We start from the raw sequence: 62,445 nt of genomic DNA on the forward strand, positions 1-62,445 counted from the left end.
TCATATCGTTGTAGCTTCTGATCTGTAGGTCCATAACTTCCCTTTCCTAGCTTGTAAAGGGTAATGAGATTTATTTGTATTGGTTGTAATTTGAAATGTTCAAATTTACTTTAGAAATTAATATAATGTATGGTGATATATTATAATATAAAGTTTATATTTTAATTAAACTTTATTGTATAAATTTAATTTTAGATATGATTCAAAATTAATTTATGAGAGAATAAAATATTTGAATGAGTTCAAATATTAATTTAATGTGAATTAGATTCATATTAAAACTATAAGTTAAAGTTTAATGTTTATATGATTCACGTTAAAACTATATATTATGAGAGAAATTTATATTTGAATATGATTTAAATTTATATTAAATTAAATATAAGATATTTAATTTAGTAATTAATTAATTGGAGAATTAATCAATATTTTAGTTTAATGTTGTTTACTTAAATTAATCAAATTAAAATTATTGATTATGTGAGAGATATTCATTTAAATCATAAATTAAATATGATTTATTAATTATTAATTTAATTATTTGTAGTAATATATTTTAAGTTAATTAATTAATTCAATTTATTTTATTTTATTTTAATTAAATTAAATTAATAACTCCTTTGAGTAAGAGAGTTATTTAGAGAACGTGGGTGGTTTTCTCACGTATCCTAAAATTTCTCTAACTCTCTATTCTTTGGGATGAAGAAGAGGGAGGTAAGGTACGAAAAACGAATGTGACAAAAGTGTTCTAAAAAATTCTGGGTACTAGTATTCTCAAAAGAAAAATTCTCTCTAAAAAGATTTCATTCTAATTTTAGTTTCCACCAACAAAAATCTCGCTCAAAGAATAGTGAGTTTTTCAAGTGGTAGTGTATCCAAATTTGGTGATTTGTAAATCTAGAGTCGTCAATGTGAGTATGTATTCTGTCTTTTATTTGTAATTCTCTGTAATTTAATTTTTAGGAGCATGCTTAACCCTATAATAGAAATTAGTTTCTATATAAATTTGCTAATGTATTTGGTATTTTTAACTTCCCAATTAAATTGGGTTTGTGGTCTCTATTAGTTTTCTATTGTGCACGACTCTCATCTCTTCAAGGGCCTCATGTTTAATACCTGGAGTCAGCACTTAAGAGAACAATCTATCTATTATTCTTAAAAGCAGGTAGAAGCGAATTTCATCTTGCACCCTATGTCCCCAGCTATCTACTTGGTCTTACTCCAAAATGGAAGGTCTATTAGGCCAAGGCTGATGAACTACCTTTATTTATGCACATCTAAGGCCACTGCTGTTAAATACAAGAGTTCATAGTTAACTTACAAGTAAGGTCAAGTTACTTAGGTTGTCATCAAAGTTGAAATAGTTAGTTTTAAATAGTAAACAGTGTGTTATAATGTAAAAGGATGTTTTATGGTTCAATCTTATGCAAACTCTTTTACATAAGATGTCCCCACTCGGATGTCTCTACATGAGCAATTTGGAATCACATCGCTTATTCTAATTACAAAACGAGTCACATCCACATTATCCCTAGAATAAGGTACCCAACCATATTTTATACTATAGACCATTTAGACTATTTATTTGAACTTGATCTACATTATATTACTACATAAAGTTTAAGTACTCGAATTATAATCGAGGAACTCTAGTTTATTGGATTTTGAGTAAATATCTTATTATTCAATAATAATTTATTGAACAATACCTCAACAACAACTTTATTGAATAATAGACTAGTCTAACATTCACAAATCATAAGTTTTAGGATATAAAATCCAATACAATGTCTATTAATGATAGATAATGACAATTTTCAATATTTATAAATATTTTAATTCATTTTACTATATTTAAAAACAAACTAATATTAATATATATAACACCCAACAAAATTAGAATCTGAAAATATAACTTGTATATGATGAGTTGTTATTAGTTGTAAAAGTGCAAATAACAAATTGCTTAAATATTATAATTGCACTTCCTCCCATTATTTAAATATGTTTTCAAACTAGTGACTATTGGTCAAAGATAAAGAGGGGTCGAGGGTTTAATCCATATTTTGAATTCAAGATTTTATTTCAATTTAATTTGGATAAGTTTTAATCCTAAAAATAGGTGATTTTGGAAATTAGAATTTTAGGAGGTGTGTACCAAAACTCACTCCTTTCTATTATTATCACGCTTCACCATAAAGTTACTCTTTGTAACCATGTAGAGGCGTGATCGTCTAGACACTCAATGCTAGGGGTGTAAACGGGTTGGGTTGTGTTGGGTTGAGGGACATTCTCAACCCAACCCATATTATATTCCCAACCCAACCCTTAAAATATGGGTTGGATTGTCGGGTTGTATTATTATTTTTTCATTCTTAATGTTTGTACGGTTTAAAATTGTTGTACGACGTTAATAAACACTCATATCCAAAAATTCAAACATCTATAAATTCAAAGTTTCAAACATTCATAAAAGTTCAACATTCCAAACATTATCCATAAATATTAAATAAATAATAAAATATATGTAATATAAATATAAATAAATATATATATATATATATATATATATATATATATATTATTAATTCGGGTTGGGTTGGGTTGACCCGAAATTTTCAACCACAACCCGAAAAAACAAAAAAATTTCAACCCAACCCGACCCACATTTTAAACTAACCCAACCCATATAATATGGGTTGGGTAGTTTGAGTTATCGGATTGTTCGGGTTATTCTTACACCTATACTCAATGCGTTATCTCCCGACGAGATAGCATGCTAAACGCCTATTAAGTAGAATAAACAACAATCGTTTTAATCACATGCTAAAGATTTATTGAACGCTTGTTGAAAAGCTTGATTTGAAAGGTCAAACTTCATTTATATTTAACAAGGATTACATCTTAGAGAGTTTTCACAAAATACACATATACAAGTTAAAAAAATTAAAATAAAAAAACAACATTTTGATCTTCTCACCTACTCTACATGTTATGTGAGTTGACTGATGAATACTAACAAGAGATGCAGCACGATTATGCCATGACATGAGATTAAGACAACAAGTCAAACACTGGATGTCATTTACTACCTGAGAGGAGAGGGGGGACAAAATATTTGGAGATTAGACGAAAGAGTCTAGTGAGTGGAGATTTTCACTAAAACATTTAATAAATAAAATTTTTCCCATAACGCCTTGTAGAGTGCTTTTCATAATAACATTTGATATAAATAGGTATGCGTTTTAATAAAAATATGAGTTCAAATCAGAATAGCATTTCGTAGCATTAGGCGTTTTAAACATTTAAATCTCATTGGGAAATATTTACAAATCTCATAGAAAACATTTCCTTGCAAAATGATTTCATCATAAATCATATCGCATAGGAAAATATTTATGCATAACGCCTTTTATATATATCGTGATAACGCAAATCATTTCGCATAACAAATTCCATATTTTGTACCCTCCTCAGCTCAAGTGTCAACACACTTTTATCACTGAGTTGCGGCTGTGCAGAGTAATCTCAATGCATACAACAATTCCAGTAATTCCATTATGCATAACACATCGTCCAATGCCAGAACACACAACAAGCAAATGACATCTTCTACAAACCACAAAGCAAGTATAAGGCATCTCATACCAGAACACATAACAAGTATGAGACATCATATTCCAAAACATACAGCAAGAATAGGACATCTCACACGAAAACACAAAACAAGTATGAGGTATTTGATTGTAGAGGGTACTAAAATCATTTTGCAACAACCATTCAAATTCATTTTCAAATCCGATTCATTTGTAATCCAAATCCATTTTAAGAATTTGAAAAACATAATAGAATCATTTAACTCAAGATTCAAGAAAGAAATATATAAGGATTTATATGGAAATTCATTTTATTTTGCAAACATTTTGAAGAGAACAACTCACAATTGGATAACCTCCTCCTTGAGCTCTTAGCCAACTCTTTGCCAAAGCTCACAACTCTTTGCAAACTCTTCAACTTTTTTTAAAAGTAAATTCAACTTTTCTTAAGTAAACACAAGGTAGAAAAATAAACCGTTAAACTTGCCGAACTTCCCTATTTATCGGTGTGTAATTAATTTTCGATTAAAAAGGGTCATTATTAACCTTAATTAAAAGAAAAACCAAGCTACAATGATTTTAATACTTAACTAACCGAAGGTATCGAGGACAAGAAAAAAGTTGAAGGATAAAAAAGTGAATAAAACTTATATAAAAGCTAAGGGTGTTTAGGGATAAAACATGTAAATTAAATATTTATTCTAAATTATCAACAAGATCCAACATGTGTTAGAATGGAGAACATTTAAATATTTAAACAATGGTTTAAATAGAAGAGGAAGGAAATGAATGGTCAAGAATGAAAAAGGGTACACACTCAAATTTAATTTGGTAACATCCACATAATATATATATATATAATTTATAAGTTAAACAAATATTGTGTACTTATATTAATAAAAGGGTACAAGTTTTCCTATATATCATATGCTATGTTGTATACAACTTACTTTTACTACCTTAATTCAAATTTCAATCACTATCAATCATTATCTCCTAGTGTACTATTTTTATTTTATTTGTGCAACTGTGTTGTAATTTAGTTACAAATTATAAGAACAACTTAAATCAAGAGTGTGTTGTGATTTTTACTATTTAGTTTAACAAAATTAGCATAAAATTAAAATAAATTTGACAAAATTAGTTCAGATTGATCACGAAATAGGCTTTACTACCAAAATTTCAAGCTCTAAATAGTTGAGGTTGATATTGTAGGATGTGAATATAATTAAGAATATAGTTAGGTAGCATTATGCTTTATATACGTGCATGCACTTTATAACATCTCTAGCTAATATATTACTTCACAACTAATATTCTAATTATTGATTTCTTTATCACTCTTTTCATTATTTTCTACAATATACATACATACATATATATATATATATATTTGTCAAACTACTATTTTTTTAAAATAATAATAATAATAATAATAATAATAATAATAATAATAATAATAATAATAATAAACTTTCTAATTTTTTGTACTGCCATTTTAATTCTTTTCAATATTTTGAAATTTAAATTTAATTATTGAAAATCAATTCTTATAAAATCGATAAAAATAATATAAAATTTAGTCATTAAAAATCAATTCTTATAAAGATATGATTTATGTTCCTTTAATGGAAATATCAAACATAAACATAACATTAGAAACTATAAATCTTAAACATTTATAGATGTATGTATAACTAAAATATAAATAGTTTCAAACTAAAGATACCAAAATAATATTTTTACCACTTTTAATAAAGAAAAAATGGTTAATATGGATAACATAGTACTATAGGAAAGCTTTTGAACTACTTTGAAAAAAACATTATGTACTCTACAAATTCACTTCTTCACAGAACGCTTGAATTTTCTATAAATTAAATTTTTTTTTTTCTAATCTCAAGTTCACAAACCAAACACTTTTAAAATCCATTTCATCTATTTGAATTAAAGAGTACATCACAATTTCTTTTTAAAATGATATATTGTGCTTATCCAACTTTCTAAAACATGTCAACCAAACATGGTTAACTTTAGTTTATACATTGTTTAATGATTTATATCATTAGATTATTTGCTAAATTTGTCATTATTATTATTATATTTACTAACGACGACACAGATAGTAGTTTATCGTATGATTTTTATATAAAAATGAGAAAGAATGGTAAAATATAGAAATTTTGGAGTAAAAGATGATATAATTGTTAAGAAAAGAAAGAAGAAACAAAGGAAAAAAAGGTGTTTTAAAGTTGGGTGTGGGTGAAATGGAAATGATTGAATAATATTGTATGATGGAGTGAATATTTCTTATAAAGAAAGGATTGAAAATTAGCTTAAAAATCACAGAATTGAGAGAGTTTTAATTATGCACCAAACACCAAACACCAAACACCAACATCACCATCATCATTCATCCATCACTTATGCATCATTCATTATTTTTAGATGATGAGATTTTGGTATATATTTACAGAATGAAAAAATTGGGAAGTTAAAATGATGGTTGTATTTGTCTCTTCATAATTAAAAATTAAAATATGAGAGATTGGAAAAGCGTTGAAATAGTGTGTATGAGAATTGGTTGAGAGGTGTGTTTCCTTTTTCTTTCTCCAAATTACTTCATCACCACCAACTCCAATCCTTTCTTATTCTCTACACCAACAACACGCAGATACAACAATGCCTGTTTTCTAATCTCTCCATTTCACCCTCTTCAATGACAAGCTCTTGGTCCTCTTTTCCCATTCCCATTCCCACCTCCAACAACCCTCGCCTCTCCCCCTTCACTACTCCTCCTCTTCCCGACCCACACGACCATCTCCTCCTCCACCATGATCTTTCTTCTCAAGGAATGTTACCCATCTTCTTAAACCACCAAGACTTTGTCGAGGTCACTTTGGAAGTTGAGGATCACTCCGTTTTGGTTCGCAGCATTTCTCCTCTTCCTGCTTCCTCCGACCCACTAGATGACTCCTCTCTTTCCATCACTGCTAGAATTCGTAACAAATTCCCCTGGCTTCGCTCTGCCTCTTCTCGTGCCTCCACTGCCTCCTCTCTCGATAGGGACGACACCGCGGCGGCGCCCATCTCTGCTCGTGACGCTCGCCGCCTCAATGCTCAGCTGCAACGTACCCGATCCCGAGCTCAAGCTGCCCTTCGGGGCCTTAGATTCATTAGCAAGACCACCAATGCTTCTGATGCCAACGAGCTCTGGCAACGAGTCCAGTCGAGGTTTCATTCTCTGGCTCAAGCTGGACTGCTTGCTAGAGATGATTTTGCTGAATGCATTGGTGGGAGCTTTTGAAACAATGTTACTGACAGTTTTGAACTGTTTTTCGTATTTAAAGTAACATTCGAATTTGTTGCAGGAATGGTGGATTCAAAGGAGTTTGCGCTGAGAATATTCGACGCGTTAGCAAGAAGAAAAGGATTGAGGATTTCGAAAATCAACATGGAGGAACTCCATGAATTTTGGCTGAAGATTTCGGACCAAAGCTTCGACGCTCGCCTCCAAATTTTCTTTGACATGTAAGCTAAGAATGGTTGTCATTCGTCCATTCTCTCTCTTTCATTCTCTTTCGGAGTTTGTAACGAGTCATTACATTCAAAACAAACAGGGCCGACAGTAATGAAGATGGCCGAATCACAAGAGAAGAAGTACAGGAGCTGATCTTGCTAAGTGCTTCTGCAAACAATCTTTCGAAACTCAAAGAGCGAGCTGAGGAATATGCTTCCTTGATCATGGAAGAACTTGATCCCGAAAACCTCGGATACATTGAGGTAAGGTTTATAATAATTTAACATGATATCAGAACACAAGGTTGAGGTGATAGAGTTCCTTACAAGCTGTGAAATGGATTGATTGATTCAGTTATGGCAACTTGAGACTTTGCTTTTACAAAGAGACACATATATGAATTACAGCAGACCCTTAAGCACAGCAACAAGTGTAGGATGGAGCCAAAATCTAAGCTCATTCAACCCAAAATACATCATCAAATCAGCAACCACAACATTCAATTCAGTGATCTTCCAAAACTGGCAAAGAATTTGGATTCTTTTCCTATGGGGCTCAACAATGGCAGCTCTTTTCACATGGAAATTCCTTCAATACAAAAATAAAGCAGCATTTGGCATAATGGGCTATTGTCTTCCCACGGCAAAAGGCGCCGCAGAGACTCTAAAGCTCAACATGGCCTTAATCCTCCTCCCCGTCTGCCGCAACACTCTCACATGGCTGCGATCAACTGCAGCGAGATCAGTAGTCCCGTTCGACGACAACATCAATTTTCATAAGCTAATTGCATGTTTCATAGCGATCGGAATAGCCGTCCACGGCGGGGTTCATTTGGCATGCGACTTCCCGAGATTGGCGAATTCATCGGCGGAGGAGTTTGAAGTGATATCGAGTGACTTCCACAACAAGAAGCCAAGCTTTAAGGAGCTATTGATGAGTGTTGAAGGGGTAACAGGGATTGCGATGGTGATTTTGATGGGGATTTCATTTACACTTGCTACTCGTCGTTTTAGAAGGAATGTTGTGAGATTGCCTTGGTTATTCAACAGATTGGCTGGATTTAATGCCTTTTGGTACTCTCATCATCTTTTGGGATTTGTCTACCTTTTGCTTCTTGTTCATGGAACTTTCTTGTTTCTTGCTCATAATTGGACTCAGAAAACGGTAAGCCCAATCAGAAAATTCTTTATCCTGTTTTATAACCATTTGGTTTTTGCAAATTAAGTTTATACGCAACTTTTCAGGATCAAATTTTGAAAAGCCAAATGGTTATGAAGCACACTTGTTCTTGTTTTTGTGTTTTTGATTTGAAAAAAGGATGATTTTTTTTGGTGATAGACTTGGGTGTATATCTCTTTTCCTTTGCTGCTGTATCTTGGTGAGAGGAGCCTCAGAGCCTGCAGATCAGAGTATTACTCTGTTGAGATATTGAAGGTACGTAATGTAACTTTTAGTTAAAATTTACCATGCCTTACCTTCACTTTTCTACTAACTTTCTCACTTCAAACTTTACTATTGACCGTATTATCCCTAACAAATGGACTGTTACTTTTGATCTCACCTAAAGAAAACCTTTTATCATTGGAGATACTCAGGGTCATCCTTAGGATTTTGATTGCATTGCATTTCCAGCAATATTACTTATGAATTTAGTGGATAAAATAGTGGTCGTTGTGAAATAGGTTTCAGTATTACCAGGAAATGTATTCAGCTTGGTGATGTTAAAGCCTCGTGGATTCAAATACATAAGTGGACAGTACATATTCCTTCAATGTCCATCCATTTCCCAATTTGAATGGTAAGTTTTTTAAACTCCAGATCTTTTTGCTTAAAAAAAAAGAAGGAAAAAAAAAAAGAAAAAAGAAAAAGAAAAAAAGAACAAGAAAAAGAAAAAAGAAAAAAGAAAGAAAAAGCATAACATTGAAAACAAACCTGCTCAGGCACCCATTTTCTATCACTTCAGCACCAGGAGATGAGTATCTGAGTGTTCATATTAGAACAGTTGGGGATTGGACAAGAGAACTCAAACGTGTCTTCACTGATCATGTCAACTCTAGACCTCTCCTTGGTAGAGCCAAATTGGGCCATTTGGTTAACATGGAAAGAAAAAGGTAATATAATATGTCATCTCCTCTCTTTTCGTGTCTACTTAGTTTATATATCCACTTTTGGTTCAGCCAGCCGAGATTGTTGGTGGATGGGCCGTACGGTGCTCCTGCACAAGACTACCAAAACTACGACGTGCTTCTTCTTGTGGGACTTGGAATTGGAGCCACACCTTTTGTTAGTATCCTCAAGGATCTTCTCAACAACTCTAGAACCAATGAAGATCAACAAACGCCTGCGGTAAATCAATATATGTATAATGTATTCATTATTAGAATTAAATTGTTTCATTAATTAATATATAAGAGTTGGATGTAACCCTGTTTTTGTTAGGAATCAACAACGGAAACAAGTAGATCAGAAGATAGCTTTGGATCTGTAAACACGAGTACACCAAGTGGAAAGAGGAAGTTGCAGAGCAGGACGCAAGCGCAAGCGTACTTCTATTGGGTAACGAGGGAGGCTAGTTCGTTGGAGTGGTTCAAAGGGGTGATGGATGAAGTAGCTGAGATGGACAAGAAGGTAACTAAACTTAATTACACGACATTGAAATAAATGCTTTCTTTTCAATTTTAATTAGATCAATAAATTAATGAAAGTGTGCACTGATGAAATGAATTAGGGCCAAATTGAACTCCACAACTACTTGACAAGTGTGTATGAAGAAAGTGATGCAAGGAGCACATTGATCACAATGGTTCAAGCTTTAAACCATGCCAAGCATGGCGTCGACATTCTCTCCGGCACACGAGTGAGTAACTTAACGTAACTACACGCTTATGATGATGTTGTGGATGGTTCATTTCCCTGATATATATATATATATATATATATATATATATATAATCTAATTTGGGAATTTACAATAATGCAGGCAAGGACTCACTTCGCAAGGCCGGAGTGGAAGGAGGTGTTTGGACGAATTGCGTCGAAGCATGCATACAAGACAGTGGGAGTGTTCTATTGTGGAATGCCAATGCTGGCCAAACAACTCAGCACACTGTCACAGCAGTTTACTCTCAAGACTACAACTAGATTTGAGTTCCATAAGGAATATTTTTGATTTCATTACTTTTTTCTTAAATATAAACTATACCATAAAGGGAGGGGACACCCAAATTGGAGTGCTTATATTACATTAGTTGTAGCTTAGCTAGATATACATTCACTTGCATACCATATATTATACCCCATTTTACCATATTTTATACCCCATTTATGTATATTTTTCTTTCTTCTTCTTAACAATATAACAATATCAAATAAGTGAAAGAAAATAACATCTATTTTTTTTTATTATTATCTTCTTTGATATTTAGATGGTTTAGTTCTCAATGTACTTCACAAATGTTTTGGTCAGTATGATTTCTAATACTAGTATTTTATAAATACAACTAATGATTACTTGTGTAATGATGATTATTATTATTCACGTTTAATTAGTAAAATTTTCATTTATATAATAAAAAGAGTTAATTTTCATCAGGTTTTTCATTCTAAAAATTAATTAGAGTTAAAAACATAATTAATCACCATCTCCAATGAGTTGCAGAGGATTTTAAAACTCATACTTGTATAATAAAGGACATATTTGTGAAATATGCACTATTAGCATCAAATATATAACTCATACCTTGGACTTTTTAAACTCTAATTAAATTTGTTCACCTCTCAACAACAAAATATTTGGCATATATATTACAATGCAAAATCATTTACAAATATAGACAAATTTAGATTTAATTCCTAAATTGATAGACAACGATATCTCAAATAGGAGTCTACACACAGTAAAGTTTGACAAATCTAGTAGTAATATATTATTTAAAAATGTTACTGTACACTTATTTATTAAAAATAAAGGTGCTATCTACTACGATTTTTCATGATTTAAAGATGTAATTTTATAAATTGGAACATTGATTCAAGTATACTTAAGATTTGTAGCTAAGATTTCTCAATCCAAGCTTCGTTAGTCTGAAGTTATTAATTGGACAAGAACTTCCAAGTATTATTTATATATTTAAGGAAAAATATGATTGGTCCACAACAATACAGCTTTGAAAAGATTGCAAAAAGAGAGAAGGTTGGAAGCATCAAATCTGGATTTTGATTTTGGGATTCTCAAAAGTGCCAATCCTCAAAAGAACAGCTGTTGAAAATGGATATATTACATAGGTTTATTCAAACACAACTAAGGGTGTTAAATTTTGATGACAAAAAGAAAATGACATCTTAAATCGTATCCAAACATTCTAATAATGGGTCCAAATAACGTACAATAATATCCTATTAAGATTAAGACTAATGAAACACAGCTATAGAACAATTTGAACTTTAAATTCAAAGTCAAAATCTTATGATTGAATGGCAATTTGATGAAATAATTGAAATAAAAAAAGTTCTTCCACAATTATGTTTTATGTTTTATCCATATGTAGAGTTGGCATTAGTTGACCTAGTACAATAATGGGATGATTGTTAATAACATTCATATTTGACTCCAAAAAGTTGATATTTATTCTTAAAATGAGTTAAAAAGAAAAAACAGATTATACATTTTGTTTTTAATGCAATGAAACCCAATTATCAATTAGAAATACTCTCAAAATTAACATTAAATATCAACTAGAATTCAAAAATCCACCTGTCACTTTTGAAATTTTAACAACTTAAATGAAAACTAAATTCAATGTTCAAAACTAAAAGAGTTAGTTTTGAAATGAAAACTTAGAATCAAATAGAAACAAAGTTTAAATCTTCATTAAAGTTAAATGTGTTTGCTTGCATACCCCCTTTGATAACAATTAACATCACTAAAAGAGAAATTTTCATAAATATAACTAACAAAACACCAAAGTATATACGGTTTGTATAACAAAATCAAAAAGCTCATGAAGCCAACTATTTTTTTTTTATATATATATTACAATTTTTCTTTTATTTTTTTTTCAAACTGTTATTTTGTTCAAGATCATATATCAGATATAAAATATTTTTTTTCATATATTTTTTTCAAACTGTTATTTGGTTGTTTAAGATCGTGTGTACTAAATATAAAAGATTGTGAAAAGAAAAATCGTTGGGATATTAAGTAGCCAAATCTAAAAAATCTTGTACCAAAAATAGTAAAATCTGAACGATCGTCTACAAAAGAATCTTTAAAAAAAAATCGTTTAGATTTGACTACCCAAATTTAAACGATCAAATCTAAATGATCATATACCAAATAATAGCCATATTTAAATGATCTTGTACAAAGAATCTTGAATTAAAAAATCGTTTAAATTTGGCTAAATTTAAATAATCAAATCTAAACGATCGTATACCAAATATAAACAATTATGTACTAAATCTAAAAAATATAAATGATCGTGTACCAAAAAATTTTAAAAAATTGTTTAGATTTATATACCAAATATAAACAATCAAATCTAAACGATCGTGTATCAAATAATAGTCAAATCTAAATGAACGTGTATCAAAGAATCTTTAAGAGAATCATATACAGGGAAGTCACTAATGGTCCACAACAAGGCTACATATAATTGAAAGAAATGACCAGTAAGAGAATCATAAGTGCACACCAATAGTCCAGAATTGTTTCAATTCCTCAATCGACGGTTTTAGGTAAACATCAATTTTCTTACAAGAGATCTTGGACCAGGTATGAGTAATGACATAAAGAAGTTAGATTCTTTCATGCATTTCCAAGGTAGCAAATTATAAGGGATTATCACCATAGGTTACATACTGTAGGAGGTACTCATATTCTCAAAAAAATTAAATTCATCTGAAGCTAATCGCAAATGAACATTTTGTGAATCTTAAGCGAAATCAGGAAATTCACAATCAAAATGCTTCTAGCCCTCTGCATCAGTTGGATGCCTTAACACATTCTCTATTTCAACTCGTTTATCTTTATGTCATCTCATGTCAGAAAAGTCTTCTTACGATGCAAACAATCGCTTTAGTCTCAGTATTAACGAAAAGTGACGCAATCCTTACGCAATTTTTTTTCCTTTGTTATTATTAACTTTGTATCGAGACTCACCACAAATTGGGCAATGTTGCAAACCACCAAATTCCTTCCAATACAATACACAATCGTACTTACATGCATGAATATATCCTAGGCCTAAGTCATGCAGATCTCGTTTAGCTTCGTAGAATGAAGTAGGTATAGTAGTACCCGTTGGAAACGTTGCTTTGAAAAGTTTTAGTAACATGTCAAAGGATTTGTTACTCCAACCGTTAAGGACTTTGATATGCATCAACTTAACTAAAAAGTTCAAGGAGAAAAATTCTAAACAACCAGGGTATAGCTCATTATGTGTTTCAATCATTAAATCCTGAAATAAGTTTGTTATATCTTGTTCTACACCACTAAAGAGCATTTCATTCTCCAAACCTTCTTCCGTTGCTTCTTCATATTTAATTGAAACTTGTAAACCATTAAACAGATCCAACATTTCATTTTCTTGGAAAAGGTTGCTAGTTCCTTCATCAACTTTTTCTATACCTCCACACAAGTTCACTGGCTCTCCATGATACACCCAGTCTATATAGGAAGGGAAAATTCAGGTTTTTAATAAATTTTGCTCCACATCCTATAATGACTTTCAAATTGAGCTCATACATTTCTTGCATGGACACCTTGTTCTTCCGTAATCATCGACATGAAACTTTGCAACCTCTAAAAATTGGGACATTCCCTCTCTATACTCAACTAACAATTTATTTCTAAGTTTGATCCAATTCTTGTTCATCATTAAAGACTTACAAAATAAATAGTTTAGAAAAAATGGAGTTGAGAGGATTTAAACTACGGATCTCCTGATCTGTAGCACATATAAATATAAAGTTTTAGTTAACTTTTAAACATCTCATCTAAACCTTATAGAGTTGTTATCTAAATTTAATTAATTTTCCTAGAAAACAAATTTAGACCTCACATTTATAAGTTTTCAATGACTATTGTGTTTTAGTGTGGCACTCTAAGCACTTTAAAGAACACCAATTTCATGCCTAAATACTACACCAAAACTAATACGCATAATTAAGGACTAATTTTGTTCCTAAAATGAATTAATGGATTTTTAGGACAACTTCCACTACAAGAAACTCACCTTTTGCAAATGACAAAAATTGTCAACATATATCTTCAAAAACATTGTCAGCTTTTCTTTTGCCAACGATATCCAGTTGTCGGCACAAACCATTGGTGTAGGTCCATCGGAGGAGCCTACACCGACAACAAAAGAGACCGTTGGCAAATACTGAAATTACCGACAGAATGGAATCAACGGAACTATACTGACACTAGAAATTAACCATCGACGAAAGGGGTATTCACAGATGGTCAAAATATTTCGTGAACATTTACTACGCCGACAGTGTAAGAATGTCATCACATATATACTTTACATTTGTATTGTTTTTCCACAATTCTTTTGGTTTGTACCTAAACACAATTCAAACTACAGAAACACAAAATAATAAAATTTATTTAATATTTTTATTGAAGTTACAATTGTTTCTTACACAATTAATATAAGCCAAAACAATAAATTCGTCCAAAATAACAAAAATTACAATAAACAATAGGGAAACTTTCTTAAATATAACAAACTATTGAAATATTTACGGTCCGTGTAATAAAACCCATAAAGTTAGCCATTTTTTAAATATTCCAGATTTTTCCTTCCATCTTTTTCTCCTCCCTGCGATTTTTTAATCGTCTTCCTAATCGTCTTCTTTTGTACTCTTCTTTTTCAGAAGCAATTTCTTCCACTTTTTTTTTTGTTTTTAGATATGGATAACCAAATCTATTTCTTTCTATCGTCTTTCTTGTTTTTTTTTTCTTTTTTAGATGTGTGCATGTCTTTCTTCCTCTTTCTTCTTTTTCCTTTTTTTTTTTTTCATTCACTACATGCATTGTATCGTCTTTCTTCTTTTCTTTTTTTACCTTTAGATTAGGTAACCAGATGGTGTATAAGAATCTTGAAAAAGTTGATTAGACATTTAAATTAGTGTAACCAAAACTAAAAATTGTGTACAAAGAATATTCAAAAAATCGTTTATACCAAATTTTGAAAAAAAAAACCGTTTAGATTTGGGGTAGCCAAATCTAAATGATCGTATACCAAATTTTGAAAGAAAAAAATCGTATAGCAAATTTTAAAAAAAAATCGTTTAGATTTGGAGTAGCTAAATCCAAACAATCGTATACCAAATTTTGAAAAAAAAAAAAAAAGGTTTAAATTTGGGGTAGTCAAATATAAACGATCATGCAGCCAAATCTAAACGATCGTATAACCCAATTAATTAAACGATCGTATAACAAATTAGCCAAATCTAAACGATCGTGTACCAAATCGCGTTCCCAAATATATTACGTGCATTGTTGACAGGGCATTTTTGGTATTTTACACGTTGGGCCTCTGGGCTTTTTCCATTTTCGAAATTGTTCTATACAGTGTAAATATTTTGCCGCTTTTTTATATTTTTGAAAAGACCCCTAAACAATACATAAATAATACATAAACTTTTACTTACACAATAGAAACATATTTAATAAACTAATTAAGTATAATTTACACTTTACATATAATATATATATATATATATATATATATATATATATATAGACACACACACACATACAAAAACTTTACATACTTTAATTTCTTAAAAATAAACTTAGAATAAGTTACATGCTTTTCTCTATAACCAAAACAAAAAACTAAATGATCAAACTTTACATAACCAAAACAATAACAAAAACAACCATGTTACATTTTCTCATACCACATTCAAGAAAACAAATCTAAACTTCAAATCTAAACCTATTTTCATGAACCTTTCTCTACAACCAAAACATAACAACTTCATACTAAATAATCAAACTTCACATAATGAAAACAATAATAACTTACAAGAACAATGACAACCATCTTACATTTTCTTATCCCACATTAAAAAAAACAAATCTACACTTCAAATCGAAACCTATGTTCATGATCCTTTCTCTACAATCAAAACGTAACAACTTACATACTAAATAATCAAACTTTACATAACCAAAACAATAACAAAAACAACCATGTTACATTTTCTCATCCCACATTCAAGAAAATAAATCTAAATTTACAGTTCAGTACATTTTAGGCAAAATTGCATAATAAATGAGAACATCTCTCCAAAAAAAAACATCTCAATTACTACCATAACTGCAAGATAGCAACAAATTTATCAATTCATCAACAATTCATCAAACAAATTCTGAATTCATCAATTCAACAAACAAAATTAACAATTCATCAATTCATCAACAATTTATCAAATAAATTCTCCTAACCTAAATAGTCATTTGAGGGCAAAATAAAAACCCAAACTAAATATGTTGAGCATTAAAAATATATATATATCATCAACCCTAAACCAAAATAAATAGATAAGAAAAAACCCAAAATCATTTTAGGGCAAAATAGAAAACCTAACCTAAATATCTCAAACATAAAAGACATATATATATCATCAAGCATTTAAGTCCAAATCCTTAAGTTGAACCAAAATAAAGAGAAAAAAACTCATAGCTACCTAAGTCATCAATAATCGAAATAGTCTCAGCATCCATAGTGTTTTCAAAATAAGGTGTCCAACCTTATTTGTATACTATACTCGAATGTAACTTGATTTACGTTTATGTTTCTACATAAAGTTCAAGTTTACTAAAAATAGTCTCAGGACCTCAGTTTTATTGAATTTAAGATTATAGTATTCAATTTCTTAATAACGATTTTATTAAATAAAATATGATTACCAAATACAAAATACGAGTTTTAGGACATAAATTCCAACAAAATCTCTATCAATTGTATACTTGTATTAGTTTCTATCATTGATAGTACTAATGATAGACTTCTATAAGTTTCTATAAGTGATAGACTTATATCATCGTCTATCAACGGTAGATCGTTGTTCACACGAGATTTCTGACGAAATTTGGTTCGTGGAGTTGAACTTGTGTTGATGTTGTATTTACGTTGATTTGATGTGATGTGGTTCGACCTTTAGAATTTGATCATCTGATTCTCTCTCGACTGGATGCTTACGCTTGATTTGAGGAAGTGGAGCACGTGATGTTCTTGAAGTCTTCTGGCTTTTGGGAGAATTCTCTCTAGACCTTTTGGAGTCAAAAATTTCTCTCCTCACAAATGAAGGGAACTCCTCTATTTATAGAGTTCCCTTGTGGACTTTTATGAACTTGGGTCTGGTCTGGTCCATGGACCATACTCATGGGCTCAATCACATGGATTTGGGTCATATTTAATTTTGGGCTAAATTAAGCTTATTTTTTGGCTCAATTGAATTTTAGTTAATATTTCATTGAACCAAAATAATTAATTTGATCCAATTGTCATAATAAAGACATATGACGCATCATTAGAATTGTCCAAATACATGCCAATTTTTAGTTAATCCCAAATACAATTATTTTAGTAAATGACGTGGCAATTTGTAATTGGTTCCAAAAAATTTTATTCAAAAAATGCCCCCTTTTGAGATTTATGCACATGTATGGATGGGTGAATCTCGAAAAGATAAATTTAAAATTCAAATACAAGCTTTTTTCTTTTTTTGCTCAATTTGACATATCAAATTAATCAAACTATGAATCTAGTACATGAGTTTGATTTAAATTTGAAATAAATGTTGGAATATGGCCAATCCTTAATTTAAGAAAAGTTTAAGGTTTTATCCTCAACTTACTTTGATTTGAGGATAAAAATTTGATGATTCTTTTTTTTTTTTTATAAAATTTGGAACCATATTTTAATTTGAGACAAAAATGAGGTTTCTAGCATACCCTAATTTGTCCTTAGATGCACAAGAATTTGGAATGACCAATTTTAATTTTGGGATAAAATGACCAAATCTAATTTTGGGATAAATACGAGATCTCAATAAAGTTAGATTTATGATTCCAATTTAAATTTGAGATAAAAATGGGATAAAATCTAAGTTTTAATTTTAATTTGGGGGTAACATCTAAATTCTGAAATGTTTAAATATGCTTAATTATCTCAAAGATTGGAATTCGATATTTTATTCCAAAATAACATAAGATAATTAAATTTTAATTTTATTTAAAAAAATTTAAAAATGTTTAAATATCTCAAAAGTGAAATCCGAGATTTTATTCCAAAATAAAATAACATAAGATAATTGGATTTTAATTTTATTTTAAATAATTAAAATATTAAAATATGCTTAAATATCTCAAAATTGAAATCCGAGATTTTATTCCAGAATGAAATAACCTAAGATAATTCAATTTTAATTTTATTTGTTAGTCTTACAAATAGACCTATACTTTGATCATTCTTTCCTCATCAAGCAGAACAAAGGTATGAGAGAAAAAACTTCTCTTCTCCCTCTTTTTTTTTCCCTCTTTTTCTTCTTTTCTCTTTTCTTTCCTTAACTTTCAACTTAATTCTTTTTTTTTTTTTTTTTGCAGGTTTAATAGTTGTTAATTTGTTGCACTAACTTGAAACTCTATCAAATGTTAAGGCCTTTTTTTTCCTTGCAAGCCTTTAGAGGTCCCATGCAAGTATATATGAGGTTACAGTCTCCTCGACGTCCTACTTCTTTAACTGTCAGCTTCTGAGGTTTGTTCATGATAGATGATGCAACTCTATCTTGACGTCCTGTTCCTTCTTGGGGTTTGTTCATGATAGACGATGCAACTCTATCATGACGTCCTGCTGCTTCTTGGAGTTTGTTCATGATAGACGATGCAACTCTATCATGACGCCCTGCTTCTTCTTAGGGTTTGTTCATGATAGACAATGCAACTCTATCATGATGTCCTACTGCTTCTTAAGGTTTGTTCATGATAGACGATGCAACTCTATCATGACGTCTTACTGCTTCGTCGACGTATATGATTTGTTTATGATGGACGATGCAACTCTATCATGACATCCTGCTCCTTCTTGGGGTTTGTTCATGATAGACGATCCAACTCTATCATGACACCCTGCTACTTCTTGGGGTTTGTTCATAATAGACAATGCAACTCTATCATGACGCACTGCTGCTTCTTAGGGTTTATTCGTGATAGATGATGCAACTCTATCATGATGTCCTACTAATTCGTCAACGTCTGGGGTTTGTCCATGATAGACAATGCAACTCTATCATGATGCCCTTCTTCGTCCAGTTTCCTTTCATATATTCTTTGTTCCAAGACCATGTCATCAGCACTAACTTGCTTCTGATGATCTTATTTTGCAGAACGATAGTTTACTTCACAGAACGATTCTTGTCTGGAGTCCGACACCTCGTAGTACTTTCTGATAGAAATCAACCAAGAGAAGATGGACTTAGTCTTTTTGTGGAGAAGCCATGGACAGACTTTATTGGAGATCATTGCTCACACTTAGACAATAACTCAATTCTTCCCCGATTATCTGTGGAGATACTTTTATCTGAGGCAAAAACCTCATGGGTTCTACAGTCTTCTATCCATAACGAGGCTCCTAATTCTGACAGAGCTCTCACTCTTGGACAACGTTTAATTGAAGGCCAAACACGTTGGGGCATTGTGACCAAGGTCCCTGAAGAGTTTACTGACTGTTATAGGGAGTGGCTAGAATTTGTAGTTGGTCAAAATGCGTGACTTCTTTACAGTGCTCATTTATATGGTACCGTAACAGCTTTGTTGTACACTTATGTTCATAATAGTGATGTTGTTCGAGCATTTTGTAAAGCATGGTATCCTTCGACTAATACTCTTCATACTATAGCGTGCGAGTTATCCATTTCTTCGTGGGACCTATGGTCCTTTGGGGATCTTCTCATTAAGGGAGATTTCTACGAGGAAATGATTCCTACTTTTAAGGAATTAACCTCTTCGCGAGATCTTCCAACGACCTATCAATATCTTTTCCAGGCGTATTATTCAATAGTTTGTACGCAAAGGAATGATCGCGCAACATCCTCTAAGAATGACTCCCAAGTGACTATTAGCTCATGGATTTCATTTTGGTACTTTGGGTCTAGAAGCTATGATAATCCAACCACACGAAAACAAAAGAAGGCGTCGCGCTCTAAATCTACTTAGAACCCTGATGGTTCAAAGATCCAGGCTTGTGAATGGTTCTCTAGGGAAAATATGTTATTTGCAGAATATGGAATCAGAGACGATCTAAAGGATGAAATGTAATAGCTGCCTTCTTATCTTGCTGGTTGTGCCTTTTCGTATTTCCACAGAAAGGATCATATCTTCGCCCTGGAGTATTTAAGGTTGCAAACTTAATGGCCGTTGGCACTATTTATAGTCTTGCAGTTCCAGTTTTGGCGAACATATATCATGGGCTAGGTTTGATAACCAAAGCCTCCAATCCGATAGGACGCATGGACTTTCACTTTTCCATGCATTACGTCCATGGCTAGTTAGCCCATTATTTTGGCACGTATTATCCACTTCCCACAGAAGTTCGAGGTCCTAAGATGACTAACTTTTCTGGCGAAGTCGGGTCTATTTATTTTGGCAAATATGGGGTCCGAGAATTGATCCATAATGGTGCAAGAATTCAGTGACACGCTAACCTCTAGAATAGGAATAAACATGAACACATGGTTGATACTCACGATTCATCGTTTTTGTAGACTTCTTATTTCGTGAGCATGCATTCCTACTACTTTTCCTCTCGCTGTAGAAATACCTGGATCACAACCTCATACAGTCTGTATCGATTTGGACGAAAATTTCTCTTTTACCAGAATATCTCTAATGATATAAAGGCCATGTCACCTGCGACCACACTAGATAATATATTATATCATTGGAGAATATGTACGAGGCGTAATACTTTATCTGAGTTGTACTTGTCCACCCGCTCGTTAGAGCCTTGCATGCCTGTGACGCAACGATTTACAGACTGTTGGTGGGCCATAAGGCACGAACCTATTTTAAGGATAATAGACACCATCTGGTGAGTAGTGTTATTCCTCCCCCTTCACAGCCCAAACTACCCAAGAACCGAGGGAGCAACCTGGGTGGTAAATAAATTCGCTTGGTTAAGACGATGGATGCTACTCTCGAGGAGGAGGTAAAAGAGCATAAAGATGAGAGCGATATTAGTAAAAGTGATCGTCATTGGAAGAGACCTTTAAAGAAAGCGAAGGTATCAGTTGATGATCCCGACGGAAGAGGTTCAAGTGCTTTGGGAGTCCCTGATGTTCCACCACTAGTTTGCACAAAAATGACTTATTAATTGTTTTCTTCTGTAATCACCTTTGAATGATAATCTTGAAGGCCTTATAGAGCTAGGCAACGATGAATCTTTGAAGGGACCTCATGCAGTTGATTCGGCCATTGAGAAAGTTGGTACCTTGAAGACTCCCGTCCTTAAACTAGTTGAACAGTCCTTACATCCATCTTCTCTTCTCGAGAAGGTTCGTCGAGACAAGATGACCGTGGGAGGAAAAGACAATTGGGAGTCCTCCATCCAAAGGAGATGCCTGCTCTAAAGCACCCTTACAGAAGGTCAGCTCGACACGTGCTCCCCTTAAGTTTTTTTAATCGCCTTTAGACACTTCTAATAGATAGACTATGAGAAACCCTAAGCCTTCTCAGTGGGTTGGTGAAAATGTGGTTTCAAACTTCTTCAAGAAAACAACCTTATGTATGTAGAAGGATATTCAAGATAAGATCATGTGGACTCTTTGTGAATATATCCCAAGACTTAGGCCAGAAATAGCAACGATTCTCTCGGGGATTGAAAAGATTCATGCAGATGGCTTGACTCCTCTTAAAGAGTATCCAAATAGTTATCTTAAAAGGGTAGACAATTTCAACAATGTGCAATCTTCATATTCTGCACAGTTGTTGTCAATAGATTAAGCTCGTCAATTAGATGAGAAGACATCTGCCATCCAGGAAGCTTTAACTTTGATGGAACAACTATGAGGAGATGTCAAAGTTATTCAGGAAAGAGCCACACAGTTATCTTTAGAAAAGAGAGAACTGAAGAGGAGACTTCAAAACATAAATGCTGAATTTGAACAACTATCAAGCAAAGGTCATAGACCAGTAAGAACTAGAAGTTGCCAAGCTCTAGGATGAAGTTAACACCCTTGAAAGCACCCCTACTATTACTGAAGAAACGATTAAGCCCCTTGCTACGGTTCACAGGAGCATGGAAGCTGCATGAGAAGAATTTAAGAACTTCAAGTGGAAGCTTTGATTTATGCTCCATTTGCCCCCTTTTCTTTTGTTGCAATCCTTGTAAATGTAAAAAAAAATTGTTGAATGATAATGCAAAAAAAAAAAAATTATTCTAGTAAGGCTACATTTATATTTATTTTGCAATTCTTACATATTAGATGACAATGAAACATGAATTTTTTTTACGTGTGACTGAACTTAACGTGAACTTTAAACTACCTACATACTCTTTTTATAACATAGGGTTCAAGTCATAACGTAGTTCAATTTTTTTTTACATGACTAGATTAGGCATAAAACTTCTTAAGAAAATTTCTGTTGATTAGGCCAATTCGTAATCTGTCATGATCGACGATTTTGTATGCTTCATTCGTGAAAACTTCTTTGACAATGTAAGGTCCATCCCATTTAAGTGTGAACTTATTTCCCATATGCCTTGTTGTGATGATCGGTCAACTTACAGCAAGTACTAGATCACCAATCTTAAAGGAGCGAGGTTTAACGTGCTTATCAAAAGCTTTAGACATTCTCGTTGGTAACATTTCAATGCTCGCTGAGCTTCTAATCTCTTTTCATCAAGTGCTTCTAACTCTTGAAGACATAACTTGGCATTGTCTTCAGTAGTCAATTCCTCTTGCACTACCATTCTTAATGATAGGATTTCTCTTTCCAGAGGAAGGACAACCTCTACACCGTAAACAAGCGAATATCGTGTAACCCCTGTAGGAGTTCGATAAGTGGTTCGATAAGCCCACAATGCTTCACCGATTCTTTCTTGTCAATCCACTTCAACTTGGAGACAATTTTCTTTAGAAGATTGCATAATGTTTTATTGAATGCTTCTGCTAGGCCATTCACGCCTGCGTTGTACATCAATGACTTGTATTGCTTGAACTTGAATTTTTCACATAATTTTTGTCTATCATGCTATTGGAGAATTGTCTTCCATTATTTGTCACGATCCAGTGAGGAATACCGTATCGATAGATGATGTGGGTACGAATAAAATTCGCCACGTTCTCTTTCTTGGCCTCTCTCAAGGGGCCTCGACCCACTTTGAGAACTAATCTGTTGCTGCAAGGATATAAGAATGTCCTGCTAATGATTTTGGTGTAATAGGGCCAACAAGATCAAGTCCCCAAGCCTCGAACGGCCAAGAAGCTATAGTTGGATGTAGAGGCTCTAGAGGTTGATGTATGAAGTTTGCATGGTATTGACAAGATTCACACTTTTTTGCATAGTCCATTGAATCTTGAACCATCTTAGGCCAATAATAGCTCATTCTTCTTAACTGAAATTAAAGCTTTGGTCCCGATTGATGTGCTCTACTAACGCCTGCATGCGCTTCCTTTAGAGCTTTTATCCACTCTTCCTTTCCAAGACATTAAAAGAAGAGTCCTTCAAGAGAACGATGATATAAGGTTTCTTTGTAACAAATGAAGTGTGCAGGCCTCCTTCATACCTCAGCTTTATGACGAGAATCCTTTGAAAGCATTCCATGTTCAAAATACTCATGATAGGTTGACACCAATTTTCTTCGTCAATCAAATGGGATATTGTTACGTTCACTTCTTGGCATTCAGAAAATATTGGAGGCATAATTCATCGTTGACAAAGTGGTATATTCAGAGCTACGTCATCCAGCATCGTCAAGGCAGTGACCAAATTTGTCAATGCGTCTTCTCTCTTGTTTTCTATTCTAAGGACATGCTCCAATATCACACTATCAAACCTTTCCATCAATGGTCAAGCATAAGCGAAGTATGTCTTGAAGTCTTCATGTTTTACATCATACTGAAGTGAAAGCTGGTTGATTATCAACTTTGAATCACCATAAATTTCTATGAATGATACTCCAATTTCCAATGCCATTTGAAGACCAATTATCAAGACCTGATATTTAGCCACATTGTTTGAGCACAGTCCAGAAAGCGCAAAGTTATAAGGCAACATATGTTTCTCAAGAGAAACGAGGATGATGCCTGTCCCCAGCCACTTCTTCGCGTTGCGCCATCAAAATACATAGTCCAAGGTTCCATAACTTCCGTGAAGAAAACTTCATCGCCTGGCAAGTCTTCCATAACTTCCAATCTAAAGGAATTGGGTGGTCTGCTAGAAAGTTTGCCAGTGCTTGTCCTTTTATTGCCTTTTAGAGAATATAGACAATGTCATATTGCTGGAGTAGAACCGCCCATTTAACTAAGCGTTAAGAGATAATCAGCCTAGACAGAACATACTTTATAGAATCCACCTTTGCTACTAGATGAACTGTGAATGCCTGCATATAATGCCTCAACTTATCGATAGCAAAGAAAAGTGCAAGGCACATTTTCTCAATGGGAGAATAGTTAACTTCGGCCCCAACTAAGATTCTGCTTAGATAGTAAAGAGCACGTGTCTTTTCCTTCTCTTCCTCTTGCGCCAACAAAGCACCTAGAGATCTTTCTTGTGTAGTAACGTACAATATTAATGGCTTGCCAAGTACTAGAGCTCCTAATATTGAGGGATTAAGCAAGTATTTCTTTATGCTATCAAAAGCATTCTGACAAGTCTCATCCCACACAAATTTTTTTCCTTTTCTCATCAACTTTTGAAAAGGTTGACACCCACCGGCTAGGTTGGAGATAAACCTTCGAATGTAAGCCAATTGTTCCTGAAGACTTCTTAGGTCATGCGAACTCTTTGGCCTTGGCATCTTCTGAAATGCATCAATCTTAAATTGGTCTATCACAATCCCTCAATGCCTTACAATGAAGCTAAGAAACTTTCCTGAAGTTACACCGAACGAGCATTTAAAAGGGTTTATTCTCAGCTGATATTTTCACAAGTGATCGAATACAACTTTTAGATCCTTCAAATGGTTTTATCGTCTCTTGGATTTGACCACAAGGTCATTGACATAGCACTCGGCATACTTATGTAGCATACCGTCAAACACTTTTTGTATAGCATGTTGATAAGTGGCGCCAGCATTTTTCAATCCAAAGGGCATTACCTTATAACCATATATTCCCCTTGGAGTTCTGAAACTGTCATTTCTTCATCTGAAAGAGCGATTCATATTTGGTTATATCCAGACGACCCATCCATAAAGGACAGCGTCTCGTGTTCAGTAGGTGCATCAACCATGATTTCTGTGATGGGCAAAGGAAAATTATCTTTAGGGCATGCATCATTCAAGTCACAAAAGTCTACACAAACATGAAGCTGCCCGTTCTTTTTTCTAATAAAGACAATGTTTGCTATCTACGTTGGATATTTGACTTCATGAATGAATCCTGCTTCAATCAACTTGTTGACTTCAACCTCGATCTAGAGAATAAGCTCTGGTCGAAAACGTCGTTGTGCTTGCTTAATCGGTCAATATCCTGGTTTACTTACGAGATGGTAGACTGATACTTTTGGATCAAGTCCTAGAATCTCCTTGTACGACCAAGCAAAAATGTCCTTATATTCTGTGAGCAAACTCATGTACTTACCTTTCTCTTCACTAAAGAGAGATGCACCAATGAAAGTTGGTCGTGGTTTCTCTATTGTATTAAGGTTTACCTCTTTTAGCTCATCTACGATAGATTGGACACCATTCTTTAAACTTTTTGGGACATCTTTCGCATCTTCTTCAGGGGTTTCAATCTCTAATTCCTCAAGAATGGTGATGTGATGACATGAGGTTTCATCTTCTTCTTGTCTTAAGTCTTCCTTTTGGGGATTAGTTAGTATAACATCATGTCTTTTCACCTTCAAGGAACCTTAACTAATATTGTGAGTAATAAAAGTTTTTCTTTTCATTCAGGAGGAAACATTGCTATGAATTTCTCTCTCTCCCTTTACCTCACAAGGAAACACCTTACCATGGTAATTCTCGACGTCTGTATGCTTAATTTGGCGCCAAGTTGACACGTGAGATGTTGGTTCCTTCTTCTTTGTATCTATGCTAGAATCAGTCTTGACATGTAGGCCTCCTTCCCCAATACAATCAAAAATTGGAGCATGGGGTGTTAGTACATTTTTCTTTTTAGCCACGCTTAGCCTTTCAAAGGCTGATGGTCTTGTAGTCGTTGAGGCCTGACATGTACCTTTTTCATTTTTAAAGGTCATGTTAGCCTTTGAAAGGCTGATTGTTGGTTAAGGCTAGAGTTAACTGGTGATCTTTTCTTTCTGTCTCTCTCATGCTTATCTTTCAAATACTGGGGCGCGTGCAACATGCTGTCTAATTCGGTCAAATGTTGAGGTTCTCTGATGGTCACCTTCTTTTTCTTCCAACTATCAACCTCTTCTACAGTTATATGATTGCTGTCAACCACTTTTTCCTTTCCATTTCTAGTTATACAGGTCGGCTCTAGCGACTTGTATCCGAGTCCTTTTCTTGACACGAGTATAGCATGTCCTTTCCGTAACAACTTCTTTTGGATTGAGGAGAGCTCAGATTGTTCATGAATTTTCAAGCTTTTAAACTCGATGTGAGTTGTGAAGTCCATAACCTGCTTTCGCCATCAATTTTTAAGCCTTGGGGTTGAACCCATCTTTCGTCCGCCTTTCAAGCAAGCCTACTTCTGTCAGGTCTATCTTTATTTCTTGCTTAGTTATTTTGGCAAGCGGTGTAGTGAAGCTTTCTTTTAGGACTTCAATGTCACCAACGTTCAAGCCTTGTGTGGACTCTACAAATGGTCACTCCCCTTTCTTTCGTCTCGACATAAACAAATAGCACAAAATCGGTGAGTTTGAATTCTTTTCATCCATCAAGATCATACTTTTTGTGGTGCTCGTAGATGCCTCACCTTTTCCAGAATTAAAGCTTCCTATACTTTTATGTGGTTCCCTCCTTGTAAGTGATTTTAGCTGTAAATTATCTTCTCTGTTTACAAGAGAAATTTCTACAAGCACGGCTTCTGGGTTATTGTCGTTCTTTAAATAAAACTTTGCATCTGCAAAATGAGACTCAGCCTCTGAGAACGGGTTAGAGTCGGCCTCAACCTTCTTTACGTCTTCTTGATAAAATTTAAAGCATTGATGCAGTGTTGAAGTTACTACTCTATTTTCATGAATCCAAGGTCGACCGAGTAACAACTTATAAGTGGTCCTCAAGTCTATAACATAAAACAATGCCCTAGCCTTTAGGTCACCAATTATCAGTTCTAAGCGTATCATACGTATTACTCTTTGGCTGCCCTGGTTGAAACCTTGAATTACCAGTTTACTATTTGAGAGTTCATTCATCAAGATGCCTAATTGTCTCATAGTCGACTTCGGCATTATGTTGACAGCTGATCCATTATCGATGAGGATTCGATCGACTCTCTGTTCTCGAACATATCCAGAAACATACAAGGGTCTATTATGAAGTTTAGATCCCAACAGTAAATCCTCATCTGAGAAGCCTATAGACATGCAATAAGGAGTACTCTTGTATGTCGCAGTTGGAGCACTCAAACTTGATGCTACTGAATTTAACAATGCATCACTAAGGATGGTTTTGGTTTCTCGAGGAAGTGATAACAAATCATCCACATTCAACCTCGTAGGTCTTTTAACACTCCCTCCTCCTCTAGTGATCTAGGCGGGATGCTTTCTTCCTTCATTGCGTTAATAGCATGACATGCAACAACTTCTAGGTTTTCATCCGGATAATCACAAAGGAATATTATTGGAAAGAAGTCTGCCAAGATTACTAAACATTGAGGTCAAGGGAAATCTTTTTCTTCCTCGTATACGAGCTTAGGCTTTCGAGTTTTCTTCTTTTTCTTATTCTTTTGAGCCTTATTCCCTCTTCTATAATTTTTGTAGAAGCGAGACTCTTTGGTTGGAGTCGACTTTCTTTTCTTTCGACGTGTCACAACGATCCACACTTTATTATCTTCTTCGATCAATCTTTCTTTTTTTTAGATTCCTCGAGTGCAACTTCCTAATGGAATTGGATCACTAAAGGCTCGACGGTCCCGAATTGAATCAAGCTTTCCCTTTGCTCAAAAATCAATCTTGGCGAAAGAGCCTCTGACATTATCGTTACTGCAACATGGTTTATTTGAGCTACCTTCTCTAAGTCTAGCTCGATCTTTTTCTCATGAGCTAATCTTAGAATTAGCTCCTTCAACCCAAAATATTTCTCTATTGCGTGACTGATGACCCGATGATACTTGCAGTAGTTGGGATCATCCACCTTTCCTACTTACTCAGGTTGCTTGCATTCCGGCAGCTGGATCAGCTGCTTCTCCCGTAGTTGCTCTAGCATGTCAGCAATATCTGAATCAGGAAATTGATAAATGTTTTTCTGTCTTTCTTTTAAAGTTAGATGTCGTCTCTTGCTTCCATCATCCTTCTTTTCAGCTCTCTCTTCTTTTCTTTTGGAAAACTTCAGTGGAGTCGTGTTTACGATCATAGATTCCTTCATGGTGCTCTTCATTATCTTTTCAGCAGCCTTCGTCTCCTTCTTATTTTTTCTTACTTCGGGAACAAGAAAATCCTTAGTTCCTCTGCTGGTGATACTCAATTCCATACCATGAACGCAAATTGTTAAATCTTCAAATGTGCGTGGCTTTATTCCTTGTAGAATGTAGAGGAGTCCCCAATGCATACCTTGGGTGCACATTTCTACAACCGACATTTCGGTCAGTCGATCTTTGCAGTCAAGACTTTGAGCTCTCCATCGATTTATGTAGTCGATGTCTAGCTCTCATTTTCGTTGTTTCGTGTTTATAAGCTTCATCATGCTCATGGTACGTCTGGTGCTATAAAAACGGTTGAGGAACTCCTTTTCTAGTTGTTCCCAGCTGACAATAACTTTCGACTCCAGGTCGATGTACCACTCGAAAGCATTTCCTTTCAAGCTTCGAACGAACTGCCTGACAAGCTGGTCTCCTCTTGATCCTGCACTTTCACATGTTTCAACGAAGTAAGCGATATGCTGGTTTGGGTTTCCCTTTCCATCAAACTACTAGAATTTTGGAGGTTGGTACCCAAGCAGCATTCTTAAGTTGTCGATCTTTTGGTGTACGGCTTAGAGTACATGAAAGAAGTTTGCGGCGGTCCTCCATACTAAGCTCCAGTGGAATTCGCAATCATATCTTGTAGCTACTAAACTGAGAGAGAAGCAATAGAAGCTAATTGTTGTTGAGGTTGGTTTTCTTGCACCATATTCTTCCCTTTATCAGTAGCTTTGACAACAGGAGTTTGACTTGACTCAGCAGTTTCACGAATCCGCATCTGCTCCCTTAAAGCTGTGATTTCGTGGTCTCGTTCCTCCACAACCTTTATCAGGAGGTTAATTTTCCTCTCCATCTCTGTCATAGCAGCCTCGGCCGTTATATCAGCCATCATGACAAACATCACGTCAGGGTGTGCTTCCTTCTTTGACTTGGTAGAGGCAGAATCAGAATTATCATACAAAGGATTTACTTTGAGGATAATCCCATCTTTTGGAGACTACATTAATTACTTAAAAATGCTCTACACAATGACAGAACCTTGATCCTGCTCCTGAATGATTCCTTAAGAATGACTGCGGGTGATGGATTCTGTGTAAGCGTCATTGCAGCAGAAGACTTGGATGCAGCCTTCTTTGATGCCATTGATTTTCTTGTAGATTTGGATGACGAGAGAGATGAGAGGTAAAGAGGTCCCACCAGACATGCCAATTTGTTCGACAAAATTTCTAGCAAAATTTGGTTCGTGGAGTTGAACTTGTGTTAATGTTGTATTTATGTTGATTTGATGCGATGTGGTTCAATCTTTAGAATTTGATCCTCTGATTCTCTCTCGACTGGATTCTTTCGTTTGATTTGAGGAAGCGGAGCACGTAATGTTCTTGAGGTTGGAGTCTTGGAAGAAAGCTTGTATCTTCAAAGGAGCTTCAATCTTTGAGGGTGGTCGACTTCAAGAGTTAAGGAGTCTTCTAGCTCTTTGGAGAATTCTCTCTAGACCTTCTGAAGCCAAAACTTTTCTTCCTCACAAATGAAGAGAACTCCTCTATTTATGGAGTTCCCTGATAAGCTTTTATGGACTTGGGCCTGATCTGGTCCATGGACCATACCCATTGGCTCAATCACTTGAATTTCGGTCATATTTAATTTTGGGCTAAATTAAGTTTATTATTGGGCTCAATTGAATTTTAGCTCAAGTAAATAATATTTAATTGAACCAAAATAATTAATTTGATCCAATTTTCATAATAAAGACATGTGACATCATTAGAATTGTCCAATTTGTCTTTAAATTTAATTTGGGACACATGCCAATTTTTAGTTAATCCCAAATACAATTATTTTAGTAAATGACGTGGCAATTTTTAATTGGTTCCAAAATTTCTTATTCAACAATTGTCTATCAATGATAGGCTTGTAACAATTTTTTTCATTGATAAACACTGCATCAAATAAACATTGATAACAATATCATATCTATCACAACTATCTAGAAGAAACAAAATTTTTAATAACAATGCTAATTATTATTTTGAAACTAGCAACAAAACTACCATCTGGTCTAACGAGTCATTCCACTAAATTTCAGTAGTTGTACTCCCCTCGCTATAGATATATTTGTTCCATCTGATATAACCATGATTAGTAAGTTAATCCTTCACAGATTGTTTGTAATCTTTGTTGGGTCTAAATACCGTTTTACCCCAGAGATTACATCTTGTTTCTTAAGTCACATCGATCCTCTAATGAACAATTGGTTTAAGGTCCAACCTATAAACCGAATTTATATCAAGTCAATGAGATGGTGGGTCCCCTTGTTCAAGATTTGGATCCAATGCATAAGGGACCAACCTATCTACTAACCCTATAATAGGCAGGAGTGAATTCCATCTTGTACCCTATATTCTCAATTATCCACCCGGTCTTACCCCTAAAATGGGAGCCTTATTGGGCCAATGTTGATGAGTTGCCTTCACCTATGCAGATCTAGTATAATTGAGTGTGAATAGGAGTTCATAGTTAGCTCAAAATTAAGATTAAGTTATCTAGGTTATCAATAGAAAGAAATAGTTGGTTTCAAATAGTAACGATTTTATAACGTAAAACTGATTATTACCATGTCTTTACATGAACGATTTAGGACAACATCGTTTATACTAATCACAAATCAGGATGCATTCCGTAGTGTCCTCATATAAGGTGCCCAACCTTATTTTGTAACGATGCAAGTCTTTATACTAAGCTGAGGTCAATTACTACTAAAAGAAAATAAAAACTTTCTTAACAAAATGAGAAAACAACACTAATTTTAACTGAAAACCTCAAATGCTCATTAAAATTATAAATAAATAAATCTATGTAGAAATAAATCTAAATAAACTCCTAATTCGAGCCCTATCTACTTATAAAGAAAAATAGTCAAAGAATACAAAATGTTGAAATCAAAACAATAACATAAATGCAGAAGCAAAACGTTTCCCTATGGCAAGTCGCGATCATTCTTGCCATTCGTCAGTTTTCCTCTACCTCTACCTCTATCTCTACATTTGCTTGAAAATTTAAACATAGAAAGAGTGAGTGTAGATACATACTCAGTAAGGACCTACTATTAGTCTCGCTAGGTGTCCATTAACTTCCCATTAGAGTCCTGCAAAGAAGTACCCCCAAAACTGACGTGTTTTCGGACACACACAATCTAATGATTCTGTAGGAACATCTCTGGTTTTCGGTGAACTCAAAGGAACACCTAGGACAAAACTAGTCTTCGGTGAACTCGAAAGAACACCTCTGACAAACTGGTCTTCAATGAACCCAAAAGAACACATAGAATAATCGGGCTGTAAGTGACCCCATCGGACCACTCATATACATAATATTTCATGAGACTGGTGATCCCATCGGACCACACAATCATAAAAAGGTGGTGCTCCCGAGGGACACCCATATAGGTATGACCCTAACAGATAAAGTTAACAAAACAACTAATCATTACCATAAATCAGTCATCATCATCAACATAACTCAGTCATACTATCAGTATTCAACATACGTCATCAATACATTATGCATTTTAGCTACATCAATGCATAATAGAGAAATCACATGCAAACTCTTAACTTCAGTACGAGGGTCTAGTATAAGAATCTCTTACCTCGAGATTAGCTTAACCAAATTATCCTAACAATCACGGTCAAGCGTTCCAAATAATCAAATCCTAAACAGTAAAGGGAGAAAATAAGTAAGTTCAATAACTTAACAGTTGCTTAAAGATCCAAAAATCCATTTAATTCAACTTACCCAAAATTGAGGTAGAATTCAAATTCAACCTTAATTGGGAAAAAATCAAAGCTCTCAGTTACTTCAATAAATTCTAACCAAGCCTTCATAAAATTATAATCCAACTTAAATGAAATTCCATCTTAAAAATCTAAAATTAAATTATTTAATGTTCAAAATCAATATATGTTGGGCATACCTAAAACCCAATCAAAACTTACCAAAACTTACCAAAACATAGGTGAAAAAATGACTAAAACATAGGCTAGCGGCTTGACTTAAGGAAAACGGCTCGGGTGGCTTAGAGAAAGCGACAAGGCGGCTCGAGGAGGATGGCGACTCACGTGCGCTTGGATGATAGCTTGGAGTTCGTGTGCGGCTTAGCTCTAAGGAGATCCGTTCGACAAGATGGTTGATAGCTCGGATGAAAAGAAAAATCAGCTCGGATTGCTAATGGCTTGCACGCGCGATCGGCTCTCCAAACGATGTTGATGGAGAGCGACGCGTGGCCGATCAGAGATGGACGACGTGTGACATTGGACTGACAGAGGAGATGGAGAACGCAAGACACGATGATCGGCAACTGTATAGATGGTACGGTGTTGACTGGAAGCTAAAGGATGCGGTAGAGACTCGAAGAAAACCCGAATGGCAGATGGCTGACGTGCAACGGAGAGATTGACAAAGGCGACTAGGGTTTGTTTGAAGAACAAGATGATGTTTCTATGGTTTATTTGAGGAATAAGAAAATGAATAGTAATGCACGCTCCTCGAGGTCTAATTAAGGAAAATAATAATAATAAAATTATTATTATTATTATTTTTCTCTTTTCCTTATTCTTTTCAAAATAACAAAAACACATTCTCTGTCTTCATTTAATACAAATCAAACCAAATAATTTTATTATCTCTCCTCATTAAATCTTCTCATCACATCATCACATTTATCTTCTTTTTCTCTTCTCCCAAAAATAATATATTAAACCTAATAATTATATTGTCCATAATATAATTATTCTTATCTTCAATAACTTAAATAATTATATACATATATAATTACCTATAATCTCACCAATTAACCAATCGCAAACAACTTAAATCAAATATTTACACACCAAAAATTCCAAATCTCCAAATTAATTAAATATTCTCCCAAAAATATTTAATTAATCCTAATCTCCACAAAAACAAACAAATCTCACCAATTAACTCAAATAACACCCAAAATAAATTCGACATAATTAAAATTACTCCAAGATAATTAAAATTAAAATTACCTTATATTTTGGGGGTTACATATTCATATAGTATAGACTGTTTAGGCTATATACTCGAACTTGATCCATGTTTATGTCTATAAATAAAGTTTAAGTCTACACAATATAGTTTTTGGAACTTAGTTTATTGAATTTAAGATTATAGTATTCATTTTCACTAATAAGTCTTTAATTGAATAGAATAGGATTTTAAATTACAAACTACGAGTTTTAGAATATAAAATCTAACAATTATTTCTTCTTCATCCTCCGATTTCGAATTTTCAATCAACCCTCTATCGTGTTATGCCCAACAAATGATTAGAATCTGAATATTCACCATTTTCTTGAGATCTTCCTTTTCTCATGTTTTTTTCTTCAATAATGGAACTGAAGTTGTCATGAAGTTTTAGTTGGTTGTTTTTCCGATAGAAGCATTCTTGTCCCTTTTTTCCCTTAAACGCTTATACAAAATGAAGGAGGTAACCCATTAGAAAGCAGAAAACATCTTGGTTTGTTGATTAAAATTAGAATTTCAAGTGCACTCTAAATAAAAACAAATGCCAAAAGAACAAGTAGGCATAGTTTGAAATTTAGAAGTGTTTCATGGGTATCCACATTGTCAAAGGTTTCTCCACAAACAAGAGATCTGGACATCATGAACGATGTTGGCATACGATTGGATTTCTAGTTAGGACAACAACGTGCTAGAGGAAGTAGATTATAGGAATAATGAAAGAGAAGAAGGTGAGGATAGGGGAGGAAGGACAAGAAGATGAAAATGAAGAGCGAGGAGAAGAAAAAAAAAAGAAGAGAATGGGGTGGGTTTAGCACACGCTTCCTGACAAGGCAAAGATGATACATATGAAAGTATGTATCGGTAAGGTCGTTAGAATCAAGCATTAATATGTTTTAAAATGAAATGTAACTTGCTAAGGGTAGGATGCTTACCAAGATTTACCTCAGAACAAAGTATTTTCAAATTTATCCTTACTTTTTACCGTATCTCGGTGGTAAGTAGGGGTGTCGAATCCAAGGGAATGTTTGCAAAGAAAATTTCTTGAAATCAAACTTGAAAGAAATGTTGTTAGTAGCAAACGAAAAGCATTGAGGAAAGTATAGAGAACATCAAATTGAACCAAGAATCAAGAGAATTTGAGATGTAAACTCAATTCAAAAAAAAAAAAGTAGAAATTGTCATATGGGGAAAAACGAGGTGATGGGCAATGGGTATTATCCAATTTTTATCATCGAAATAAAATAAGTATGAAATAATTTTTTGCTTTAAAAGAAGATTCTTGATCAAGATTCTTGCAAGATCGACGTGCTTGATTATTGTAAGAGCCTTAATTAAGATTCAAGAATAGAGATAATCACCACAAGCATTTATTGTATTCTTGCAATAACAACTAATGCATAATTCTTGCTCTTGAAGAAAATCAAAGTATCTTTTATACTTTTTAGAAACAAATTACAACCATGATTTAATTGATTTTAATTGTGCACATAAAATTGATGCAATTAAATCATAAATTGCCAAGAAAAATGTGATTTCCCTAAGCGTTAACCAATTTCAAGATTTGACGCGTTCGATTATAAACAAGAAATAAACTGAGTTTTTATGTAGACAAGGATAATCAAATCAATCTTCGTTAATTTTATATGGAATGAGTATCTTGCATACAAATTGGTGAATAAAGAACAAATCCAAAAATTAAATAGCAAATTGTAATTGAAAGAAGGAAATGATCTTGGTACAAGAAAACTAAATATTTCAACCAAAACTTCAAGAAATTCAAAGATCCAATCATGTCAAATTAGAAAAATTACAGGGAAAATTCTCCAAGAATTTGAAAAGCCCATTGCCACTTACCTCTTGATGATTAAGCCCTCCATTGAAAAAAGTTTGTTGGAAATTAATCGAGAGAAGAAAAAAGGCAGAATGGGAGGAGATGGGAGTTTTCAGAAAAATTGAGAGTTTTGAGAGAATTTAGAGTTTATTTCGGTGAATTGATGAAATGATAGTGGATTTATGAAAAATTAAGGGGAAAATGGGTATATATAGAAAATGTTTGGAAATAACCGCTCACAAGGTTCGAACTTGGAACCTCAAGGCCATCCGCACACTTAGATTGACAAAAGAGTTGGTTAATTTTCAGATAGTTGCAAAAGAATAACGAAATTGCCACTAAAATTCTATAAAAAGATAATAAATGAGGCGAACGCGCACGTGCTTCAAATAATTCCAAATTATTTATGCGTTGCATGAGGTTCAAATGCGCACAAAAATATCAAAATAATGAATATATGTATACTATGAATTGAAAATAAGGTACAAATAAATGGGCCAATAATTGTCTCAACACTTTCCGAGGCTTTTAAGGATTAACAAAAGAACTGTCTTTTTGCTATAGTTAAAAAAAAAAAAGAAAATCATGTTTTGCTAATTATCAAAATCTAAAGTGTTGTAATTGATGCCGCTAAGTAAAGTAGGAAGGTATATGAAATTAGGGTGTAATAAGTGATTTAATTTGACTTGATTTTCTAAAAATAACTATATGGGGAAGGAAACGTGTGAAAACCGAAACTAAACCAGAATCAACCTGGAAAATAGGTATGGGAAGAGAGTGATGAGGGCAACGCCACGTTTTTCTAAAATAAAACAAAACTTAGCCTTCCCCTGGGATGGGAACAAACTCACAACTTCAACTATATCCACACATTCCTATACACCAACTTGACCAAAGCAACTTTTGAAGTAAGGAATGATGCTTATTATATATTTTCTTATCAAAATTGTTTTCTTTTTCTCTTTTTTCTTTTTCTTTTTTAGTTTGAACCAAACCCAACAAAAAATATTTCAGTTTTATATTTTTTTAAACCCAAAACAGCCAAACCGACAAAACCTTTCAATTGGTTTAAGCAGTTTTTTGGGGTTTTCCTTCCACTCATATATGAAACAATTGAATACAAACTTACCGACGGATGAATGAGTAATACAATGATTTCAATTCTCAGTATCACTATCAACCTAACCACAATTCTTAAAACATATGTATTAAGAGCTGCTGCAAAAGAGACAAAAAAAAAAAAAAGGATATATAATATACAAACGAAAATGACATGCAAAATTTGCAATTGACATGGGTGAATCTCCCTGCTTGAAGCAAAATTTTTTACAGTAATTGGTTAAGCAAATTCTCGATACAATGGAAGGGAGCTAAGCATTTGGTTTTCTTTCCTAATTGAGCAACAAGTCAGCAATTCATTTCTTTCGATTACAAAAAATGAAACTGGCGTACTAGAACATGGGCATGGATGGGAATATCAATCTTTCAATCTCCTCAATAGCTTGGAAACCCATCGATTAACACATCGCTTTAACGAGTAACCAACAACCACCCCGGCGACAAAGCAAATAGCACATAGCTTTGAACAAGTCCATATTGACACTACTTGCCTGCTCTCGGAAGGGTCATATTAATCATATTAGAACAAATAAGAGAATACTGAACTTTTTATAGTTTCTACTCAATGCAGATGAAAAGAAAAAAAATCACATAAATCAAATTAAATTCAATCTAGCACTTAAATACTCTCGATCCTTATTTTTGTTTTGATATGGTAAACCATCTATATTAAGCTAGAGCGCAGAATTACATCCAAAAAAACAAAAATGCAACAGCCCACAAACCACTATGGTTGTGAAATATTGAAAATAAATGATAGGTACTAAAAAAATTAACCAATGTTTTTAGTTTTATTATTTTTCTGATGAATAATACAATAAGTACAAAGAGGAAGAATAAATAGAATACAATAAAGAGTAAAAAAGGAAAAGATTTAGGAACTAGAGAAAATCTTCCATATTCTTTCCAAAAGTACTATAAGGGCCAAGCCCACTAATTCTAACTTTCTCCCTCAAGTTGGGACGTAAATATCAATGAGGCACAATTTGCTAACACAAAAGTCGAAGTTTGGTTTGAGAAGCCCTTTTGTGAGAACATCAACAACCTGTTGGCTCGAATGAATATATGGAATGCATACGCTCCCACTGTCAAGTCTTTCTTTGATGAAATGACGATAAATCTCAACATGTTTAGTTCTATCATGTTGAACTGGGTTGTTAGCAATACTAATAACGGCTTTATTATTACAAAAAAGCTTCAATGGTGTCTCACATTCCTAATGAAGATCTGACAGGACTTTCTGGAGCCAAATTTCCTCACATATTCCCAAACTCATAGCTCTATATTCGGCCTCAGCGCTACTCCTGGCCACAACACTTTGCTTCTTACTCTTCCAAGTTACAAGATTGCCCCAAACAAAGGTACAATATCCGAAGGTAGAGTTTATGTCAACAATAGATTTCGCCTAATCTGAGTCAGTACATGCCTCAATGGTCTTTCTGTCTGTTTTTCAAAACATCAGCCCTTTACTAGATGTTGTTTTCAAGTATCTCAAAAATTCTATTGACAGCTTCCATGTGTTTCTCATAAGAAGCCTGCATAAACTGGCTGACAACACTTAAGCAAAGGAAATATCAAGACGAGTATGGTATAAGAAAATCAATTTACCCACGAGGCGCTAATATTGTTCTTAATCAACTGGAACTTGATCATTAGAGTTTCCAAGTTTACAGATGAATTCAATAGGAGTATCAACAAGACGAAATCCCAACATACTTGACTGAGCAATGGCGCCTAAAATAGGAGGGTCAGTCTGGCTAGCAATAGGGCCAACTGACTGAGAGGTCCTAGCAGTCTCCCTAACATTCGCCCTGAGTTCTATTGCTCGTTGGAGGAACGTTTGTTACCTCTTGCGGACCGACCGTAGAGTTTCTAACACTAATCCTTGGTGTGCCATTGTTTCTTGCAATGCTCACATATGAGGATTGGTTTCCCACTATTCTTCTCATTATCGTGGTCAAGAATCGAGCTCTAAAGGCAATAGAGTTAGATATATAATTCAAAGGTACATTAGGGAGCAAAGTTACCTTGTTCTTTAAATACATCGGTAGATCAGTCGATTTAGACTCTACCAAGGATGCACCAACTTCAAAAACGACTCTTCTGTAAGTTTGGTTGATCATGGGACCACAAACATATGACTGTCCATAACCGAAGGGTGCCGATGACTCGCCTGCTTCAATCCCCGATCTGTTATGGAGTTGGTCAGCCCCGTTCCGAAAGAAGAAATGTTTTTGTAAAGGGTCGACGAACACATTTGCACTGCTGTACAGATTTGACAGTAGGTTGCTGTCCGACGACGATGGGCAGCGCGTGCGGTGGGGGATGACCGGAAGGGTGAGAGTTGGACAGGCGACGGCACGTAAAAGCGGATGGGATGGACGATGAGATGAACGAACAGCAAAGCATGGGCCCACACGCCTGACAGAGGCAGCGCGTAAGGTGGTTTCTGCCGGACGGTTGGGCGGGCGACGGCGAGGGTTGGCCCATTGGATAGATCAGCGGCGTCTGAATCCTTTGGATTAGTTTTTCCATGGTGGTGTCCACGATGGTGGCGACAGCTTCTCTTTTGGTTTAGGTGTTCCCTAAACTGTTTTCTAGGGTTTCATTGTTGCTTCGCTTTGATACCATTTTAAAAGCAATAAACATGAAACTAAGACTTATATGGAAACCCGAGAATCAGAAGAAAAACCACGATGCTTTTAGTTTTATTATTTTTCTAATGAATAAGATAATAGGTACAAACAGGGAGAATAAATAGAATACAATAAGGAGTAAAAAAAGGAAAAAAAAATTGAAATAGAAAAAATCTTCTATATTCTTTCCAAAAATACTCTAAGGGTCAGGTCCACTAATTCTAAAAAAATCATTGGAAAGACCCAATACAGTGAAGCTTTTCTTTAATCTTCTTATGACACAGGGCAGTTCACTAGATTGGATGTTTTCATAGCTTCTGTGCACTAAAGCGCATCTCTTATGCTTAAGTGCAAGGTGTGGGCTAAGAAGCAAAGACACTGACATGTGAGACGAATACGACACGACATTGACACTGCAACAAATCAATTTCTAAAAAAGTAAAACACGACACTTTAAAGAAACATTATCTTTTTTTTCAAAATAAATATATGTTGTGCACATATTGTGAAATATTACCTTTAAAAACATCACACTAACAACCATACAATACAAATAAAAGAATATATATGTGAATTAAAAACCAAAGGAAACAAAAAAGAAATGGGAGAGAAAGAAACTAAAGTTCCCAACATGAAGTTTGTGTTTAAGAAAGAGGAAAAATCTATTCTTCAAGTGTGCACCTGGGTTGCCTTGATAACACTACAGTTCAAATGCCTTGTTTTAATAATTTTTATTTAAACATTCGCAGGTTGTTGTGTCCTTCACGTGTCTTGCCGTGTCGGAAATAAAATATTTAATAATAAAATAATGGACGCACCAGCTAGCATGTCAGACATGTATTGGCATTTCATGGGTGTCCATGTTTCTTTAAGTGTGGGTAGGCTTTTGCAGAATAGAAGTTAGGGGTGAAATTATCTAATATGATATGTTCAAGACCCATAAGAGACTAAGAGCTCATCCATCCATGGCGGTGGAGTCGGATTAATTCAAAATCATCAAGCTTTTGAATCATGAGAATTCTGACTGGTCTAAGATTTATTTATCTTTTAATTTTTTTTTGTTAAGGGGTGCCTTGCTCCATCAACTATTTTGTTTCTAATTTTTGTAAAATCCTTAAAAAGGAAAACAAAGTTGCTTATAATCTAGCAGCTTTGACATCTTCTTCTGAGTCAGGGTTCTTTCTCCCCTTGTTTTACCCCTATCCACGAAAGGAAGTCGTGGTTGGACATTGGCTTGTTGTGTTGGATTTTATAAATTTATGTCTTACAAGAAAAGACCAAGAGCCTCATATAAAGTTGATGTACTGAACCCAAGCCAAAGTCAAAGACAACCCAAGTGCCGAAATCAAACCCACCTATGAGGATAAACGTCAACCCAAGGAAAAGTTGGTTGACCCCAAGAACCAATTAAGCCAACACTTTAAGGGGTCGATTGAGGCCTAAATGGTCAGCTCCTTAGGGCCCGTTTGATAACGTTTATGTTTCCTGTTTCTGTTTCTCATTTTTTAAGAAACAGATGTGTTTGATAACTATTCTCGTTTATCATTCCTAAATCTTAAGCAACGTTTCCCAAAATTGGGGAAAGTTTGAGAAACTATTTTCATAGGGCCCGTTTGGTAACGTTCTCGTTCCTTGTTTCCTGTTTCTGTTTTTTAAGAAATTAAGGTGTTTGGTAATGTTCCTTATTTCTCGTTCTCAAAAAAAATTGAAACGTTTTCCATTTTAAAAGGAATTATTGAGAACAAGAAAAAGTAGTTTCTTCCGTTCTGTTTCTCAATTATTTCTATTGGTTTCTTTTTCCTTTTTCTCAATTTATTTCTATTTGTTTCCTTTTCTTTTTTTCTCAATTATTTTTATTGATTTTCTTTTCCTTTTTCTCAACTATTTTTATTGGTTTCCTTTTCCAATTTCTCAATTGTCATTATTGGTTTCCTTTTCCCGTTTCCAATTATTTTTTGTTGGTTTCCTTTTCATTTTTCTCAATTATTTTTATTGGTTTCCTTTTCATTTTTCTCAATTATTTTTATTGGTTTCCTTTTCCTCTTATCTCCATTGTCTTCCCCAAATAACTATCATTTTCCTCTTAACTATCCTTTTCCTCTTTCTCTCATCGCCTTCCTCTACATGCCTTCCTCTTCGCCTCTCATCGACTTCCTCTACAATCCGAACTCTTTCTCTTCGTCGAATACATAGTTTTCGCCTAACTCTTCCTCTTTGTCGAATTCATAGCTTTCGTCTTCCTCTTTGCACAGATCTGAATTTTCGTGGTGGGTTTTTCTCTCGTAAAGTTAGTTAAATTTTGTTTTGTTTCTTCTAATTCTAAATATTGAAGACATGATAACTTATTTTCAAAATTAAGGTTACATTTTACCTGTCATAAAATACCAATAAGGTTGTTAAAATTGATGGATTAATAAGTAAGTCGACATCATCTAAGAGAAATGGCCCAAGTAAGAGATGATATTGCCAATCAAATTTGGCAACATTTGAAGGATAGATACAATTTTATATTTATGTTATTATTTTTATTTGTGCACTGGTACTTTTGTATTAAATGAATAAACTTTTGATATTTTACTTTTTATGTTTAATGGATGACATATATTTTTTGTTTAATGTTTAATTGAATTAGATGTGAATAAAATAAACAATAAATCTCAAAGAAAATCAGGAAACAAGAAATCGTTACAAACACATGTTTTGTTTCTATTTCTTTTTTTCAAGAAACAAGAAATAAAAACGGTTATCAAACACATTCATGTTTCTTATTCTAAAAAAATAAGAAATAGGAAATTGGAAACAGTAAACAAGAAATGTTACCGAACGGGCCTATAGTTTCTCCTAATTCTGTTTCCACTTTCTTAAAATTGCTAGTTGACTCCATGGTGTCCTGCATGTTTGCAAACCATTTTTATCCTCAAGTGTTGGATTCTACTCCCAACATTGATGTATGCTTTTTTTTCTTTCTTTAATTAATTTTTTATCTTTATATGGTTTGTATTTCTTAATTTATTTTATTTTTTATTCTATTATTAATTCTTCATATATGTTTAATATTTTTTCCTTTCTTTATTATTTTTCATATTTATATGTTTAAATTAATTTTATATTTTAAATTTTGTTAATACTTAGATTTATGTATTATTTGATTTTTCAAATTTCATGTTCAATTTTAAATTTCTTTTAAACTATTCAATATTAAAATTCAATATTTAGATTTTGTATATTATTTTGATCTTCCAAATTAAAATATTTTATATGTTTATTTAAATATTTTTTAATTTTAAATTTTAAATTTTGCAATGGCATGTTTATATATTATTTTAAATATAAATTTATTATTTTTAATTCCTTCTAAATTAGTTAGAATTTTACATGATAATTTTTTTACTAAAATATTCATTTTGGCTATCTTTAATATTTTACAACCACGACATTTACATAATAATAAAACTAAGTTGAATTTGAATCAATATCATTCAAGACAAATAAATTGAATTAAAAATAATATTTCAAACCAAAATTTAACAACACACCGTTAATAAATCTATTGTATTATAGTTATTAATTTTGCAATGGGATTTACATGTATTTTATAATGTTAATGTTTTATAATTATTTTTTAATTTTTCAATGAATTCTATAAGTATTTTCATTTTTTACCTAATTAAATTATATTAGGATAAATAAAACGAGAAACAAAAAACAAGAAACGATTATCAAACAAATTTATATTTCTGCTTCATATTTTAAAGAGAATAGGAAGCGGGAATGGTTATCAAACATAGTCTGGTTTCTTGTTCTGAGAAAAGAAGAAACAAGGAACCGGAAACAGGCCCTGAGGGGATCAACTAATGCCCTAGTAATTAAGTCTATAAGGATCGATCAAGATTTGGTTGCATCAAACGCATCACAAAACTATGTCCAAAATTATGCAAGAATAGGATATTCTATTGTCTAGGTTAATCACAAAACTGATACTAATCTTTTATTTTTTATTTATTGAAACAACTTTCATGGAGTAAAATTAAAGAGTACATGACCATACAAAAACAAAGTCAAAAAAGGAGCCAATTAAAAGAAATAGCTATACAAGAAAAAAAATAGGATTAATTACAAAAAGTTCTTGAAATTGAAGCCCGGAGAGAAACATGAAATCTAAGGAGGAACCAAACATCAATAGGATCCTTTTCTAATCCTATAAACACTCGATTATTCTGCTCATCCCAAATATCCCACAGAATAGCAGACCCCTTGCAAGCCAGAGAAGACAACCTTGATCAAATGACTAAACTCAACACCACATCAGTGTACCACTTACACATTTTGTAGTCATAATTTGATCACTACTATGCCTATTCACCATTGAACTAGATTTTGGTATCAACATATGGTGTCGTATGTGGAAACAATTCTTGTGCTTTGCTAAGAATTGTCATCTGTTATCACGAGCAATAATCAAATGGTAAAGGATGATGATTCAGAATTCCAATACTAACTTGAAAGTTGTCTGTCTTCATAAAATAATAATAACAATAATAATAATAACTTAAGCGTCATAGTGTGTAGCTCAGCACCACACCAATTCTCAATTTCGCTAGTCATTTCAATGTCTTCGTCTTGATCTTTGTTAAAAAATTTCCCAACCAAGACAACGAGAATCTAATGTTTAAACTTACATAGAGGAAGAACCTTGAGTCTCAATCGGTCTTAAGGGTCATGTCACTCCTCAGCTCACCTCATCTTTGCCTCAAGTTGATCCTTGTTACCTTACCCCATGCCTTTAATGTGGTACGGCCAAGTTCATTTTTCCTCCAGTATATGTCTTGGGTGAAGCAACTTCCTAATGCTTATGTACTTTTGTCTTCGCGTACCCATTTCCCTAAAATGTCTTTTCTTTAAAAGTAAAAAGAAAAAAAACTAGACTTCCATTATGAAAATTATCCTCCTTCTGGAACCATTTGTGCCTAGGATGACGGTCATACTAAAAAAACGCATGAGCAACAAGGGATTTGCCTAGGATGTTGCCTTGTGTAGCAGAATCGACTGTGAGGAAATGAATTGGTCCAAGCTACACAAGGAAAGATCCTAAAGATGTTTCAGAAAAAACTTACTCTTTCAGGAACCATTTTCCTAGGATGTTGCTCCCAATTTGATTTATCTCCGTTTATCATTCGATTCATCTCCATCAAATATCATTGATTGTATTAACTTTGTTAGCTCTAGAAGAGTATAATTTGTTTTCAAGGTTAAAATTACATGTTTAATCGATCCAGAAGCATTTATATATTGATGCTGGAAACTAGAATTAAAGGGCTCAAGTCTATTAGGAGCTCCCCTGCATTAGGATTAGTCATAAATAGTTGATCAAGTTTGATAGATTCAAACCAAAAGGGAAGGGTGTGTTTTGTTTCTTGGCACTCTTTTTCTTCGTTATGGCAACCTAAAAGGGAGAGGGATATCGGAACCTGTCCGGCGGTCGAGTTGTCAAATTGAGACTAGTCTCTTAAAAATTTCAATAAATCCCTTCAACCCTTGTAGTGAATGCAGTAAAATGAAAGAAAATCAAAGGAATTCATAGGCAGGAGGCAGTGCTGTCAGCCCCGACACCAATGAAGGCGTATGAGAGGGTTTAATCCAAAGAGAATGAAGGGAGAGAAGAGAGAGAAGAGAGAGAAGAAAGTACCTGGGAGGTCTATTGGCAAGCAACAAGCGAGAGTGATCGGAAGAAGATAGGGCGGAGGCGATTCCTTCTCCTCCGTTCCTCAAAGCTTCAACTGAAGAAGACGAAATCCCTGATTTCATTTCTTCACAATCTCACAGTCACTACTGAATTAGACGAAGAGACCCAAAACCCCACGTTTAGGTTATAGGGTCGTGAGCTTCACATTTACTCCCAAAATTGACTCCATTTATGGAACGAAGGGGGTTTGGCCAAAATTTTGGGATTGAAAAACTTCTTTTTATTACTTATGTTAAGAAAATTTACGATTAATATTGATGATCGAACATGATCGATCAATGGTCACAACAACCACCGATCATCTTAATTTTCGACTCCATATCATATTGATCCCTGTCTTTGGATCGTCTTGATTGTCAATTATCAATCGTCGGTGATCAATCATCTTAATCGTTGGTGACCTACAACTTTGGATATTAGTATCGTCAAGCGAACATCTTGATCGACGGTGACCAATCATTGTCGTTCATGTCTATTAACAAATGGTCATAACTATGTTCAATGGCAAGCAATCGATTGTCATGATGGTCGACGACCAACCAATAAACATTGGCGACCGTTGATCGTCTTCATCATTGATCAAAGATCATCTTCACAAAATTTTCATACACTCTTTCTCATGGGTTTGAATAGTGAAATAGTATTCAAGTTCATCGATTACATAACCCCTAGTGACTATTGTTGGTCAACCATTGGGTGTCATTTCTGATACCTTTGCCAGCAGCCACCAACCCCGACAACTACTAAAACCTTGAAATTTTAATAAAAATAAATGATATTGTGATCTTAAGATCGCGTTTGGGAGAAGGAAAGAAAAGGATTATATAGTCCTTTCTATATTTGGGACAAGGAATATGGGAGGGAAAAGAATATATCTAATCCCCTTATTCCTTCTTAATTCTTATCTTTTCTTCCTCTCAATCCTCTCTTATTCTTTCTTATTCCTTATCTTTCTTCTTAGGTGTGATATTATTATTATTAAAATAATAATTATTGTTATTATTTTATATTAATAATAATTATTATTATTTTAAATTAAGCAATTTATTATTATTATTATTGTTATTATTAATATTTTTATTATTTTAATACTATATTTCAAAATAGAGTTATACGATATAATTGATGTTTGTCGTTTAACTACATTCGAAAAGAAAAACATTTGTTTCCTATATTTCATTTCGTTTCAGTGCTATTGGTTGGTCACCGCTTTTTTTAATTGATTGTTAACGATACGTAATTTTTCGATATTGTACTTACATCATCAATTTAAAGAAAACATATGTAATTTCTTTCGCACGTAACGCACCAATTAATTTTTTGGCACGGAAAACTTGCATACAAAACGTTCAAAATTAACATCGTATTTACAAAAGCTAATAAAATATGTTTTCCAATAAAAATTTAAAATTTAGGTAAATAAAATATGAATATTTGTATATTTGATTTACAATACGAATTAAAAAAATAATTATTAAATTTTTTAAATCGATTGTTAACGATAACAATTTTTCGATATTGCACTTACAACATCAATTTAAAGAAAATACATGTAATTTATTTCGCACGTAGTGCATCAATTAATTTTTTGGCACGGAAAACTTACGTACAAAACGTTCAAAATTAACACCGTATTTACAAAAGTTAATGAAACATGTTTTCCAATAAAATTTTCAAATGTTGGTAAATAAAATATGAATATTTGTGTATTTGATTTACAATACGAATCTAAAAAATATACATTTGTACGAATTTAAAAAAAATAAAGTTTTTTAAATCGATTGTTAACCATACGCAATTTTTCGATATTGCACTTATAACATCAATTTAAAGAAAATACATGTAGTTTCTTTCACATGTAACGCATGTTAGATTTATTCTTATATATAATATTATTATTAATGTGACCCAATTGCATTATATATTATTTATCTCTTTTGGGCTTATTATTTTATTAGTTTCATTAGGTTAAAAGATGATGTCTGTTTCAACACTATGATTGGTGGTGTCTATAAATAGAACCTTCCTCTCACTACCTCATTAAGTAGTTTATTTTTCCCATCAAAAAACCAAAATTAAGTCCTAAAGGAAGGCAAGTGAGAGAAACATAATTCCTCAAGAAGATTATTCATGAATCAAGGTATGGTGTTCTTTAACTAAATTCAATTTGTAAAATTATCTAGTTCAAAGATCTTGACAATTATTGTTATATAGAATATTAGAATTTTATTGTATAATCATGAAACTAAAATTTACATCAGAGCCTTGATTGAGAACTTGTAATTTTACATGGATGATTAATGATTTGTTTTTATATTTACGTTGCATGTTTTCTTAAATTTAAATCAAGATTCTTTAATTATTGATTTTCATTTGAATTCACTTTTTTTTTCTTTCTTCACATTTTAATTGATCCACCACCGGCCATCAAATCTTAATTGATTATTGATGGTTAAAGTTTCTCATTTATGAAGATTTAATAATTTTAAAGAATTAAGATATTGTTTTTTATATAAATTTCAATTATCTATTTGAAAGGCATGAATTAAATTAATATTCTAATTTGATTAAACGAATTAAAATCTAATAAAGATTAGGATATTGTCGAAAATCTAATTCATTCTAAATCTAATTAAATTTTAGATTTTGATGATTTTAGAAATATTGCATATATTTAGTTTATGTTGAAATTGATCATCATGTGTTAATTATATTTTACGTGTGATGTTTAAAGTACCCACTTATCTCTAAAATTTAAATTATAAAATTAAAATTTTGGAGGATAATATATGAATGTATGAAGTTTTGATGAAATTATTTTATCTAACCGTAAATTATGAGGTAAATCACTTGGAATTATGTTATTCGATAACTATATATTAGGAATAATTTGTTCGTCGCCAAAGTGACCAAATTAGTAAGTTTTATAGATATTTCATTGATAGTGTTTTGCAAATTAAGGAAATAATTATTTGTGATTATTTTAATATGATATCTATATTATGAATAATTTGTTAGTCACCAAAGTGGTCAAATTAATAAGTTTAATAGATATCAAATTAAGGTTAAACTCAATTACTCATATTTATGTGATGATGATGAATTATATTATATTACGAAACATAAAGATGTTATTATGAGTATATTGATTTTCATTATTATAGAACTTCTAAATTGCCCAAAGGTAATTAGTAGTTTTATAATTTTGAATCTTATTGTGATTAATTGGAATTGTTTTATCATGATGCCTATATTATGAACAATTTGTTAGTCACCAAAGTGGCCAAATTGGTAGATCTTTAGACATCAAACTAAAGTTGATTCAATTACTCATGTCCATTTGATGCTAATGAATGAGATAATATTATGAAACATTAATGATTTGTCATGAGTATATTAATTTTCATTATTATAGAACATTTAATTTGTCCAAGGTAATTAGCAGTTTTATAATTTTTGAATCTTATTGTGGTTAATTGAGGTGTTTGGTTAGATATTATTAGTATATCCAAAGATAGCTAATGTATCTAACTTGAGCATTTAAATTACCAATTATATGAAACTAAATCTAGCATCAGTTAAGTGTAAATGTTGTACATTGTTGTGCCTTTCAAAGAAAAACTTCAATGTATAAATTAATAGTTATTTAATATTATCTAAATATATGTCAATATCTTTAAGTTTATTTCTCAAAGCAATTATGTATAAACATATTTATTTTGTAATTGCAGCATCTACTCTTGTTTCTCTTTATTCGCATGCTACATCTATAATAAAGTTTAATGGATTCAATTTCTCTGATTGGTGCGAACAAATCTGATTCCATCTTGGAGTTTTGGATCTTAATTTAGCACTTTTAAGTGAGAAACCTGCTGCAATTACTTCTGCTAGTAGTGATTAGGATAGATCTTTCTATAAAACTTGGGAAAGATCAAATAGATTGAGCTTAATATTTATGCTAATGATTGTAGCAAACACTATTAAGTCCACAATTAAGAAAATTGAAGATGCTAAGGAATTTATGAAATTTGTGGAAAAATGTTCTTAGTCAGAGTCGGCTAACAAGTCACTTGCTGGAACACTTATGAGTACTTTGACCAACATCAAGTTTGATGGTTCTCAAATACATGAGCATATCCTTGAAATGACGAACTTGGCAACAAGATTAAAGACCATGGGAATGGAATTTAATGAGAATTTTGTGGTAACGTTTATCCTTAATTTCTTACCTTCAGAGTATGGTCCATTTCACATGAACTATATAAATGTAATGTGTATGAATTACAAATGCTCATTCAAAAGGAAGCGAGGCTTAAGAAACCAATAATTCACTCTGCAATCTCATAGGTCACAAAGGAGCAGGAAAGAAACCTAGAAAAAAGAATGGAAAGGGCAATCATAGACAATTAAAGGTGAAACAGTCATCTGTCCCAATCCACAAAAAGGGACAAATTAAGGATAAGTGTCATTTTTGCAACAAACCTGGACACTATCAGAAAGATTGTCTGAAACGTAAGGCCGAATGGTTCGAGAATAAAGGTAAGCATAATGCTTTAGTATGTTTCAAATCAAACTTAACTGAAGTTCCTTATAATACATGGTGGATTGATTCTGGTTGTATTACTCATGTTTCCAATACGATGCAGGGATTCCTTACGACTCGAACAACAAACCCAAATGAGAGATTCATTTTTATGGGAAACAGAGTCAAAGTTCCAGCTGAAGCTGTGGGAACCTATCGTTTAACTTTAGATACTGGACATCATTTAGACCTTTTTGATACCTTTTATGTTTCTTCTATTTCTCGTAATTTGATTTCCTTGTCAAAACTTGATACTTCAAGTTATTACTTTAAATTTGGAAATGAGTGTTTTAGTTTATTCAAACAGAACATTTTTATTGGTTCTGGTATTCTTTGTGATGACTTATATAAATTCAAGCTTGATAATGTTTTTGCCGAGAGTTTGTTAACTCTACATCATAATGTTGGTACTAAACGTGGTCAAACAAATGAATCGTCAGCTTACTTGTGGCATGAACATTTAGGTCACATATCCAAAGAAAGAATTAAAAGATTGATAAATAATGAAATTCTTCCAAATTTGGATTTTACTGACCTTGAAATTTGTGTGGATTGTATTAAAGGAAAACAAACAAAACACACAGTTAATAAAAAAGCTACAAGAAGCTCACAACTTCTTGAAATTATACACACGGATATTTGTGGGTCTTTTGATGTTCCATCTTTTGGTGGAGAAAAGTATTTTAAGCGCTTTAGTGATGATTTCTCACGTTATGTTTATATCTATTTATTGCATGAGAAATCTCAAGCAATAGATGCCTTAAAAGTATTTATAAATGAAGTTGAAAGGCAATTAGATAGAAAGGTGAAAATCTTAAGATCTAATAGAGGTGGTGAGTATTATGGAAAATATGACAACAATGGACGATGCCCCGGTCCCTTCGCTAAATTCCTAGAAAGCCATGGCATATGTGCTCAATACACAATGGCAGGAACACCACAACAAAATGGTGTTGCAGAAAGACGAAATCGTACATTAATGAATATGGTTAGAAGCATGTTAATTAATTCATCTTTACCTGTGTCCTTGTGGATGTATGCATTAAGAACCGCTCAATATTTATTAAACAGGGTTCCTAGTAAGTCAGTTCCAAATACACCTTTTGAACTGTGGACAGGAAGGAAACCTAATTTAAGACACCTACATGTTTGGGGTTGTCAAGTGGAAGTAAGAATTTATAATCCACATGAAAAGAAACTGGATTCAAGAACAACTAGTGGTTTCTTCATTGGTTATCTAGAAAAATCAAAAGGGTATAGATTTTATTGTCCTAACCACAGTACGAAAATAGTTGAAACTGGAAATATAAGGTTCATTGAGAATGACATAATTAGTGAAAGTTTGAAACCACGTAAAGTGGAAATTCTTTCATCTATAACTTCTTCTCAAGTTGTTGTTCCTATAGTTTACTATGTTAACAATCCACAAGAACAACAAATTAATGGTCAAATATCACATAATGATGTTGTAACAAATGAACCTGTAACTGAGGGACCACAAAAAATATAGTTAAAAAGATCTATAAGATCTAGAAGATCAGCTATTTCTGATGACTATTTGGTTTATTTGCATGAGTCAGAATTTGACTTAAGCATTGATAATTATCCAGTTTCGTTTTCACAAGCCATTAAAGGAGATAATTCTACCAAATGGTTAGATACCATGAAAGAAGAGTTAAAATCTATGAATGATAATGAAGTTTGGGATCTTGTAGAATTATTTAAAGAAAGTAAAAGAGTTGGGTGTAAATGGATCTTTAAGACCAAACGTGACTCAAATGGCAATATTGAACGATACAAGGCTAGACTTGTTGCCAAAGGTTATACTAAAAAAGATGGCATTGATTACAAAGAGACCTTTTCTCCTGTCTCAAAAAAGGACTCATTAAGAATTATTATAACTTTGGTAGCTCATTATGATTTAGAGCTTCATCAAATGGATGTGAAAACTTCCTTTCTAAATGAAAATTTAGATGAAAAAGTGTTCATGGATCAACCAGAAGGTTTTATGGTTGAAGGAAAGGAACATATGGTGTGTAAATTAAAGAGGTCAATATGTGGACTTAAACAAGCTTCTAGAAAGTGGTATCTTAAGTTTAATGATACCATCACATCTTTTGGTTTTAAAGAAAATATCGTTGATCGATGTAGATACCTAAAGATCAATGGGAGTAAGTTTATAATTCTTGTTCTATATGTTGATGACATCTTGCTTGCTACAAATGACTTTGGTTTATTATGTCAAACCAAAGAATTTCTTTCTAAAAACTTTGAAACAAAAGATATGGGTGAGGCATCCTATGTGATTGGAATTGAAATGTTCCGTGACCGAACACATGGATTGTTAGAATTGTCTCAAAAAGTCTATATTAATAAAGTTTTAGAGAAACTTAAGATGGACAAATGCTCTTCAAGTGTAGTTCCAATTCAGACGGGAGATAAATTTAGTTTCATGCAATGTCCAAAAAATGAATTGAAACGAAATCGGATGGAAACTATTCCTTATGCATCTATTGTTGGAAGCTTATTGTATGCACAGGTTTGCACTAGACCAGACATCAATTTTGCTGTGGGTATGTTAGGTAGGTATCAAAGTAATCCAGGAAGGGATCATTGGAAAGTTGCAAAGAAAGTTTTAAGGTATATACAAAGAAAAAAGGATTATATGCTTACTTACAAGAGATCTGATCATCTTGAGGTGATTGGATATTCAGATTCAGATTTTGCTGGATGTGTGGATACAAGAAAATCCACTTTTATCTATTTGTTCCTGTTAGCTGAAGGAGCAATTTCATGAAAAAGTGCAAAGCAGTTTATTATCGTTGCATCCACTATGGAAGCTGAATTTGTAGCATGCTTTGAGGCTACAGTTCATGGTTTATGGCTGCGAAACTTTATCTTACGACTTGGAACTATCGACAGTATTGCCAAGTCACTGAGAATTTATTGTGATAATTCTGCAGCAGTTTTCTTCTAAAAAACGACAAGTATTCTAAAGATGTTAAACATATGGAATTAAAATACTTTGTCGTTAAAGAAGTTCAGAAACAGAGGGTGTCAATTGAACACATTAGCACTAAACTTATGATTGCGGATCCACCAAAGACGTTCAATGATCACGTTGAACGTATGGGCATCAATAGATATCATTATTGAGATCAAGATTATGCTATTTGACACTTTGAGCTCATTTATTTATTGTTTCTGATTTTATCTTATGATTATGTTCTTATTATTAGTATATACATAAAAGAATTATGTAAATTAAACAAGTTATCGTCTTTGATAAAGACACTTATTGTTGGACCATTATTGATTATCTTTATTATAGATCATGTTAATAGAAGAACTATTACAGTGATACATGGAAGGGAGTATGTTAATGCAATATTGATGTATGACCACCATGATCCTATAGTAGTTTCTTTGACTTGACATGATATGTGTATTAAGTTTAATTTTGCGCATTATGTCTATGAACGTATATGATAAATAATGTCAATGGGCCAAGTGGGAGAATGTTAGATTTATTCTTAAATATAATATTATTATTAATGTGGCCCAATTGCATTATATATTATTTATCTCTTTTGAGCTTATATTTTATTAGGCCAATTAGGTTAAAAGATAATGCCCTAATTCAACACTATGATGGATGGTGTCTATAAATAGAACCTTAGGGATTGATTCTCTCAGTGTCCCATCAAGTAGTTTATTCTTCCCATCAAGAAATCAAAATTAAGTCTTAAAGGAAGGCAAGTGAGAGAACACAATTCCTCAAGAAGACTATTCATGGATTAAGGTATGTTGTTCTTTAACTAAATTCAATTTGTAAAATTATCTAGTTCAAAGATCTTGACAATTATTGTTATATACAATATTAGAATTTTACTGTATAATCATGAAACTAAAGTTTACAATGCATCACTTAATTTTTTGGCACAGAAAACTTACGTACAAAATGTTCAAAATTGACATCGTATTTACGGAAGCTAATGGAATATGTTTTTCGATAAAAAAAATTTTGAATTTTGGTAAATAAAATACGAATATTTGTATATTGGATTTATTATATGAACTTTTTAAAAAATGCATTTGTAATAATTTTTTTAAAAAAAAAGAAATAATAAAAAAATTATCATATTTCTTTCCACTTATCCCTTCCACAAACAATGATTATAAATAATCCTTCCACTTATTCCTTTCCCAAACAAGGATTATTATAATTATTTCTTTTTCATAATCCCCCTTCTCCTTATTCCTTTCCTTCCCCTAAATATAAATCAAATATTAATATATTGGTAATAGACAAGAAATTGTAAATATATATCACATATACCATTGTTTATTTTTAGTTCAATAACATTTTTTATTTTTTGCATTGGTCAATTTAACTAGAAGACTTACGACTTATTTGGATTGACTTAAGAAAAAATTGTTCGAAAAACTTTTTTATTTAAACTTTTATGATTAAAGTGGTTTAATATGCATTCACTAGAAGAAATATAGGCTTTAATGTCGCTTGGGAAAAATGAAAAAAGAACATTAATGTCGGTTTTGAAAAGGCGGACCTTTAATGTCGGTTTTCCACCGAAATTAAAGACTAAGCTTTAATGTCGGTTTTAAAACGACATTAAAGGTTCGCCATTTTGAGAACCGACATTAAAGGTCCATTTAAATTTTAATTTTAATTTTTTTATTTTGTGAAAAAATTAGACACTTTAATGTCGGTTTTCCACCGACATTAAAGGTCCATTTAATTTTTTTTTAATAATTGTTTTTTGTGAAAAAATAACATTCTCTCTCTTACTTTACCCTTTTCGACCGTCTGCTATACGAAGATCAACGCGATTTCTCCAAATCTATTCGACCATCTCCCTCATCTTCTCCGAACGACTCCCCTCCATTTCTTCTCCGATCGACGCCACCATTTTTATCGCCGCCACCATTTCTATCGCCGCCACGATTGTTGTTCTGTTCGCCCACCCTTGGAATCAAATTCGGCCGCATTTCTCTCCTTCTAAAGAAACTCGTCCGGTCGTCCGCGTCTTCCTCTCACATTCTCATTCTCCCTCTCACATTCACAGCAACAACGGTAAAATTTCCATCTTCTTTCAAGTGGTCGCGATTTTTTTAATTTCGGGTTTTTAGCATGTTTTTTTATTTCGATTTAGATTGCTGTAAATAAGGATGAAATGGCTGTTCTTTAAATCATTCTTTTGTACTTTATTTTTATTATTGTTTGTTGTATTTTTTGATCTCATGAACAGAGTGTATCGTAGCCGAAGAGAGAGTAATGTATCGTGAAAGCTTGGTGTAAAACTAGGAATAAAGCTATTAACGTGGGTAAGATTATGGATTCTTGGATAAAGGAAAGTTCTCAAGGCGTTGGAAGATTTGTGCGGGCTTTATTGGCATCGACGAATCTTGAAAAGCATAAATTAATTACAATAATGTTGTGAATAGGATGAAATGGCTGGAGTTGCGTTTAGTACAAGCTTCTTGTATTTGGTAGATGAGGTGTAGTGACAGGTAGGCAAACTGGAAGTTGTGCTATGTTAAAATCTTCGCCAAACTGGAAGTTCTTACTTTCTATTGGGTTCATAGAAAGGAATCAAAAAACTATTCTCTTTAGAATTAGCTTAACTTAGGCGGGAAAATGAATGGAGAAAATAAAGCTATAGCACTGCTGTATTTATGTGAAATTCTTATAAAATCGGCAGTAAAGTAGGAATGTAGAGACTTTTAGATTTGAGTAATACCCTTTAGCATATCAGAAAATTTTTGTCTTACTTCGTACCTTTGAAATTGGATGGGACAGTCAAGGTGTTCATAAAAATCTCATTTCTAAAAAGGAATTTAATCGGATAATTATTTAAGCTCGATCAAATGATCCTTTAGATCAGTATTTTTTAGTGCAGAAAATGCATATTAACATGAAAGTCAAGCTTAACTTGAGACTTAGAAAGTGCATTCTTGTAAGAATAAACAAAAGGAGTGAAGGGACACAAACTATATGGTCACTAGAACTGATTGGAGACTTGTGTATAACCAACAATGATTTTTCTTTTGATAAAGCAACTAGTCTGGTATTTTCTGGTGAGCTGGTGCGTTCTAGCTTCGTAAATTAGTTATGCAATAGAAGTAACAAAGTCAAGAGGATTTACATCAGCGTAATTGATCTTCAAAAATTTTGTAATAGTGGAGGTGTAGATCTAATTGCACTGTGGATGCAGACCATATGCAGCTGAACCACTTAAATCCTTATTCTTATTCACTCTGCTCTTGATTGTGTATTGTCTTTCTTGATTTCAGAACATAGTGTAACAAGTTAATGCAAACTTTTGACATGGCATTACGTATTATTTGAAAATTTTCATGTATGCTCAACATTAATTTCAGTTACCACTCTTTCCTGTGGAAGTATGTAGAACTTAAGTATGCCTGAGGATATGTAGAACTAAATTTGCTTCTAATAGATATATCTTTTGTTATTATTTTTTGTCTTTTCATTTTACATGATTATAGTTCGAAACCTGATTGGAATACAGAGAATAAGGTTTAGGGTTATATAGAACTTGTTAGTTTTTGGAATATGGATTCAGTTTAAGTTTACTTAATTTCGTTGTTTTGTCGATTTTTTTTAGATTAAACTGCATCTTATATAATATGGAGAAGTCGTGGATGCAAAAGAATAGAACGTCAACTAAGTATGCTTATGGGGTTGAGATGTTTATTAAAAATGGGTTGAAGCATTCAAAGACGTCGAATGTCATGGCCTGTCCTTGTTTAAAGTGTGTGAATGCAAAAACTTTAGATGTGAATACAATTAGAGATTACTTGTTTTTTAAGGGCATCGATTAGAGTTATCAAGAATGGATTTTTCATGGTGAATCACTACCAATAAAGAGAAACAATGAAAGTGTCTTTAGTAGTGTAAAAGAAGAAATTGACGAGGATGATGTTGATGACACAATTGGAATGTTTGAGGCTACACATAATTATTTTAATGACAAGTCAGAAAATTTTGAGGAACTAGTAGATGATGCCAAGAAACCATTATATCCTAATTGTACGAATTTTACCAAAATATCTACGTTGATAAAGTTATATAATTTGAAAGCTAAATTTTGGATGGAGTGCTAAGAGTTTCACTGAGTTATTACAATTAATTTTTGACATCTTACCTACTCCCAACGAATGCCCTACTTCTACTTATGAAGCAAAAAAAATTTTGTGTACTCTTAAAATGAAGTACGAGAAGATTCATGCCTGTAGGAATGATTGTTGCTTGTTTAGGAAAGAACTGTTTGATGCAAATGTATGCCCCTCTTATGGTATGTCAAGATGGAAGATTCCTAAAAATTCAAAGAAGGAGGTTAAGAATGTTCCAGTGAAAGTCATGTGGTATTTCTCTCCAATTCCAAGATTTGAAAGAATGTTTCGAAGCAAAGAAACATCAAAATTATTGACGTGGCATGGCAAAAAGTGAATGATCTATTACAACATCCAAAAGATGCATTATCATGGAAAAAAATAGACAATTTATGGCCAGAGTTTGGGTCAGAACCTAGAAATCTACGTCTTGCTCTTTCCACAGATGGGGTAAATCCGCATGGAGATCTTAGCAGTAGATATAGTTGTTGGCCAATTATGTTAGTGACATACAACTTACCTCCATGGTTGTGTATGAAGCAAAAAAAATTTATGTTGACCGCACTAATATCTGGTCTCAAACAATCGGAAAATGAAATAGATGTTTATTTAGCTCCGTTAGTTGATGATTTGAAAATACTTTGGCATGATGGGGTGGAATGTTACGATGCATATCAAGATCAATGTTTCAGGCTAAAGGCTATTTTATTATGGACCATTAATGATTTTCCTGCGTATGGTAACTTGTATGGTTGTACAGTCAAAGGATATCATGCATGTCCAATTTGTGGGGAGAAAACTTCATCAATTTATTTGCCAAAAGGAAGGAAGATGGCATATATTGGGCATCGCAAGTTTCTACCACGTCATCATCCATATAGGAAACAAAAGAAAGTTTTCAATGGTGCACAAGAATTAGAATTGGCTCCAGAACCATTGAGTGGGGAAGAAATTTTCATACAAACAAGTAAGTGCAAACACTCATTTGGTAAGAGAACTATGAACGACAAGAACAGTGAAATGAGTTCTTCAGGAACTTATTGGAAGAAAAAATCTATTTTTTTGAATTAGAATATTGGAAGTTTCTTGATGTGCGACATTGTTTAGACGTGATGCACATTGAAAAGAATGTCTGTGCAAATCTCATTGGCACATTGCTTGATATTCCCGGTAAAACCAAAGATGGAGTAAAAAGTCGATTAGATTTGGTTGAATTGAACATTAGATCAGAGCTAGCCCCTCAAGTAGGGGAGAAAAAGATCTTTTTACCCCCGGCATGTTATACATTATCTCGAGCAAAGAAGTTGAGTTTTTGTAAGACACTATCTGAACTGAAAGTACCAGAAGGCTATTCATCGAACATTCAAAGTTTAGTGTCACTCACAGATTTGAAACTGTATGGACTTAAATCGCATGACCATCACGTTCTTATGCAACAATTGCTACCTGTGGCAATTCGTGATATTCTACCGAAACATGTAAGACTTGCAATTATTCGGTTATGCTTCTTCTTTAATGCTATATGTAAGAAGACAATTGATACATCACAATTGAAAGGAATGCAAGAAGATGTAGTTGTCACTTTATATCTATTGGAGAAGTATTTTCCACCTTCACTATAATGGTACACCTTGTAGTGCATCTCATAAGAGAAATTGAGTTTTGTGGACCTGTTCATCTAAGGTAGATGTATCCTTTTGAACGATATATGAAAGTCCTAAAAACTTACGTGCGAAATAGAAATCGACCAGAAGGATGTATGGTAGAAAATTATATTGTTGAAGAGGCTATAGAGTTCTGTTCTGAATTTATTGCTGGAGTTAGTTCTATTGGACTTAACTCATCTATAATAAAAAAGAATTCAAACATGGATAGAGCATTATCAGCTTCTTCTTTTATCATACCGAGTAAGGAGCAGTTAGATCAAGCTCATCTTTATGTCATTCAGAATGTAAATGATGTTCTACCATACGTCGAGTACGTGCTAAATCCTATCTATTCTCATTCTATATAAGTTGTTTATGTAATTACTTAATAACTTGTTATTTATGACAGACAACATATGGAGAGTTTGAGTAAGCTTAACTCTGGTAAAGCTCGAAGTAAAAAGTGGATTCAAGAAGAGCATAATCGCTCATTCAGTCGTTGGTTGTCCACACGGGTAATCACTACAATCATACTCTTTTATGTTTGTTTTGGATCTAACTAAATCCAATATATTGTGTAGGTTGCACTTGCTCTCGAAGTACCTAAAGATTCTATCACGCCTTCTTTAAGATGGATAGCTCACGGACCTTCTCCAGATGTGGCCACTTATTCTGGTTACATAATTAATGGTTATTACTATCACACAAAAAGGCGTGATGATATTAGGAGAGTTCAAAATAGTGGAGTTAGTATAACCGCTACTACGATGCAAGTCTCTAGTTCTAAGGACAAAAACCCTGTCATGTCAGATATGACGTTTTATGGTGTAATACGAGAGATATGGGAGATTGATTACCATCAATTATCTTTTATTTTATTTAAGTGTGATTGGGTTGACAATAGAAGTGGAGTCAAAGTGGACGAGCTTGGGTTTACCATCGTTGATCTCAAATGTATTGGACATAAATCAGACTCATTTATTTTAGCTACTCAAGCAAAACAAGTATTCTATGTCCAAGATTCTGCAAATCCTGAATGGTCGGTGGTTTTAACATCTCCACAAAGAACTATTGAAGAAGATTTCTTTGAAGATGAAATAGGAGATATGCTTCAAGAGTGTGGTTATGAAACCATTAAAAGGATGCCCAATGTTGATACACCTAATGAGACTGATGATACAAATTCAACTTATATTAGACATGATTGTGACGGTAGATGGGTAGAGAAGGGTATGTCATTACTTTGCTTTATAATGTATTTAATTTTAGAGTTCGTAATATAATTGATATGCTTATGGTATCTTATTACTTTGCTTTATAATGTATTTATGTTTAAAGTTCGTAATATAACTGCTATATTTATGGTATGTCATTACTTTGCTTTATAATGTATTTATGTTTAAGTTCGTAACATAATTGTTATGCTTATGTATGTTGACTTTGCTTATTAATGTTTTTTCCGTTTTTTGCAGATTCATAGATGGAGGATAACAGTGAGGATGAAAGAGAAATGCTTCCAGAAGTAAGAAAGAAATCATTTGTTCCACGTGGGCCAACTACTATGTCTGAGTTGGCCTTAGTGAGAAATTTTGGGCAAAAAATGCCCATTCAATTTAATGAACACGGACAACCTATTGGAGCCACGTCTAAGAAAATGCAAAGTTACATTGGTGTGTGCGTTCGACAACAGATTCCTATCACATACAACTCTTGGAAAGAAGTTCCGAATGAGCTAAAAGATAAAATCTATGATTGTATATCGGTATGAGTTCTATTATTATGTTTTTCATATAATGTAGTTTGCTTTACACTCTAAGTTTAACTAAGCTTAACTAAGCTTTTCTTTTTTTTATGTAGATGTCGTTCGATTGACAACCCAATGCTAAACATTCTATACTTATGTCTGCATCAAGAAAGTTTCGAACGTTCAAGACCACGTTAACTCAGAAGTATATACTTCCGTCTAAGGATCAACCATCACTCTTGCAGTTTCCTCCCAAAATCTATTCTCATATAAATCAAGAAGATTGGGAATCGTTTGTGGATGCTAGACTAAGTGAAGAATGGGAGGTAAATAAGTTTAAATTTTCACTTTAATTTTGTTTTGATATCTACCTACAAACTAATACGTTGTACAGGACTATAGTTGTATTCAAAGGGAAAGAAGGTCGAAATGCGTATACAATCACCACATGTCACGTAAGGGATATGCTAATCTTGTCGATGAACTAGTGAATATTTCTAATTAAATTGAAGAATTTATCTTAATATGTTGTTGTTAATTAAATATCTATCTTTTGTTGTAGAAAATAACGCATGATGTTTCCTATCGTTCAACTCTTTAGAAAGAAGCACTGAAAGGAAAAAATAATGATTATTTTGATGATGCTACTCGAGATTGTGCCTCTCGGATTGTAAGTATACTTATGACTACAATATATAATCTTTTGTTAACCTAACTGATGATGAATTGTTTTATACTTGTATTGTTTTATAGGATGAATTAGTTGCAACAAATAAAAATGAGGACATCTTGACTGACGCATTGGGTTCCAAGGAGCACGGTGGACGTGTAAGAGGCGTGGGTGCTTTCGTCTCTCAATCACAATATTTCAACACAGTAAAAGGGAAGGAGAAAATGTGTCATAAAGAAAAGGATGACTCGAGATGCAAAAGTGACAAGAAGAGAAGTAATCACTCGAGGTCATCCATTGGAAGTATTAATATAGATCTTGATGCCGATGAGGACACACCTACCAACAAAGGAGTGGAGGTAATTGACTTTGTTGTCACTTTTAGTTTTTTAACGATATAGGATCGATTGTTCTTAACTATGCTTTTAATATTTGTAAAGGGAACACTATGCCAATTGTCTATAGGATCCATTAATAATATTGTTGCAGTAGCCACGATAGTTGAGGATAACATTGGATGTTCTAATGTTAAAGTTCTAGTAGACGTGGTTACGGGAGAAAATTTGACTATACCCAATCCAGTGAAGGGAAAGATAGAGACTTTAAATCAAGCATTGGGTAACATTATAGAATGGCCTCGTCGGCTTGTTTCTACGATCAATGACAAACAAGTGTGTATCTTTTTTTACTATTTAAGTTTTGATTTTATTTGTATATGTATTTTGAATTTAGAACCTTGGTTGTGATAGGAGCATTCAACTAGGAAGGATCTCGTATACCCTTCAAATTATACTGACGTTAACAGGATTATTAAGCTTTTAAATAGACATGCTGTGAACAACATGAAGGATGTAGACATGATTCGCATCCCAATGAACGAGCTAATATTTGGAAGTGACAAATTTGTTTATTTAACTCGTGAAGATTTGTTGCATTACTGCGGCATGGTTGAAATCGGCTATATGTGTATACTAGCGTATATTACGTAAGTAGACAACTTATACTCATCTTTATCTCCAATACCACTGTTGTAGTTAGTTTGCTGATATTTTAACTATGGTTGCTTTTACTTAGATGTCTTTGGGATAAATGTGATTGTGCAAGGAATTTTTTTGTCATTGATCAATCAAAAATATCGTCACATATCAAAGATTGTGATCTTCGATCCAGAAATTTAGCCAACCAGCTAGAAGCAGTTAACTTGGAACAGAAAGTGCTAATTCCATATAATACCGGGTAAATAAAGAAGAGAAACATATTAATAAATTTCCATTGAGCTTAAATGTGTAGTCACATTGAAGATGTTGTTTATTGTAGTTTTCATTGGATGTTGCATGTTATTGATCTTCGTGAAAATTGCGTTTATGTTTTGGACTCTCTTCGAAGTAA

General features: G+C 33.2%; 1 protein-coding gene, 1 long non-coding RNA gene and 1 other non-coding gene across 5 annotated transcripts; 1 reads left to right on the forward strand and 2 right to left on the reverse strand.

The window, feature by feature from the left end:
* The first annotated feature begins 6,133 nt into the window (after nucleotides 1-6,133).
* Nucleotides 6,134-10,514, forward strand: LOC103499367 (respiratory burst oxidase homolog protein E). 3 transcript variants are annotated; one of them, XM_051090829.1, is made up of 11 exons: nucleotides 6,141-6,889; nucleotides 6,968-7,127; nucleotides 7,217-7,379; nucleotides 7,471-8,280; nucleotides 8,455-8,550; nucleotides 8,799-8,914; nucleotides 9,057-9,227; nucleotides 9,294-9,462; nucleotides 9,556-9,744; nucleotides 9,845-9,973; nucleotides 10,097-10,514. In XM_051090829.1, the coding sequence occupies exons 1-11, from the start codon at nucleotides 6,316-6,318 to the stop codon at nucleotides 10,283-10,285; spliced, it is 2,766 nt and encodes a 921-aa protein (XP_050946786.1). In that variant the 5' UTR covers nucleotides 6,141-6,315; the 3' UTR covers nucleotides 10,286-10,514. The 3 variants fall into 3 exon arrangements, with proteins under 3 accessions (XP_050946788.1, XP_050946786.1, XP_050946787.1); XM_051090830.1 differs by lacking the exon at nucleotides 9,057-9,227; XM_051090831.1 differs by lacking the exons at nucleotides 9,845-9,973; nucleotides 10,097-10,514 and having other exon boundaries at nucleotides 6,134-6,889; nucleotides 9,298-9,462; nucleotides 9,556-9,738.
* A 23,569-nt stretch (nucleotides 10,515-34,083) lies between these two features.
* On the reverse strand, nucleotides 34,084-35,934 carry LOC127151326 (uncharacterized). Its single transcript, XR_007824227.1, has 3 exons — nucleotides 35,785-35,934; nucleotides 34,863-34,982; nucleotides 34,084-34,752 (listed from the first exon to the last, which is right to left on the reverse strand). It is a non-coding gene; the product is annotated as an uncharacterized LOC127151326 (long non-coding RNA).
* Nucleotides 35,935-37,222: 1,288 nt separating this feature from the next.
* On the reverse strand, nucleotides 37,223-45,343 carry LOC103499368 (uncharacterized). The gene is made up of 3 exons (XR_007824006.1): nucleotides 45,203-45,343; nucleotides 42,337-42,406; nucleotides 37,223-37,371 (listed from the first exon to the last, which is right to left on the reverse strand). It is a non-coding gene; the product is annotated as an uncharacterized LOC103499368 (transcript).
* Between the last annotated feature and the right edge of the window lie 17,102 nt (nucleotides 45,344-62,445).

This window comes from Cucumis melo, chromosome 10 (assembly GCF_025177605.1).
Source record: "Cucumis melo cultivar AY chromosome 10, USDA_Cmelo_AY_1.0, whole genome shotgun sequence".
Classification (NCBI taxonomy): Eukaryota; Viridiplantae; Streptophyta; class Magnoliopsida; order Cucurbitales; family Cucurbitaceae; genus Cucumis; species Cucumis melo.

Excerpts from the sequence above, each read along its gene's own strand:
- LOC103499367 (XM_051090829.1), top strand. The coding sequence starts at position 6,316 with ATGACAAGCTCTTGGTCCTCTTTTCCCATTCCCATTCCCACCTCCAAC. Across the intron at positions 6,890-6,967 it reads TGATTTTGCTGAATGCATTG|GAATGGTGGATTCAAAGGAG; the intron begins GTGGGAGCTTTT and ends AATTTGTTGCAG. Across the intron at positions 9,974-10,096 it reads ACATTCTCTCCGGCACACGA|GCAAGGACTCACTTCGCAAG; the intron begins GTGAGTAACTTA and ends ACAATAATGCAG.